This window comes from Pyrus communis, chromosome 5 (genome assembly GCF_041283825.1).
Source record: "Pyrus communis isolate YQ-2024b chromosome 5, ASM4128382v1, whole genome shotgun sequence".
NCBI classification, from domain to species: domain Eukaryota; kingdom Viridiplantae; phylum Streptophyta; class Magnoliopsida; order Rosales; family Rosaceae; genus Pyrus; species Pyrus communis.
The window spans coordinates 3899333-3962881 of NC_142569.1; the positions used below are offsets into that span (position 1 = coordinate 3899333).

At 38.1% G+C, this 63549-nt stretch overlaps 9 protein-coding genes across 16 annotated transcripts; 4 read left to right on the forward strand and 5 right to left on the reverse strand.

The window, feature by feature from the left end:
- Nucleotides 1–5803: 5803 nt before the first annotated feature.
- Nucleotides 5804–12137, forward strand: LOC137726117 (protein STICHEL-like 3). 3 transcript variants are annotated; one of them, XM_088693826.1, is made up of 7 exons: nucleotides 5804–6154; nucleotides 6401–8934; nucleotides 9445–9664; nucleotides 9975–10493; nucleotides 10990–11464; nucleotides 11582–11645; nucleotides 11902–12137. In XM_088693826.1, the coding sequence occupies exons 2-7, from the start codon at nucleotides 6859–6861 to the stop codon at nucleotides 11998–12000; spliced, it is 3453 nt and encodes a 1150-aa protein (XP_088549952.1). In that variant the 5' UTR covers nucleotides 5804–6154; nucleotides 6401–6858; the 3' UTR covers nucleotides 12001–12137. The 3 variants fall into 3 exon arrangements, with proteins under 3 accessions (XP_088549952.1, XP_068321090.2, XP_088549951.1); XM_068464989.2 differs by having other exon boundaries at nucleotides 5810–8934; XM_088693825.1 differs by having other exon boundaries at nucleotides 5816–8934; nucleotides 10987–11464.
- Nucleotides 12138–16025: 3888 nt separating this feature from the next.
- LOC137725343 (U-box domain-containing protein 17) lies at nucleotides 16026–19008 on the forward strand. Its single transcript, XM_068463994.2, has one exon. It carries the CDS (start codon nucleotides 16571–16573, stop codon nucleotides 18722–18724), a length of 2154 nt encoding a protein of 717 aa, XP_068320095.2. The 5' UTR covers nucleotides 16026–16570; the 3' UTR covers nucleotides 18725–19008.
- Nucleotides 19009–22650: 3642 nt separating this feature from the next.
- On the reverse strand, nucleotides 22651–25332 carry LOC137723426 (uncharacterized). Of its 4 annotated transcripts, none has more exons than XM_088693827.1 (5): nucleotides 25187–25310; nucleotides 24814–25002; nucleotides 23987–24606; nucleotides 23284–23799; nucleotides 22651–23106 (listed from the first exon to the last, which is right to left on the reverse strand). In XM_088693827.1, the coding sequence occupies exons 2-5, from the start codon at nucleotides 24944–24946 to the stop codon at nucleotides 22978–22980; spliced, it is 1398 nt and encodes a 465-aa protein (XP_088549953.1). In that variant the 5' UTR covers nucleotides 24947–25002; nucleotides 25187–25310; the 3' UTR covers nucleotides 22651–22977. The 4 variants fall into 4 exon arrangements, with proteins under 4 accessions (XP_088549953.1, XP_088549955.1, XP_088549954.1 ...); XM_088693829.1 differs by having other exon boundaries at nucleotides 25128–25306; XM_088693828.1 differs by having other exon boundaries at nucleotides 25114–25306.
- Nucleotides 25333–28422: 3090 nt separating this feature from the next.
- On the reverse strand, nucleotides 28423–32964 carry LOC137726919 (heat stress transcription factor A-4c). 3 transcript variants are annotated; one of them, XM_088693831.1, is made up of 3 exons: nucleotides 32182–32964; nucleotides 30956–32039; nucleotides 28423–29918 (listed from the first exon to the last, which is right to left on the reverse strand). In XM_088693831.1, the coding sequence occupies exons 1-2, from the start codon at nucleotides 32395–32397 to the stop codon at nucleotides 30987–30989; spliced, it is 1269 nt and encodes a 422-aa protein (XP_088549957.1). In that variant the 5' UTR covers nucleotides 32398–32964; the 3' UTR covers nucleotides 28423–29918; nucleotides 30956–30986. The 3 variants fall into 3 exon arrangements, with proteins under 3 accessions (XP_088549957.1, XP_088549956.1, XP_068321971.2); XM_088693830.1 differs by lacking the exon at nucleotides 28423–29918 and adding an exon at nucleotides 30223–30660 and having other exon boundaries at nucleotides 32182–32530; XM_068465870.2 differs by lacking the exon at nucleotides 28423–29918 and having other exon boundaries at nucleotides 30907–32039; nucleotides 32182–32530.
- Nucleotides 28739–30730, forward strand: LOC137726920 (uncharacterized). The gene has a single exon (XM_068465871.2). The coding sequence runs from the start codon at nucleotides 28739–28741 to the stop codon at nucleotides 29942–29944; it is 1206 nt and encodes a 401-aa protein (XP_068321972.2). The 3' UTR covers nucleotides 29945–30730.
- A 7277-nt stretch (nucleotides 32965–40241) lies between the features above and the next one.
- LOC137725974 (BES1/BZR1 homolog protein 3) lies at nucleotides 40242–43987 on the forward strand. Its single transcript, XM_068464823.2, has 2 exons — nucleotides 40242–40734; nucleotides 42888–43987. The coding sequence occupies exons 1-2, from the start codon at nucleotides 40516–40518 to the stop codon at nucleotides 43662–43664; spliced, it is 996 nt and encodes a 331-aa protein (XP_068320924.1). The 5' UTR covers nucleotides 40242–40515; the 3' UTR covers nucleotides 43665–43987.
- Nucleotides 43988–44508: 521 nt separating this feature from the next.
- On the reverse strand, nucleotides 44509–47843 carry LOC137725928 (uncharacterized). Its single transcript, XM_068464771.2, has 5 exons — nucleotides 47457–47843; nucleotides 46165–47019; nucleotides 45651–45851; nucleotides 45220–45415; nucleotides 44509–45029 (listed from the first exon to the last, which is right to left on the reverse strand). The coding sequence occupies exons 1-5, from the start codon at nucleotides 47568–47570 to the stop codon at nucleotides 44827–44829; spliced, it is 1569 nt and encodes a 522-aa protein (XP_068320872.2). The 5' UTR covers nucleotides 47571–47843; the 3' UTR covers nucleotides 44509–44826.
- Nucleotides 47844–50895: 3052 nt separating this feature from the next.
- LOC137727108 (uncharacterized) lies at nucleotides 50896–52087 on the reverse strand. The gene has a single exon (XM_068466044.2). It carries the CDS (start codon nucleotides 51973–51975, stop codon nucleotides 51109–51111), a length of 867 nt encoding a protein of 288 aa, XP_068322145.1. The 5' UTR covers nucleotides 51976–52087; the 3' UTR covers nucleotides 50896–51108.
- A 2926-nt stretch (nucleotides 52088–55013) lies between these two features.
- Nucleotides 55014–56182, reverse strand: LOC137724089 (uncharacterized). Its single transcript, XM_068463024.2, has one exon. It carries the CDS (start codon nucleotides 56171–56173, stop codon nucleotides 55142–55144), a length of 1032 nt encoding a protein of 343 aa, XP_068319125.2. The 5' UTR covers nucleotides 56174–56182; the 3' UTR covers nucleotides 55014–55141.
- Between the last annotated feature and the right edge of the window lie 7367 nt (nucleotides 56183–63549).

Below are 63549 nucleotides of genomic sequence, written 5' to 3' on the forward strand. Positions count from 1 at the left end.
CCCCAATAATTCGTTATAAGCATAAGCAGAAGCAGCGGCTTTGGCTGAGAAATACCCAGAAGAGTGTAATGCCTTGACCGTGGAAGGGCTAGGGTTTTTTCTCAATATATCTAAAATTATAGCTATTTCCGCCATTGTCACACACACTTACACCCTAAACCCTAATCCAAACCCGCAAAATTTACTGGAACCGTTAGTTAACGTATAGGATTTGAGAAAACAACAAAAGAGGATGCGATCTTATTAATTTAGAAGGGGTGGAGACTGACCAGAAGGAAGAGGGAGAGTGTTCGTGGTTTTAAAAGAGTGTGCGACAAGGAAGAGACCTTTTTCTATAAAATTAATAAATAAATAAAAAGCATGAGATTTTGTCTCTCACACAAAACATGAAAGTTTGGATTTCATTAGCCTTTCTTATGTTTTCCTCTACTTAGTAAAAAAAAAAGTACTAGAGTCAGTGTTTGACTTGTCTTCAAACTTGGATATCTAGTAACTCTAGTGCTTTTTTAGACAAAATTTCAAACTGAATGACGTGTCACCAATAAGAATGAACGCTTAAGTCATAAACCAATGATCAACTTTCATGTCATTTAGTTTACAAAATTTATCTATAAATTTAGTCTCCCAAAACATTATCCTTCGAAAAAATATACAAAATTTTCAGAAAAGTTGAGTTGGGCACAAGCTGCCTCCATCCATGGTGAGAGCCGAGAGGGGTGTGTAGAAGGTCTGAATTCTATATTAGGAAATTACTAAAACAAAAATCTTTCATAAATTTATAAAGAGTTGAGTCACTATTGTTATAATCAATTAGATTTTAGTGAAATAAAATTCTATCCCAACATAGGGGACAAAAGAGAACGGCTAATTTAACATAAATTTCATTTAGTTAAAACTCAATTGTTCACTTGTAAAAAAAAATGTGTGGGATGGAATTTTTAATCCAATGTATTAGATGATCCACCGACATGAATGGGACTTTCTGATGGAAGAAAGAAGAGAGGGATGGGCAGAGTCCAGTGTGTTAATGCAGACTATTTTAGTGATGAGGGCAGAACGAGAACTTAAAATCAAAAATCTTGGTTTTGGGTGTCCAAAGAAAATTTCAAAGGGTGTTCGGGTGTCCAAAAAAAAATAAAAAATAAAAAACTTCTTTAAAGTGTGGCTACTTGCACATATACAATGTTGCGTTAATCATTAGATCATATAATAGACGAAAAAATAAGTTTCAAAATTGTTTTCGCTGTCTAGAATAGAACGTATTATCAAACTCAACATTCAGCCCGTAGCACCCCTAATATCTTTACAAAAACAATAGAGTGCGAATTAGCCGTCGCGAAGATTCACTTTGGCATGCAATTAACTAATCATTACTTGAAACAAATTTTGAGGAACTAGTTTTTGCATAGATTAGAGATTGCATCACTCCCTAAACCAAGAAGGCTTGGAACACATGACGATACTGTTGTCCCTCCGGAACTAGACATAAAGGGAGTTTTTCCGATGGATAAAAATGATGCTCTCCACCCTTTTCTTCCCCCAATGGAAAACAAAAATAAAGGGTTAGGAAGGCTTTTAGCAAAGTCAGCTGCATGCACTTGATAAACTGCTTTGGTCAAGATTAAATATTGGGCCCTATATATGTTAGCCATGTAACGACAATTTTGCTCTTGCTTTCTATAACGTTTGTGTATTATGTGCCCACCTAATCATTTGCTTTGGAAGATAACAAAGTAACTAAATTATTTAATAAATGAGACTTGGCTGCTAAAGATTCAGCAGCACCTTCTGCTGCCAACCAATCACAGCTGGATACGTATTCAAGTTGTGAGTTTTTTAATACAACCTGGACACGTGTCCAGCTTTGATTAGTTGACAACAAGAGGTGCTGCTGAATCTGTCAGCAGCCAAGTCTTTTCCTTATTTAATTACTTAAGTTGTAAGCAAGCACTTTCACTTTGGTGTCATCAAATTGATTTTAAGTTGTTCAAGTTTTTATTGAGGTTTGAAGAGGATTCGTAGTTGAGTCCTTAAAGCATCAGTCAAAGATTTGTTAAGAAATAAAGAAATGATGCTTTCAGAAGGAAAATGCTAGGACACACCGTTAAGTAATCTATGAATTCTCTCATCTTTTTTTTTTATTTTTTTTTATTTTTGTATGTCATAGTAGAAATATTGGGTGCAGACGACATCATATCCAAAAAAATGAGATCATTGAGATTATCTTTGTAATTGTACTGTCGGCCGCACCTCAAAATTTCACCGCTTATATAGGTGAGAGGTGTTAAGAATTTTCCCTTTTCTTTCCTTCTTCTTCCATAATCTTTTAAAGGGGCTGGTGGTTGAAACAAGAACCAGATTAATGTCCACCCCCCAATACAAATATGGTGTGAATTAGGTCACCAAACAAAAAGGCCATATGGACATGGACTTCATGTTGCCCTTACCCCACCTCTCTCTGCCTTAAAAACTTGCTTCCTGCTGCTTCTTTATTTCTGCCATATATTCTGCATTGATAGATATGTATATACATATATACACACACACACACACACACAAAAATATATCCTTGGCTGCCGGCAGGCACCACATTATGTGGTCCTGCCCTCCTGTTTTATTTTATTTTCACCTATGAGAATCCAAGAAATATCACATGGACTGACCGCCACACCTATTATTTAACCAAATACTGAAAATATATCCCAAGTCTTTGGTATGAGATAATTCACCAAGTATTAAACCATGCACCATCCTTACTAAATTCCTGTCCCCTGCACTACATATATCTCACCGACCACAATGGGGCCTTATGTCATGTAACCTCATAACAACTTCACCAATGTCTCTAATCCATTCTTTGCGGCCAAAGTTCCGAGTTTGATCTCTCTCTCTTTTAATTGTTGTTTTAATTTCATAAAACTTCTTACTGATTCGTATATATTTACACCCAAAATTATAAGTTCCATTTACCCGTCTCATTATCACTTGTATAAAAATCAATACCTATTATGACATGAAAACATGTATAATGCACTTACTCTTTTCATGTATACAATTTTTTTTTTTTTTTTTTTTTGTCATTGGCAGCACTAATAAAACAAGCATATGGTCCCCTCCCCAACCATTATATAATCTCAGTGACCACTTTAGTAGGATGGGGACTTGGATTTTGTTCATAAGAACGTCACAGCCCTGGGGCCTACCTCTTGTATGCTGACTGGGTAATATTATGGCTCTCTGGGTTTTGCTTTCTGCAAACCAACATGTGTTTTGATGAGTACTTCTGTGCATTGTAAATTCTTGGCCTGTACTCCTGCTCAACATCAAGTTTAATATAAGGATACTGCCAGGGGATTAAATTTGTACTAAAATTTTGTAAACTAAATAACATAGAAGTTGATAATTGGATTATTACTTAAGCGTTGATAAACGTGCTCATTCTTATTGGTGACATTATTTAGTCTGTATATTTTGTCTACAAATTTAGTCACCCTAGCATTACACTTAATACAATTATTAAAATCCAGCTAACAATATTTTGATTTTATCTTCTGTGCTTTTATACATTAAACTAAAAATCAACAAAGAACAAGAAACAAAAAAGAAGCACATTTGAATTATGTTTGTACCAAAGGAAAATCTGTCTTCAACGGACAGGATTCATCAAACATCCCACACTAAGCCGTCATGAGCTTCATGAGGCATCGCCTACTCCATCCACTATTTGGTCAGCTCCTCCATCAATCGCGACGGAGCATGGTCCGTCCAAGGAATACGGGCAGCTATGGAAGGTGGTAGTCCAGGCAGCTTTGGAAGGATTATATATCATAGACGTTTGGATAGAATCAACTTGCAAGGAGGAAGTTGTGGTTGGGGTCTCTGAGTAGCAGACGACCAACTTCCCTGGTTTTCATTCTTTCTTCGAGACGGTTTACCATGTCCTCCGTCTGACATGATCAGTTGGTCTGATCTAAGTGCCGGTTTGGCTATTGAATGAATTGTCTTTGATTCGACTCACGTTAATTATCTGGCTGTAGAAATAATATTCTTGGTTTTGTAGTCCCATAATGTTTAAAGAAGTCAAAGCCTTGCCACTTAGTATTAGGGTTTAGTGATATTCATTTGCATTTGTAAGTAAGAGGTTTTAGGTTGAATTATCGTCAAAGACGAATTTGAACCACATTATTGCTAACTTATTATGAGACTTAATCCGCTCTTTCATCATTTTAATGTAAATAAATGAAGTTAAATGAAGTCAAACCTTCATCAGGAGCCTAATACAGTATTACAATCTGTCCACTGCAAATCACAGTTTGTCTTGCGTCAAAAGATTCCCTGGAATAACAAAGTGGCAGAGAATCCTATATAATTTGTTGAAAAAAAAGAAAGAATCCCATATAATTTACCATTATAAAAATAGAAATAAATGGAATAAAAATTCTGTCAGGTTATTGTTAACAGATTATTGCCGTTATCCTTAACAGAAGCCAGCATTCTACTTGTTAAGAATCAGAGACATCAGCCTCATCATTCATGATTTGAATCTTGAGACATCACCCTCTCATCATTCATGATTTGAACGGTGCACGTGACGTCGACATTGATATTTTCTTTTTATATAAGCTCCTTCGGCAACTACGATAACTACTATTTCATAGCCAAGCTAATTAGACATCTCTGACCAATATCAGCAACAAAATTTTCTTCACGAAAAACTTGTTTAAACTTCACGTCATGAAACCAACAAGCGATCTTTTGGATGCTCTTAATAATGGTATCGAGATAATTGGTCACTTGCTACAACAAGTTCTATAAAATTAAAAAAAAAAAAAAAAAAAATAGCGTTGAGTTATCTTTCTTTTTCTTATGATTTTATGTGACTACATGAGAATTTTTTAGGTCTTCGATAACTAGGTCACATGACTGTTTAGCATATGGCACAAACTAAAGAGTCCATGGGATCGAAAAACATGAAAGATGGAGTGTCTAGTGTCTATGGCCAGACAACCATGTGATCCAATATCATTTAGATTTTAGAATTTCTCCTGCTCATGACATCACACCTTTTGCCTATTGGAACGTAGGGATTGTGGCTGTGTCACAATATCACAAAGGAGTTAATTGAACAACCGCAAAATTATTACTTAAATTAATCACAGTACATCTTCAAGCGATAAATCAGGGTTTATTTCAAAATTAAATAACGTATCATTCCACTATGGTGAGTTTGCTTGATTGTAATCACATGCATGGTAAAATTCTCCATAACCTCTTCAAGTCCAAAATAAGTAGATAACCGCAGCTTGCCAAATTTACCATATGATCGATTTTAAATGTCTTTTGATTGTTATATTTAGATAGTTTTGTTAACGTCAAATCACTTAATTAAGTATGAGAAAGTCATTAAGAAATGTAGAAAAGTAAATATTTCATTAATGTGACTTAAAATCCCCTTAAATTAGGTTCAATAATTGGAAGCCAAATTGAGAACACTAACACATACGCATATGATGTAATAAATTATTTTTTGTTTTTTGTTTTTTTAGGTTCAATAATTGGAAGCCAAATTGAGAACAGTAAGACATACGCATATGATATAATAAATTATTGATTGGTAGATAAAATGGTAAGTTTTTGCACTCAAATTTACAATGTCAACTTTGAATCATTCAAATTTTAAGGTAAATACCAATTTAAGGTCTCTGCAATTTTCAACGGAACGGAGTTTTTAAAATATTTAAAATAAAAAAAAAAAAACATAAAAAGGAAATTTAAGGAATAAAAAGTTTGGTCCGCACTCTGCATGCTCAAACAAACGGATTCACCGCTTTATTTGCGATGTGTTCTCTGTTTGCAGAGGTGTCTCTCTGTGTCTGTCTGTAACAGATCTCACCAATCTCTCTTTCTCTCTACACTCTCAGATTCTCTCTCTCTACTCTCACTCTCACTCTCTCTCTCTCTTGTTTTTCTCACTACCCTCTTGCTGCTGAACTCTCTCTCTCTCTCTCTCTCTCTCTCTCTCTAATCATTTCTCTCAGTCTAAAGGTGGTTGTTTTGAAGGGGAAGAGGCCTCGTGAAGTTCATGTGAAGCTCGGTGGGAGATCTGGGTGGGGGACTTAATGTGCAAACGGGTCACTGGCTTTTCTGATTTCAGGTGATTGGAGTGCTTCCTTCTTTCCCTTTCATCTTTTCCCTTCCTTTTTTTTTTTTTTTTTCATCTTTCATGTTCTTTCTATCTCAGCCTTATGTTAATTCTCTCCCGTTTTCCCCAAAAAAGTTAGCCTCTTTAGGGTTTCAGAGCAACAGCCATGGTGCTTTGATTGCTTCTGAGCTTTCTGAAAATGGGTTTCTTTTAGTTGTAAGTTTTGGGTTTTTGTTTAATTGATGCATTGAATTTCAGCTGTGTTTTTTGGTGGCTGTCTCTGCTTCTTTGGGGTTCCATTTGGGTGAAATGCTTTCAAGATTATGTCTTTAATGCTGTTTTGATGAGCTGAGGGGATTACTGTGTCGTTCTTCGCGTTGTTGCTGTTGGGTTCATTGCCTTTCAGTGAGAAATTATGTGTTTTGAGGGGTTTGTTGTGTGTGGAGCGGATGGCGGAGGGATCATTAGAAATGGTGTCGTTTAATTTGAAATCGAATGTTGTTGTCTTGTTGGAGGATCTTTGATTGCTTGAGTTTTGGTGGCTTTGCCGAACGACTAGTGGGGGGATAGCATTGGTGGTCATTGAGGGAATTTTGTTGCTTTTATGCTGCCATTGTTCCGGAGATTCAGGTGTTATTAAGTAATCATGCGAACGTGTTTGTTTGTTTCATTAGTTCAAAAGAGATTCTGCCATCGGACAAGTTGACGGTTTGATCATGACTAGGGCTGTTCGCAATAGGATACTCAAGGATGCGAATGGTGATACTAGTGATCATCTGCGCAACCACATCCATTTGACAAATTGCATTCACTTGAAGAACCATATGCACAAGCAAAGCCCCATATTGGCTGACAGGTCACTTATGAGGGACCTTGTTGTCCTTCAGAGGTCGCGATCTCTCAGGGACCCTTCTGCCAGTCCGCCCTCATGGCATTCGCCTTCCATTCTTGATATGCTTTCCAGAAGAGGTGAAAATGATGCCTTGGTGCGTGAGGGGAGAAGGTCAGTAGGAAGTGAGTATCGAAGGGATGCCAGGAGGCTATCAACAGGTTCTCCACCTTTGGCAAGTTTAGCGACACCAAAAGTTGCTCAACGTGGGGCTAATGGGGGAAATGATGGTGTGGCCGGAACCAGTGAACATGGAAGCAAGAGTGGAGTTAGGGATGGTAGGAAAATTAGGAGAGAAGAATCTAGTCAGAAGAGTAAAAGGAGTGAAAGTTTGGGTGGCAATGAGGAGCCTCCGCCAGACCAGAATGGTAACGATTTGACTCATGATGCTCTTTCTGGGAATTCAGAATCCAAAAGTAGAAAAAGTAAACAAAAGGGAAAGCACACCCAAGGTGCTCGAATGAAGACTCTCTCAGAGCAATTGAATGATGGTAGGATGGATACTGATGATGTAGCGTCCTCTAATATCCACCTGCCTGGAAGACGGTCCCGGCAGGGAAGAATCTCTGAGGAACCGGAGGTCAGCGCTCGGGGCTATTGCAGTGGACTAAGTAGAGTAAAAAGGCGGAGATTACGAGGTGCAAGAAGAAGCCGTGCTTCTGTAGCGTCCAGAGACTTTGGACCTCAGCATGGTTTATCTGTAGCTTCTAATTCTATAGCTCAAGGGTCAGCTCACCGAAAGTATCACATGGAACAGGGAGCGGATGAGTATGGTGAGCAAAATGTCACAAGGGCTCCTAGAAACGGGTGTGGGATTCCCTGGAATTGGTCGAGAATCCATCATAGAGGTAAAACATTCCTTGACATTGCTGGAAGGAGCATTTCTTGTGGTTTATCTGATTCAAGGTTTAAGAAGGGTGGTCTGGCTGCCCATGGTAGAGATATTTCTGACATGCCCATGGCAACTGATAACTCGAGCGTTTCTACTAAATCTGAATCTGAGGCACTTCCCTTACTAGTTGAAGCATCTGGATCACAGGCAAGCTCTGACAATGCTGGTTGGGTACATGACTATTCTGGTGAACTTGGTATTTATGCCGATAATTTATTCAAGCATGACGTCGGTTCCGACTATGCTTCTGAAGCTAGATCTGGTGATCAACGCAAATTGAGGGGACACCGCCGTTGTAGGCACCAAAATCTGACGCAAAAATACATGCCGAGAACCTTTAGAGATCTTGTGGGGCAGAATTTGGTGGCACAAGCTCTTTCAAATGCTGTCATGAAAAAGAAAGTTGGGTTGCTATACGTGTTCTATGGTCCTCATGGCACAGGGAAAACATCATGTGCTCGCATATTTTCTAGAGCTCTAAATTGCCAGTCTGTGGATCATCCCAAGCCTTGTGGCTTTTGCAATTCTTGCATCGCACATGATATGGGCAAGAGTAGAAATATAAAGGAAGTTGGGCCTGTTAGTAACTTCGACTTCGATAGCATTATGGATCTACTTGACAATATGAGTATTTCCCAACTGCCATCACAGTACAGAGTGTTTATCTTTGATGATTGTGATACATTGTCCCCTGAGTGCTGCAGTGCCTTATCGAAGGTCATTGATCGAGCACCCAGACATGTGGTTTTTGTCCTTGTCTGTTCAAGTCTTGATGTTTTGCCTCACATAATCATATCCAGGTGTCAAAAGTTCTTTTTCCCTAAGCTAAGGGATGCAGATATTATTTACAGTTTGCAATGGATAGCAGCCAAAGAAGATCTAGAAATTGACAATGATGCACTGAAACTTATTTCGTCAACGTCAGATGGTTCATTGAGGGATGCTGAGATGACTCTAGAGCAACTGAGTTTACTTGGCCAGAGAATCTCAGTTCCTCTTGTTCAGGAACTGGTAAGTTCTTCCCTGTTCTTTACTGATCCACCAGAATGAGAATTGCTAATGGTTTTCCCGTGTGTGTGTATATATATATATATTGCCTTGAAAAATGATGATGATTAAAAATAATGAGGATCCCTATTTCCTCTCTTTCTGTTTCAAGCTGTTTATTTATCTCTGTGATTTCTTGAAATGGGACGTTTTAAATTTTCTTCTTTTAAATAGTTAGCTAGCAATCGGTGCAGCTAACGTATCCATTTGCGATATAAATATTAAGTTACTGTATTTTCTGCACCTCTTTGCCTAATGTTTTTTTTTTTTTTTTTTATTTTAATTACAGTTTCTCTTAACAAATTCCTTTTGGATTCCTTCCTATTTTTTCTCTGTGTTTGGCGTTACAAGTATTATACTATTTCCACATAAAGATACCGGAATGCTTTGAAACCAGCATGGTCTTGTAAGACAATTATCTTTGCTCTTGTTACTTTAGATGAACTACCTGAAGATTTTGACTTTGTTTTGCAGGTTGGGCTTATATCTGATGAGAAATTGATAGATCTTCTTGATTTATCATTATCTGCAGACACAGTTAATACTGTGAAGAATTTGAGAATGATAATGGAAAGTGGAGTTGAGCCATTAGCTTTGATGTCACAACTTGCAACGGTGATTACAGATATACTTGCTGGCAGCTATGATTATAGAAAAGAAAGGCGTAGAAGGAAGTTCTTTCGGAACCAACCATGTGAGTCCAAAAGTTTACTAGAGAAATCGAATAGTCCATTTTTTTTCAATAATAATTTCAGTAATTTTCATATTCGGTTCCAATTATATACTTATCATAGAATCATTTATGTTCTCTTCGGTGTTCACCATAGAAATATTTAGCATGCTTGAACTGCTCTTGGTTGCGTGTAATGCCCCAACGGAAACCTCCTTAAGTAGACATTGAAAACCCTTGCCGTTTGAAATTCAATGGTTGATTCCTGTAAACTCATATCCTTTTTTGTGTTAGCATTTTTCAGTAAACTAAAAAACAAATTAATTGGTTGCAGTATCAAAAGAAGACATGGAGAAGTTGCGTCAAGCTTTGAAAACTTTATCTGAGGCCGAGAAACAATTGAGGATGTCAAATGACAAGTTAACATGGCTAACCGCTGCACTTCTCCAACTTGCTCCTGATCAACAGTATATGTTGCCTAGTTCTTCTGGAGGCACAAGTTTCCATCAGAGTCCGTTGGCCTTAAATAATGTGAGCAGAAGGGATGCGGTCAGGAGAGATAGTGAACAAGATGAGATGCCAAATTATGAGAAAGGCTTGCCGGCAAATGCTCGAAATTCTGGAAAAGGTATGAGTTTAGATAGAAAACGTCATGCTGGGATGGGTATGGCTTCTCAGCAGATGGCTACAAGCTCCGCTGAAATAACCAGGGTAAATGGGAGGCAAATCCATGGCAAAAGCCACAAAGGAATTGAAGAAATTTGGTTGGAGGTGCTTGAGAAAATTCCGTTTAATCGCGTAAAAGAATTTTTGTACCAAGAAGGGAAGCTGACCTCAGTTAGTTTCGGTGCAGGTAAGCAATAACTGCTCTTTTATGAATGCCCTTTACGGTCCATTTAATCCTTGTAAACATGTGCATACACACATTTATCCTTCCGCGAAATATGTCAATCGTCTATGCAATTACTGGTAGCGGTGGTTTGTAGGTTTTGAAAATATATTTGGGGAAAATAGTTGTTTGTAGGGTTTTTGGATTATGATCCTGAGACATGGATGCAAAGTTGACTTAATTACATGACATTTTACATTTCATAAACTTGCTAAGAACTCTCAATTTGCTCCGTTTCACAATGAGATAATCATACGCATCTCGTTCAAATTTTTCATCCTTGTTTTATTACGTTATATTCAATTCATGTTTCAAGAAATCTGAAAGTGAATTGGCTTGTAGTTAATGTCTAGCATTTCAGATTCCCCTTATTCTGCCACATGCTAAATTTGATCATAACTATTCAAATCAAATATCAACACAGCATTATTTCCTTTAACCTGTTTCCTTTCTTTAGCAGCTCCCACTGCGCAGTTGATGTTCTCTTCGCATATGACCAAATCTACCGCAGAGGAGTTCAGAGCACAGATTTTGCAGGCATTTGAGATTGTTCTAGGGTCTCCCCTGACAATTGAGATTAGATGTGAATCAAAAAGAAATAGTAAAGAATGGGCCCAGATGCCTATTATTATACCAGCTTCAAAGGATGGTTCATCCCAGATAAGAGATGAAAATACGTTCAGCACCCGTGAAGTGGGGACGAGTGAAATTGTTGAAGTAGCTGCTTCTCCTAAGGAAAGCAAAGGTAGTGGTCGAATGCTTAACCCAAAGAAATCAACCATGGTGATAATTCCAGAAAAACAACAAAGCCAGAGTCAAAGCATTGTTAGAAGCAAGGTGTCCCTTGCACATGTACTTCAGCACTCAGAGTTGCAACGTGGATGGTCACAACGTAAAGCAGTTTCTATTGCTGAAAAGCTCGAACAAGATAATTTGTAAGTAATGCAATTCCGTCTACTTCATCTTTTTGTTTCAAAAAACTTGTATTTCATATCTTATGTTCTTGATTAATTGTTTTATATGAAATGGCACTGATTCTTTCTAAATCACAGGAGACTGGAATCTCGATCGAGAAGTTTGCTTTGCTGGAAAGCATCTAGAGTAACTCGTCGAAGGGTAAGTCCTTTGAATCTCATTATCCTTTCTTGTAATGAAATTCCTGAGCAGTCTGACGTGCCTTGCGAGATAACATGCAGGCCCCGGCCTTACTCCTCATTTTTAAACCTATGTTTACTCCTCATGCCATAGTACTTAGATATACAATTTCTAACTGAACGCTACTTGTATAACGCTCGGGTCTGTCGTTGCATCCTTGTTAATTGTCACGGCGGTCAATTTGAAGATGAAACTTACGGATGTATTTCACATGCAGCTTTCGCGGTTGAAGATAAGGGCACGAAGACCGCATTCATTGCTGAAGCTCGTGTCCTGCGGAAAGTGTCTCTCTTCAAGGTCTCCAAGGGCAGTATAAGAGAGACAGGTTTTGGCTATAGCTTTAAAGGTTTTGTACAACCTCATCTGTTATTTCTTGTATTTAGCCAATTTCATTCAGTTTACTACCTCAATTTATATCCTTTTACATTGAATAAAAATGATATTTCATGAAAAGATGGTAGGGGAAAAAAGTTTTAACTTCTGCAAGTTTCGGTTTACTTTTAACTTTTACTTCTCTTTTCTACAGCTACAACCATTCTTTCTTTTTACGCAAGCGATACGGGAGGAGGGTTGAGTTAAAACATTGGTACATGGGTGAACGCTTCTGACCAACTGATATTCACATTTAAACAAACACGAAACTTGATTAAATTAAGTTAATTACCTACTTTTTGTTAACCACGATTTCGAAAAATGCCAAAAAGTTGAGGGCCATTTCTAAGAATATCATCTTCAACCGATCTGATCAAGGGGCTATAGGATCGAAAATAATCCGAAATGACACGAAAATCGTCTTCAACCGAGAGTTAGGGCAAAGGGCTTGTGGGCCTCACTGGGGCAAAACCAGCCAATCAAACCAGCGGGCTGGGCATCTCTAGCTAGCCCACTTTTTTTTTTTTTTTTTTTTAAATTTATAATTTTTTTCCTACACCATTTCTCACATACTTTTCATAATTTCATACTATCTTACTTCATTTCTAATAATCTTCCTATGTCCGAAAATCTTATTTTAATATGGTAGTTTAATTTAATTAACTATATTAATTCAATTAAAATAATAATTTATATTTTGCCTGTGGCCCTTTGGCCGCCTCGGTTGGAGATGGTTTTTTTATCACATGGTTATGTTTGGCCTATAGCTCATTGGCCATTTCGGTTATAGATGGTATGAAATATGATCTAATATTGTTCATTAAAATATAATTTCTTAGAGAGTTATAGGGCCAAAGAGAGCCCTCTGATGTTCCTTCGTTTGGAAATGACCTTAATTGTTTTAATTGAACCCTACTTTACTCCCAAAGCAATATGAAGAGGAAGAGGTGGTGTGTATTTTGTAGTATTTGTCAAAGGTTCTGGTATGAATCCATGGACTCTCAAGTCGCAGTCGTTTTGTTTGGCATCTCTCTCTCTCTCTCTCTCTCTCTCTCTCTCTCTCTCTCTCTCTTAAACTAATAGTTAAATGTTGACCTAATTGTCGTTTGGTCAAATAATGGGCATTATTATCTTTCAGTCAGTCACACTTTCAAACTCCATGGTCGGTTTCTTTGAAATTGGAAGGGAAAAGAGATGCCCAACAAAGGAACTCTTTCAATCTTTTTGCTTTTCAGGAATAAAACCCGAACCCTTTTCTCCCTTCCTTTTTTGGCTTTTCGTTTTTGTTGCTTCCTACGGAAATTATAATTGTAAATTCGCTTCATTCCTACCACGCGTTTTCTATCACTTCAATACGATGATATTCTAAATGATTTTTAAATCGAACTTTAAACTTTACAGAATGTACATATAATTTAACTAACCAGCCTAACTCATGACATATTGTAGTCATCTTTCTTTTCCTCAAAGTGTGATTAAAATTTTACGTAATAAGGATAATCATTGGGTGGCATGTGCAAAACATGTGATTTGATTTATTTATATATATCACAATAAAGGCAGAAGTTTAGGGGAACCCAATGCCTTCCTGCTTGCTTTACTTGGTGAAATTCAATTCGTCTTAGGAGAATAGATAGGATTAAAGGTGCGTTTGTTTGTCATCACTAACGTTCACTAGCAAGACTAGAATATTTCTTAGTGTAGTCCAGTATTTGTTACCTACAAAGACTAAATTTAATGAAACTAGAGAGGACCCGCTTCGACTGACACCCTCGCTAAGAGGTCTTGCAAGACCCCCCAAATTGAAGAGCGCAAAGACCATCGGAACCAATTGCCAAAACGCGTTATCTTGGATCGATTGACTGTGCTCTTCCTTCTGCGAATCCTTAGGTCAGTTTCTTCTCCTTTCCGTCTCTGTTTTCTTGGATCAATTGGCCGATCTATCATGTTTAGGGTTTGATTGGGCAGGATTCTTTGTCGGCTTCTTCAGTTGCGATTGAACTTACTCTTCTTTTCATATTAGTATTCAACTAGAGTCTAGAGTGACGGGGTAATTTATGTTGAAGTTTAACTGTCAAACTCACGTGAAAATTGTATACTTTTTTTAGCAGTGAGAGTTAACAATAACGTTCTTATAATATTAATAAATGCATACAAGTATCATAACATGGACCAAACGATAATACCATGCGATGATATTGTGAAGTTACTGTTTCATTCCAATTGTTATTCTTAAAATAATTATGTAATGATTCAATTTTTGAAACTCAGTTTATATTTGCAAAATACTTGTATTTCAGTCAGTTAACATTATTCATACTTGCGTTTGAAGTTTCAAGTTTGACGTTTCCTACTCGAGTATCATTTGTATATTTTTAAAAAGGAAAAATAATTTAATACCTACATTATTGGATAAGTTATTAGGGGTTGGTTTTAGAATGGTCAAAATTATTAAATATGCCACAAAATTATAGTTGAAATCCCAATCCAAAGCTCCAACATTTTGAACCAAAATGAAAACGAAAAGCATGGAACATATGTTTGAGTTTTATTATTAGATTTTCTAAATCCTCCAAAGATATTCATCCATTGTTTAGATAATACCACCAACTAAGGGTGGCAATTTAATTGTGTTTGTGTATGTTATGTCAACTTACACTTTTATTTAATTTTGGTTTCTGTTTTGTTCGATTTATTTAATTTGATACTTATAAATAAATAGGGATTTGTGAGAACCTAAAACGCAGGCTCTTTAAGGTCCAGTTAATAATATTAATATTAATGTTGTCCAAATAGAAAAAATTTCAGTATGTTTAGAACACTAGATGATATATTGCATGTCATTACATAAGTAAAAAAAAGCTTCATAACGTTTCTCAATTTGCATAATAACATTTGATGTATCACTACATGTTTAAGCACGTTGAAAAATCTCTCGTACAAAGCCTCCACAGCTTTATTTAGTCAACCCTTGAATCATCAAAATCAGAAGCCAATGCTTGCTTAGTTTACACCCACCTTTACTTTGAGCAAAGCAATCAGGCAAATACTATTTCTCTTTGCTCCTCCTTCGTAATATGTGCTTTTTGGCTACCGAAGAATCAACTTTCATGTGACCTGGACTTGTAGAGTGTACATCACTCATCATATTGCATGACAAATGAGAAAAAAAAAAAAAATATATATATATATATGCAACGAACATTTCACATCCGAAAATTATTCTTTTTTGATCATTTGAACGAGATATTCAATTGCGTCAAGATACACTTGTTTAAAACTTACGACTTAGGATTTGACATATTTAGACTGTGTACATGCTGCAATGGCAAATCTACGTGCACTTGGAAGAACACCTAAGAACCACATAAACAGTTGGGTGATGTGATGTGATAGGGGAATTTAGGGTGATAGCAAAAACTGTGGGCTTAAACTGTGGCTGTTCGAAGGAAGGGATTCCCAAAAGTGGCAACCAAAGTGAATGACAAATTTACTTTCACGTAAATTTCCAGATCAATAACATAGCAGGATTACTTTTGGAAAACACGTAGAAATCACTTCGTTGTTCTACATCTCAGGAGAATGACGTTTATGTATTACTACCGTAATATTTTGTGTCAACAATACAAACGTAGTTTTTGGAATCCTACTGTCTAAGAAAATTGTTGTCTACTCTCGTTTGTCTTATTCAACGTTAGAAGAAAAAAACTATTTATTCAACCCTTGTTGTTATACTTTCTTCTTTGTCACTACTCATTATATTGATTGAGCAAAGGATAAATATATTTTCGTACGATAATATTATTCAAACACTCTCTTTTACCTTACATATATTCTTGTTAAGTTTTGTTCGTTGAACTTCTTCATTCCATTTAATCTCATGGTTAAAATTTAAAAATAATAATGAGAGATTAAATAAGTATGTAAATAACATTATTTTTTTTTTCTTTAAATCATAAATTCTTACGAGAACGAAAGATGATATTATTGGCACGAAAAATACATAACGGGAAAAATATACATGTGAGATAGACATTCATCTCCCACCTTCCCCGTTAACGGTGGATGACTTCATAGGGATCCAAAGTCCAAAGGCGTAATTAAAGTGGAAGAAATTGCGTGTCCTTTTTAGTCACGGAAAGCAGCTGCAGCGGCAAGAAGACGAGGAAATGTGGACATTGGGAAGCTGCCGCTGCCACAGCATTGAACGCTGCACAGCAACCTCTACAAATTATTAACTCGTATATTTTCAATTCAATCGAATCCTCTCTCTCCTCTCTCTTTCTCTCTCTCTCTCTCTCTCTCTCTCTCGCTTCTCGGTCAAAACCTCTACTTCACCGAGTGATCCGAGTCGGCCGAGTCCGCTTTCGCAACGCGGAATCGTCACCCACCATTAAAACAACTTCCCTATTCATTTCCTTTGAAGATTCAAAAACCCACCAATCAAAGCGAGAGGCTTTGGATTCCTTGGGAAATTTTGACTGTGCCCAGTTGCTTGTTTCTTCTAAAGTTTCATGGCTTCGGCGGCGATATTCTCATCGATGCGGAGGCGGAGGTCACCTTCTCTGGAGGCATTTTTAGCTCCGGTTGACCTTTCCGACGTCGCCCTTGTACAAACCCTTGTCTCCGTCGCTGCCGACATAGTTTCCTCCTTCTCAGACAAGTTCTTATCCATCCAGCGGCGGAATTCGAGGTCCCTGGTGCGGAAAGTTGAGATCTTTCTCGTGCTCTTGGAGTATCTGAGGGACTCCGACGCTACCCTGCCGTGTACGGCGGTCATCTGCCTGAAAGAGCTATACTTGCTGTTGTACAGATCCAAAATACTCCTCGATTGCTGCGCCCAATCCAGTAAGTTGTGGCTTTTGCTTCAGAACCATCCAATTTCCGGCCATTTTCACGATATGAATCAGGAAATTTCGACCCTTTTGGATGTTTTTCCGATGGAGGACGTCGGATTGGGGGAGGACGTGAGGGAGCAGATTGAGCTCCTGCAGCTACAGGCCAGGAGGGCGAGGCTGTTCATCGACGAAGGAGACGAGGGGCTGAGGGTTCAGTTCTTTTTGTTTCTTGACGAATTCGAGAAGGGCCGGGTTCCTGACTCGGCCGATTTGTGGTTGTTTTTGGTTGAAAGATTGGGGATTCGAGACGCCAAGAGTTGCAGGCACGAAATCGAGTTCTTGGAGGAGCAGATTGTGAACCACGAAGGTGACGTTGAGCCCACCGTTTCGGTGCTCAATGGGTTTGTGGCCTTCACTCGGTATTGCAGGTTTTTGCTTTTCGGTTTCGAAGAAGACGAGGTTGAATCGGGGATTGGGAACAATCAGAGGAAGCCTCGAAGAGGGTTGATTACTAAGGAGATTGCGGAGACTTTTATAACGATTCCGAAGGACTTTTGCTGCCCCATATCATTGGATTTGATGAGGGAGCCGGTGATCATTTCGACAGGACAGACGTATGATCGGAGTTCGATTTCGAGGTGGTTGGAAGAAGGGCATTGTACTTGCCCAAAAACAGGACAAATGCTGCCCAGCACTCGCCTTGTTCCGAATCGGGCTTTGAGGAATTTGATCATGCAGTGGTGCACTGCTTATGGAATTCCGTATGACCCTCCAGAGTCTGCAGATGCATCAGCAAACAGCTTTGCGGCTGCTTCTCCCTCCAAGGCTGCACTTGCAGCCAATAAAGCGACGGCAGGGCTTCTAATCCAACGGCTGGAGGATGGGTCACCATGTGCACAAACTATAGCTGCTCGCGAACTTCGATTGCTGGCAAAAACAGGAAGAGAAAACCGTGCTTTCATTGCGGAAGCTGGGGCAATTCCCCATCTTTGTAAGTTACTCTCGTCTCCAAACTCTGTTGCCCAAGAGAATTCTGTAACAGCAATGCTCAACTTATCGATATATGAAAAAAACAAAAGCCGAATTGTGGACGAAGAAGGGTGTTTGGGGTCTATTGTTAATGTTCTGAGGTTTGGGCACACGACTGAGGCGAGGGAGAATGCTGCAGCAACTTTATTTAGTCTCTCTGCAGTTCATGACTATAAGAAGAGAATAGCTGACGAGGAAGGGGGAATCGAAGCTTTGGCAGGATTGTTGAGAGAGGGTACCCCAAGAGGAAAGAAGGACGCCGTGACAGCTTTGTTTAACCTGTCGACTCACACCGAAAATTGCATGAGAATGATAGAGGCTGGGGCTGTTACAGCGCTTGTAAGCGCCTTGGGAAACGAAGGGGTTGCTGAGGAAGCAGCTGGTGCATTGGCATTGGTTGTCAGGCAGCCTTTTGCGGCTAAAGCGGTGGCAAAAGAGGACGTTGCAGTGGCAGGTTTGATAGGGATGATGCGTTGCGGGACTCCAAGGGGTAAAGAAAATGCAGTTGCAGCTTTGCTCGAGCTGTGCCGATGCGGTGGAGCTGCTGCAACCGAGAGGGTAGTTAAGGCACCAGCTTTGGCGGGGTTACTTCAGATGTTGCTTTTTACCGGTACAAAGCGGGCAAGAAGAAAGGCAGCTTCTCTTGCTAGAGTGTTCCAAAGGTGTGAGAATGCTGCAGCAATGCATTTTGGTGGTCTCGGCGTGGGATATGCACTTGCAGGTAACTCGACTGCAAATAGGGATTCGAGTTTTGTAGGTGATGTTTCAGTGCCGATGCCCATTTCCGTGCCTGTTTTATAGTGGTAACATTCCCCCCAGATTCGTAGTATTCCTTGCTCATAAATATTTTCATTTTTGTTGAACATATTTACACATTCTTTCATTGACATTGGAGGTCATAAAGAAGGTACAGGAGTATCTTATCTAGTGAGCTTTAAGAGAATGCTTTCTGTTGTCGAGCTTCTAGTGCAAGATTCGTATACATTGTAATGTCCAGTGATTTGGAAAACGAAACCAGAAACTGTTCAGAAAAATTGCAAGACCGTTACAAATTCATAAACTGTATTTTCAGGGGATGTTTCTCATTTTTTTCCTTCGTAAAATATGCTTCTGATGCAGAAATTTAGATTGCTTTCGATGTTCTGTACTGAAGAATACTGTGTGGCATGATTCTTGGAGATCTTATGAACTAGCATAATAAAAACTGAGTCTACATTCAGTTTAAGCGCTCACCGACAATAAAAAACGCTTCTGATTGTGTTTGTTCCTTACAAAAACTTAAAAAGTGCTAAATAGTGATAGTAGCGTTTTTATGTCACATGCGTTTTCTGTTACTTTAAGGATTTAGAGCTCGTTTGGAAGTGTTTATAAAATAGCTGAAGACGCTTTTGATGAAAGTGTTTTGGAAACTAATTCTTAATAAAAATGCAAGTAAATTTTAAAAATGCACTTAGCTTCTTGCAAAAAAGTGCTTTTGGAACCCAATTTTTTTTTTTTCTCCAAAAATACTTTTAATCATTTTAAAACCATTTTAAAACTTGCCTTTATATTTTAGAAGAGCTAGAAACCTATACTCGTTAAAAAGTCTGAAGAATTTACTTTTATGAAAGAGTGTAAAGGAAGGGGATGAAGACATTTTCTGGAGACTAGAAATAGTGGTTAGTTGTGAGTGATGTAATATTGGACATAATTTTCTTCTTTTGACCAAATGCCAAGTTTGGTGAGGTGACCCAACCTGTTTCATCCACGCCCTAGATTCTTATCAGCCAAGCATTAGTCGGACGGTCGAGTCACGTCACTACTCTGGTACTCTCTTTATTATTTTGGGATAGCCATTTTGTCAATCCGAGGCGTGTGGCAATCGACATTCACGATTATTCAAATTCGATTCGACTGACCGGGAACACCAAAATCGCTACAATCTTATCGCTTTCATTGAGTTGATTGGAGCACCTTGGGTGAGAAAAAGCTTGGAAGATGTCATTGGCTTCTTTTTTTCAAACTATCTTTAAAGAGAATATGTTATGATGGGCGTTAGGCAACCACTAAAGTCTGTTGGAAAATTCCACTTGGAAGCAGAATCTTGTTTGCAATCGAGAGCTTTTGTAATGGCAACTGTGTGTGGTGGAGGAGGAAACATGCCTTTCACTAACCCAATCCCATCTACTTATTACTATCAGATTGAAAGGAGGGGAACGTACTCAAAGTTGATGCACCAAAAGGCTCCATTTATTTAAATTATATTTGGAGACTGATATCAAAGACATGTTTTCTGGTTAGAGAAGAAGGTATTAACATGGCTGCTTGATTAGGTCAATTCTTACACCGAGTCAAATTCAACAAGATCAAAATATAGAGCATTTTATATTTTTTTGAAAAGTACTTACAAATGACGTGGTAAGACATCTCTCGTAGTAAAGCTTAAAATCCTAAGCCCCTATTTATTCATCATACTGGCTTGTTTCACATACAAACTAAGGTTCTGATCTCTCTCTCTCTCTCTCACGGCTCAAATTTTTGGTCCACGGGCTCCGGAGTTGGAGGAGAGAATCTCGAATCATATATTTGAAGCCAAATCACAGCAGTTGGAGTAGTAATGATGGTTTCTAATGATAATAGCACACCATCCATATTGGTTACAGCTTATAACCCATTTTCTTGGTCCTCTTTCTTGACCTAAATAAATAACTAATAAAAAACGATGGGCTATGTTTTAAGGGAGTTGCTCAACTTGAACTTTCTTGGGTCCCAAATAAAGATTTCAAAGATCAACTCATTGTTTAGTAATGGTGTTTCAGTGTGCCAAAATTTTCAGTTCGATACATAAAGTCTCATAACACAAATAGTTGAATGCTTGAAAAGAAATTTCAACTGCTTAGTATATCAGTCATGTTTCCAACATATTGAAAAATTTCTCCTTAGTTAGAGTCACTCTTTATCTCCAAATCACATTTTTTGGGTCAATATCTCTAAATTACATTATGGCAAATATAAAACGTAGTTGGATAAAACCCTAAAAAATTCATTACATTGTAGATGTGGGTTCGGTTAATTGACCGGGATAGTACTCACTCTGTTATATTCAAGTTTGATTTCTTTATGTATAACTTCATATTAAAGTAATGTTTATGCACACGTTAAACTGTGATTTGCCTGCATGAAAAACGCAGCATTCTATTTGCCATTTGGTAATAGCAATAGGAATATCACTTTGTGTGCTTGTTCTCCATCCTTTGGCAATGCCTAAGTGGAAGACAATGTGCACATGGGGGGAGGGGTTCTCTTCTTCACCTTCAAACACGGCAACCCTCATGGCACGCCTCTCTGGTTTTGTTCAATTTGTTCATAACTTGGACTGCCTGGACTGCAAGAAAAGTCTTGAACTTTTAGTACAAATTTAATACGTTGCCTTCAAGGCAGGAAGTCTTGGATTCTGTTGGAGAAAGAATTGTAGTTTCAGTCCGTTGAGTCATAAATTCTTAACGTTGTAGTTGGGATTAGTGCATCTTTTTTTTTATATATATATAATTAGGTTATTTTAAGATGGTTGAACCTTAATTCCTCATTGAATTAATGTCTGTCTTTGTAGCCGGCCATTGGAAGAAGATGGTTGGGTGTAAAAATGAGGCATATATAATATTACATGGTTGAAACTTGAATGTTGAACCTTCAGCCCAGCCAAAGTAATCAATCTAGAGATCTGCCCATCACAGTAGGAACAAGACAGACAGAAGAAGGTGTGACCATACGTAATACCGTCACGTTGAGTTATTAATTCAAGTGTTATAATTGTATATGTGATTGACGAGTTTGTATTTTATAGTATTTAGTTATTAAATAAAATCCGTGTTATAACATAAATGAATTGTAACATAACGTGACTATGTGATGGTCATACCAAATAAAGAGGTTTATAATGCTTCGAGTAGTGTTTGACCATTCCAAAAATCAAAGTCTTGGCAATACAATAACAATTCTACGGCAGGAAACAACAATTCTAGACGAGAATAGTGTTGTAGTAGTCTTGGTCTTAGGCTTTACAAAGGTATTCTTGTTTTAATACTAGCAGCTTCAAAAATGAGAACTTGTGTATCAGAAAATTCATTGACATGGTCCTAACTAGGAGAAAAATTTACATGCAGTCGAGTGATGAGATATTTGTAGTGTAGTCACGTAATGAGAATTGTAGGAAGTAGGAACAGATGCCAATATCCTGACCATCAACATGGTCAGTCATTGTCACAAGAAGTGTGACCCGTGCATTGAGATTGTTCTTAAGTGAGGTCGAATGGTACATGAATACATCGTTTGTTCACTTGTAATGGTGCAAACCGACGATTTTCTCCCAAATTAGGAGAAGACCTTATGAGTGGCAGGTAGGCCCGTATATGGCAATGAATACAGTCGGTCTGCTCTTTTGTGATCAAGTACAAGGAATCCCGCTTTGTGGTCGAGAAGATAAGAGTAACGCAGAGTTAGGTGAGACAAAACACAAAGAGTCGTAAGAGATGAATCAAAACTTGCATGTAGGGTTTTCGAAATTTCAAGTATTTTCATATTTTTTTTTTCTGCTTCCTTTGGATTCCTATTATAACCTAAGGTTTTAAATATACTAACTGCATCACCACATGAGAAAGTCCAACTAAAAATTGAATGGAGTGGATCAGAATGAACCATAAAATGTAATTTGAAGCCCATTTGGCATGTTATAGACTGGAAGTTGTTCATTTTTCAAGCAAAACATGGATGCTTCATTTCACATTTCTTAGATTGCCATGGGCCCATGAGCAACAAACTTGGACTGAGCTCATTTCATTTTAATTTCGTTACTGGAAAAAAAACAAAAAATGAAGCTACTAATCACCTCAGCCTTTAGCATTTGTCCAAAAAAAATAATTAAACATCAAAATCGGAGGTCCGAGGATTTCGAAATTTCCAAAATTGATTGGAAATTTTTTTTTTTTTTTGACAAGGTAGCCTATGTGCCGAAAAAGTCCGTTGGATTCAAGCTCAAGCTATAGCCGGTGTCTGCTCAGGCTTCCAAAAATATGTGTTCATTGCCTAGGGACAAGAATGTCAAAGTCGCTGACAGTCCACTCAGCAACTTGATCTGGATCTTTGAAAATTTCAGTCCCCAAATCTATAGACATCCATTGCCTTTTAGCTGGCGGAGTTCCTGGATCCTGCAAATATCACCAACTTAACTTAGCAACAATTGTATGTCACAAATGTGGAACACGGTGCAAATATTGACATTATATTAATACAAAATCTGTCCTTTAACAAAGAACGGACGTCCTGCACAGAGAATTCTACATGTAGAATTTTTTTAAAATTCACAAGGTTAAACATTATCAAACCTGGTAAAAATGAAGTGATTGTGACAACCTCCCAACATCGAGCTCCCATGTTCTTGGATCCCCAATCCAACCCTCCCCTTGCTTTGTAGGGTATCCGTACTCACCCCAAACCGGGTGTGGCAAGATCTGCATTATCTCCTGAGGTTGAGGATTGCTATACGGATCACATAAACTAAAAGGAGGCTCGAGATACTCCGCATTCCCCGGCGAGCAGTACAAGTGGTAGGCGGCGTAAGGGAAGCGGGCGGTGTCATTGCGATGAATCCGTGTGCCGTTAGGGAATGTGTGGTAAGGCGGGCACACATTGAGGTTGTTTGGTTGGCACCATGAAGTTATGTTAGGGTTTATGATCATTTCACTCTGTCTAGTAACATCTGAAGTCACATCGCCATCACAAGGCTTCCCACTGTTCTTCCAACAGCTCCCAATGTCCATGAGATAAAATTGACTGCTAGGACCCCCACCTTTGATCACATTTAAAATGAACCTCACTTTAAAATTTGGCGATTCTGGAATCTGCATTGCAATCGAAAATGTGGATTGTGGAGTGAGATAGGTATCTTCATTCCCAAGAAATGTTTTGCTTGCAAGAAAAAGCTTTCGGAAGGAAAAAAGTACGCTTTTCTTAAGGATGCCACAAAGATTGACTAGTAGGAACGTTTTCTTAGGTAAAGCTCATGAATATATGAAAAGGGTTACTCACAATTTTGGACATCCCTCTTGTAGTGTAATGGTATCCACCAGAAAGTCCATGGGTGGCGTCCGATCTGAAGTAAAGCATCAGCCAAGGATACTTTGCTGAAGTCCTCAAGACATGATGGAAAACCCAACTCCCCTCTCCAAGTTTCTTTTCCCAAGTGACAGAATGGTAAGAAATGTTTCCAACCATCCCTCTGCTCAAATCTGCATCCTTATCCCACGACCCGTAAAACCTTCCCTTTAGAGTCAAATTAGGCACCTTCAAATTGGTGTAGTCATGATAAATAGAAGGCTGGTTCATGCATCCATGTCCGAAGCAAGGAAAACCGCTTCCTTCGGGTTTAAAGGGTCCAACTTTGTGACCATTTTTGGGGCATTTGGCTGCATAAGTGTCCATGTTGCCGCTCTTGAGCATGATCATCCAAAACTGCCATGGATTTGGGGTGTCTTCAACTTGGCATTTAGAACCCAAATAAAGCTCCTTATCCACCGCGTAAAGATCTACGTTGAACTCAGCCTTTTGCCGCAGACCAAGAAAATGCTCTCCCATCTTCAACTTGTTGTCTCGTTCTGTGACTCTGTGGACTAATGCGTACGGCATCTTGTTGCAAGAGCATGATTCCCCTGTCACATATAAAAATTCATACAAAAGAAACAAATTTTAAAGAATAATTCATGCTAAAATCAGCATTTTCATTGGTGGTATTATACTTCCCACCCCATTCAGGATCGAGGGTCGATGCTTGCATCCTGTAACCTTCGCTGAGGAGTTAATCTTGCATAATCTTCTATTTATTAAATATAAATAAATATGAAGAGTGTTAAACATACCTTCCGGCTGTGGAGAAGCTTGGTATATGTCAAAGCAATCAGCAGCTCTTGGGCTGCCAGTTGGAGGTTCTTCTCCAACCTCATTGCACTGATTCCACGACTCGATCGCCAACCGGAGATTGTCCCGTCTCATTCCCGAATCGCCCACCGCCGATACATACTCATTCTTCGCCGCCACGGACAAAAACCCTTCACAGAAAACCAGAACAAGAAGAAGAAGAAAACAAAATGGGATTCTTCTGTGAGCCATTTGATAAAAAATTGAGATATGAATGTTTATTTGCTGTACATTTTATATACCAAAAAGCTACTACCAAAGGGTTGATGAAATTGGATGATTTGGAGAGTTCTTAGTGTGATTAGAGGGAATTACTTTGTGATCAAGATTTTAGATTTGCAGCTTGCATGGATCATACTCATTCTTGTTAATAAATGCTTTGTCTAGTTAGGCTGACTACTAAAAACTTTAGGAGGTTTAGTAGTACTATGCGGCACTCATTCTCATAAAAAAAACTCTACTTTTATATCATCTGTGTGACGTTGATAATATGGATTGGATAATGCTGGGGAAATCAAGTTTTCAGACTAAATTTGTAAATTATATGATGTGTCACCAGTAGAAAATAAGCACGTCAATTAACACTAAGTAATGATTCAATCGTCAACAACCAACCATATCATATGCTTTATAAATTTTGGTTTAAATAGATGATCTCCCTAGCATTACTCATACGGGGTTCAATATGTAGGGGCTTAAATTTTAAAATTTATGTGGGGTCCCCTAGCATTACTCATATGGGATTTAAAAATTAAATTTACAAAAAAAAAATTAAGTAATGCTAGGGAAATAAATTATGTGGGGGCTTTTGGACCATTTTTAAAAAATAAAAAAGGAAATTCTGGTTTAAGCAAGGACTAGAGAATTAGGCGAGTAGAACTACATATCAAACACAATTAATCATGCATTCATACTACTACTGCAGCCTACCCTGTCCTCTGTCCTCATACACCATACCCACGAAAATTTATACCAAAACACATCATTCGTGAAAAAAGTTCTTATAAAAGCGTGAAATTTTTTTTTTTCGTCTCATCCAACTCTACGCTAATTTTACCCGATTTAAAAACCACCATAATCAGAAAGTCCTAGGCAAAAATTTGTTTGGAAAAATGAGATGTATCCATCTGCCAGACCGCCACATGATCAATTTTGTTAATTAAGAAAAGGCAGAGTTTTTCTTTGTTAGATTATCGTCAGTAGTGACCAGTTTGGTGCACATTCTCCTTCATACCTGAAAACCTACTTTCCCAACCGACACAAACAAACAAATCCACTCTCCTCATTGTCTTTGGAAAGCTTTTGGGATGTAACACTTCTACTAATTTATTTGAACTGACTAACTACCCTCTTAAATTTCATTTAACTAAAATTTGGAGCTAACTACTAACTTAGGACCAAGTAATGTTCAAGTCCATTTCCACTTATCCTTTTCAAGGTTGGTTATAAATTAGTCAAGGGACCAACTTCATAGACTGTGTGCTGTTGTTTTGAAACGACAGACAATTAAATCATTCGGGTTTTATTTTTCATGTCAAACGTGAGACTTACACGCAACCAAGATGTTAAGGTGGCAGTGTTTCAAATTTATTATGTGTCGTCATGTGTTTGAATTTTCTCACGTAGCGTGACGTGATTGATTTAAGATATTGTCACATTGGCGTCCCCATTATATATTGATTCATCTCTGGAAACAAGTAGGACAACCTTGGATTGGACCAGTTTAAGATGGGGAAATCTATACGTTTTACCAGCTTTAACCTTTAGCTATCAGATGTTGGTGCAAATATAAGTAATACAAGTTACTTGATGAGCAAGATTTTGAGAGGTGGACGAAGAACACCATCCAGTTAGGAGGGTCAGATAATCATTGGGCCACACATGGGATGGGACTATAACTTGTGAGCCACCCGACCAGAAACCTAGATCACATACCTTTCTTCATACACAAGCGTCTTACAACACATAATTAAAATTTTAAAACAAAATTAACTGACTAGAAAACACATAATTGCAACTTTTAAGTTTCCAAATTACTTGTATCACTGTTTTGTATGACCAACTCAAACCTCCGAAATTTCTCTCCTAATTGTTGTTAATTGCCCACAATCTTCTCCTTCAACTTAGATCCAACTCGATCGACTCTCTATCAACTTTCGATTACTTTCACTGTTCCATCAATGTCCGTCGTGCCCAATTACCTACTTTACAAATTAATTTTCTCTATTATTGTATTGCATTCTGAATTAGTAATTGTACGTCTGTAAGATCAACTAAACCATAAACCCTAAACATTTGTACATGTCTTGTTTGGTTTTTAATGAAAGAAAAACTAATAAAAATGACTTCAAAACTTTGAGTTTTAATGATAAGGACAAAATAAAGGGTAAAGTGAATAGTACCAGGATTGACTTTTTAGTGTAAAAATGTGACTTTTCATTAAAATAAATAGTACCGGGAGCTTTTCGCTAAAGTTCCCTTTGATGAATGTACTGTGGCCAGAGAAAAATCCTAAACCTTTGTACAAACTAATTCATATGCAAATCCAATTTGGGCAAGACCAAGTTCAAGAGCCTAATCCAGATGTGGGTCAGCAATTCTCATGTTTGGTACCCTCCTACATTTCAGATCAATCCAATCCAGTCCAGTCCAATCCAATCCAATTCGGAGCCCTTTTTGCATTCAACTAATCTTCCCAGTGGACCACTGTACTAATCTTTTTGACCGAAGTATAAGAGAAAGATACAAAATTCGGGACCAAAGACAAAGCAACAAAGCACAAAGGACCAAAAAGGAAAGGTAACCGAATAAACGGAGAAAGCCTGTATTATTGTCAGTTGAATATAATCACACATTTATCTGCTCATGTGCACAGATAATTATATAACTAGTGATACTTAAGAATCTTATCAAAGTATGCCCCGTCATCAAAGTAAGCTACACCTGCACTCATAATACCGTTGTTTAGCTTCGTCATCAAAGTGAACTGCACCCCTACGCATAATATCGTTATTTACATTACATAGTTGATCAAAAGAGAAACGTTTGTCTGACTATGACAACTCTTACACATTGTGAATTTAGGAGTCGTGTAAGACCAACAAAATACAAGGAACGCTCTATTTATTTAGAGCAGTTCAACAAATCCGACTACTTTTTTGCTCGTAACTTGACACATTGTGGATTTAGGAGTCTTGTAAGACCAACAAAATACAAGGAACGCTCTATTTATTTAAAGCAATTCAACAAATCCGACTACTTTTGTGCTCGTAACTTGCTTCGAGTTAAAGAGTGAATTAATTTCTAATAAGTTGTAATAAATGAAGTAGGCCATTTTTGTTCTGTGGCAAATCAAATTCAAGTTGTAGTTTTCATGCATTAATGAATGTGAAGCTACTCGAATTTGTCCTGGACTAAGGCTAATATGCTATGATGGGCAGACACAACAAATACTTTTGCTCGCTACCTTATTTATTATAGTTAAATGAGTTTAAATTTATAGATATATGTAATGGATAAACATGATCTTAAAAATTAAAATTACCCAACAATGATAAATAGAGTGATAAGCATTACCATTACTTGAGTGCGGTGAACAAAAATGTCAGACACACACATAGCTGTTTATTGTTTCAATAAGAAGGCACAAAAGTAAGGAAAAAGTGGGAGAGTGGTCACAAGATTTAGGGCGGGCCTTTCTTTTGAAAAACAAAACCAGTAATACACTACCCACACCCACGTTCCTAATAACCGTCCTTCCTCATCCTTTAGCTCCTTCAACCCTACAACTTCATCAGTCTTCCTTCTCTGCAACTCCGAACCATCCAAATTCCCTTTTGGATTGCAGAACTTCAGTGGAATTTAATCATGAAGTGGGGTAACAAAAAGAAAAAGCATCTACCTGCTTCTTCAACTTCTTCTTCTTCTTCTGCCTCAAAGGCTTCTTTGATCTCTCATGTCTTTTCAAGTTCATGGCTTTCCAAGTTCAAGCACAAGAGTGAGAGCTCGGAACCAAAACCCGGTAAGGGAAACCGGAAAGGGAAGCAGAATTCTCCACCTTCAGATTTGCCAAGGTGTCGTAGTCATGGGGGTGGAAGGTTCTATAGTGTAGATGATGACGAGGACGATGCGTTTTGGAGGCTGTCTTTTGGGGAAGATAGTGCTCGAGGGAAGAACGACAGGGGGTTTTTGAGGTCAGTTCGGTACAATTCGGATGATGAGTTTGACGTTCAGAAATCCATTTGTGGAGGGTTTCAAAAGAGCCGTAGAAAGGTGGAGGGAAGAGAAGGGTCTCAGAAGTTGAAGGGCATGCATAAAACTCGGAATGACAGAGACTGGAGATTGAGGAAGGAAAACGGAGAAGTTTTCGGAAAGAAGCAGGTGGAATTGGAAGGAGAAGCGCATAGGAAGGAAGAAGAGAGATCAACGGGTTCAGTGCGAAATGATGTACTAGAACTGTTAGCAGCAAGAAAACATCAGGATTTATCCTTGTGGAATTCGAAAAGTTCCAGTCTGGAAACAATTGAGGAAGAATCTTTGAACTTGGAGACTGAAGACGAAGAAGAACTGGTTTCAGATTGGCAAAACCTGAAAGAAAGGAAGATACAAGAGGTGAAGTCGAAGAACGAGAAACACAGGAAGTCGCTCTACATGAGCAGGGAACTGCAGAGGAGAAGAACGAGGAGGAGTTGCAAAGTCAGAGTTTGTTCTCCGCGGACAGCTTCAAGGGTCGAAATCTGCAAAGTGAAAGTTCTCAAAGACATGACGAAAGCCAAACTGAAGACAAAAAAGGAGGCTGAGGAGAGAGCCGTGCAGCAGGTACGAACAAGGTTGAACAGCTTTGCAGTGGTGAAGTGCTCATTCGACCCACAGAAGGACTTCCGAGACTCCATGGTTGAGATGGTTGTGGAGAAAAAGATAACCCAGCCGGAGGATCTGGAAGAGCTCTTGGCTAGTTACCTGACCTTGAATTCCGACAAATACCGTGATCTCATTATCAAGGTGTTCCGGCAGGTATGGTTTGACTTGAATCAGACCTGTTTCGGTACTGAAATACAGAATGCACAAAGATAGAAAAACTTGCAGCCAAATTGTAAAATCGATAACATTACTACTTTTCTATTTCTCTGCATTCTGCACATCTAGTTTGGCTCTTATTGCTTCAAAATTTGTGAAAGTTCACTAAGCAATGCACATGTAGAATTGCAATGTGTGTAAGATGCACAAATGTGGGGAAGGTTATGGTGGTCAATCTATAAACCCCGTAAATATTTCATACGGTTCTTCAAACCAAATGTAAAAACGCTACTTATCGAGAGGAACCTACAACCACAGAGAATTTAGTCAAAATAGGAGATGCATAAATAAGGCTGCAAACGATCATTTCATATGAGTTCAGAATTATGTAATTTTCCACAAATAGTCGTGTGATGCTTTGCCAAATAAAGGACCTAAGTCTCGGTGCTGCCATACCACAACACGATATTAATCTCACATGCAGATCTCCTCAACAAAGAATTTAAATTCTAAGAAAAGCAATTACTCAAGCTGAAGACCTTCGTTCAACCATCAAGTATCAACCAAACACCAGATGCAAGTGGTCAACAGATTCATTAGCACAACCATAAGTGAGTGCAGTCAGAGTACATGGTGAATCTTAGATGTAGTCCTGGATTTGCAAAACACAACTGGGATGATAATCAGTCCACTGAAGAATCTTAGGAGAAAAGAAGGACGTAGATGGAGGGCGGGTTTTAATAGTGACAGTATACTAGCAAAGGGGTTGCATACTGCAAAGAAACACACTCAATCAAACAAATACATCAAAATGCTAAGTTTTTAATCAGAAAATCCATGTCCGATAACAAAAGTTACTGTGGATGCAAGGCTATGAATTGTTGATTAACATACAAGGTCATCATAAGGAGAATGAGATCAAAGGCACGTAAATTTTGGACATAAAAATATTAAGTGATATTATTTAGTTTATAGGTATAAGAATAGTAATCAAAATATAAAGATGACCAAGAAGAAAATGAACACAAACACAGAATATCTATGAATGCCAGAACAAAATATTCATACCTAAATTTATACCGGAATAAAGTAACTAGTATCAGGTTTTCTCTAATGGAGTAAGATGCCCCATCTGTTCTGTAAGGTTATTTACATTCCTTATATTGCACCACAACCTGCCATGATCACCAGGTTTGCTGTCATTACTTCTACCATCGGAATCCTTTCTTTCCAACGGAACTTTCTGTGCTTCTGACGTGCCAGGATTCTCTGTCAAGAACTGTTCCCAAAATCCGTCATTGACCCCGGTGGGTGCAGAAGAGGTGGTTCCAGCTGGTTTTTCATTAGACGGTTGTTGTATCAAGGCAGTGGTGGGTGCAGAAGCAGCAATTCCAGCTGTTTGTTCCATAGAGGATTGCGATGCAGCAGGCTCAGGAGCAACAAATGCAGCGGGCTCAGAATTCATGTCAATTTGAGGGGATTTGGACTGAATGTCAACATTCAATTGCATGGAAGATACGGCTGTGCTTTCAATTTCATTACCACTTGTAGATTCATCCACAAGTGGAATGTTATTGTGACCAACATCATGAATGGTATCTTCCCAAAATGCTAGGAATGACTCCAACTGCTCCAACTTTTCCAAACCCCCGTTTTCTCTAATTACAGCTTCTGAACTAACCATCTGATTATTTCCATTGTTAGCATCGTCGAAAGGCCAACTGGTTCTTGGCAACCTTCTCTTTCGCTCACGGACTTCCAATTGTGGAACAGGATTAGAGGCAATCCCCGGTTTCTGCAAAACCCTAGCCACGAAAGCCGCCATGGTTTGCTGCTGCCCTTCCATGTGTTGCAAACGGTCCTTCAAGAACTGCATTTGCAACTCCAATCCATGCCGCTCCTGTTCATGCCTCTGTAACTCCACAGCAAGGCGTTCTTTCTCATGTTTAAGGCTCTTGATTTCATCCTTCATACTCTGCCGTTCAGCTTCGGACAATGAAGTCCCTTGCCCTTGGCCTTGGACTTGAAGATTCTGCAAAGAGTGACTGTGCACCGGCTTTCGCCTATGGATGTTCTTCATAAGGTGTGGCTGACCTCTTATAAAATCATCATTGGCGAATTCCCATTGCTCCGGATCAATTTTTCTAAAACCCTATTGTAACAATTCAAATCAAATTAAGCAACCAAAACTACAAACATACCATAAATGCATATATACCAATGTCAAACAACTGAAGCAAAAGAAAGCAAGCTGAAACTGAAACGGAATTAAGTTAGAAACTCGGTTGACTTACGTAGGTATTGAGCTGCCTGATGAAGCTAGAGAAGTTGTTGTGCTTGAAGAACTTTGGCAGCAAATCTCTAGCAAAATCCGGCGGGTTCCGAACAATGAAGCTCTTATCACTGGCACTCCATGACACAATTGAATCTGTTGAAGCATCATCTACCATCTCATATGTCTTGGAAAGGAAAGGAGGCAACGAACTCGTGCCGCCTTGAGCTTCCTCCATCCTAATCAATCCCCCACAACCCAAATCAAAACCCAGAACTAAATCATCAACCCCATCTCAGAAACTCTAAAATCCAAGAAAATTCACCAGGACCAAAACTCCTATTCGAAAACCTCGAATTTCGGTCTTTCAACCCGAAAAACGAAACTTTCCAAGGAACTAAGGGCACCCAAAACCCAGAAATAAATGATCAACCACTCCTCATTGCTCAAAGCTCTAAAATCCCGGAAAAACCAAATCCTTCAAGCTCACTTGTATATGCAGGACCAAAAAATCGATTCGAAAACCTCAAATTTACATTTTCAACCCAAAAACAAAGAACCTTTCCAATGAATCAAGAAAACCCAAAAGCCCCACAAAAACTCGATCCGAAAACCTCAAATTTATATCCTCTCAACTCCAAGACCGGAAATTTCCAATAAATCAATGGAACCCAAAAAACCCAGTTGAAAATTCTTCGAACAAGAACCTTCCAAAGAATCAGAAGGACCCAATTGAAAATCGCATTGAATTTTCAACTGGGGACTCCAAATTCAACCCGATAGAAATAGCCAAATGGAAGCCGACTGGAACTTCTAGATATTGCCAGAAGTCGCAGTTCAGTCAACCCCGAAGGAAATGGAAACAAGAATCCAGCAATTGACCAAAATCAAACCTCTCGGATAACTTTTCAACTCTGATTTATCGGTTGAAGAAATTGAAAACAAAATCCACCGCAATAATCGAAGCGCCTCCGGACAGAGGAACAGTTGGAAGTTGCCGCAATATAATACCCACAAAAACTAAATACGTATTTTGTTTATTTAGTTGGAGAATTTCGAAACAAAATCGCAGCTTTGGCGAGTCGTATTGCAGCTCGTTGGAACAGTTTGAAACGAAAAGGTTTGAAAAATATTTTTAAAAAAATTAATGGAACGGAAAGCTTGGAGCAAAAGCAACAAGAAGTTGATAAGAATAGTGGGGGCAGTAGTGGGAAGTTGCTGGGAGAAGAGGCCGCTACTGCGAAAGCCCGAAACGATTCGTTTCGGCCGGATGTTTGGGGGTCCTTGTTTTCGAAACGCGTAAAGAATTTTATTCACTAGAAAAGTAATATATACATAAGAAAATGTTACGATACATTTTAAGTGCGATTTTTTTATACCGAAATTTGTATTCGTCTTTATCATACATCTTTTGTTTTTTAAGAAGATTTGATCATTAAAAAAAGGAGTTTATAACTTAGCTCCTTCCTTTTTTTTTTCATTGAGCTTCTATTGTTTGTTGGGTCAATACAATAATGGGTAGGCGAAAGTAATGAATGTACAAGATTTGTTTTTTTAATCACGCTCAGGCATCACGCGTTGTATTGAATGCAATATGATATTTTAGATTTTTTCAATTTGTTTTATGGATTTTTTATTTGATAAAATGAGACAAGTTGATTGGATGTGATGCGAATGTCTTTTGTAAAAATAGCCTCACAATACACCGTTGAATTATATTTGCTGCCGGAATAATGCTATTTACCTTTTTATTTGTCTTTTCGTCACTTAATATGTTTATTCCACAAACAAGTTAATTAATGCATGAAAATCATAAATTCTAATTTTCCACCTTAAAAATGTGAAGTATGTAGTTTAATTTGTTACTAGAGCACACGTTTCAAGTCACGGTTGGAAAAGATAGATAAGAAAAGGCAATGAAAGAGGTAAATTGCCCATTTTTTAAAAGTTTAGTTCCTCAAATTACCAAAAAATAGTTATATGATTGATTTCAACTAGAATGATAGTTTAGGAAGGTCAAATGGTAATTTGCGTTTTAATTTGAGACATTTATATTTTGTTATTTTTGTTACATGTGACAATTAGATAATAATTATATTAAATACATGTAAACACTATAATTAAATACAAGATTTTTTTCTTTCACTTGTAAGAATAGAGAGATTTTTCAATGTGACCGTTACACGATGTGGGACATTATATGTTCCTATATAAATGGTAGGTTATGTGTGTTAAAAGGTTAATAACTTAAAAATTAAAATTTTTTACCACTTACATAAAAATACGTAATATATTATCTGTATTTCCGTCATAACTAAAAATTTCTCGTAAGAATGGACGGATGGACTTGGAGACAACATTGCTATTGTGCCGTTTTGTCTGATCAAGGGGAGCTGACATATGTGCTTTGGTGGCATAGCCGCGTAGCTCTATGTACAAGGGATTTGCAGCCAATCAGAGCTTCGCAATGCCGTGTTTGTTTAATAAAAAATGAAGCTTGGAAGGACTTAAAATAAAATATTAAGAAGAAGGTTCTTCAAAGAAAAGGCAAGCATCTTTTAACGTCTACCGTACACGTGGCTTGACAATACGCCACTACACGTTGGCTAGATAAGCATAAATACATGTATTTACTTTAAAAGAAAACTAATAAAAAGATTTTGAAAATTTTGAATTTTAACCGTAAGGACAAAATAAAGCGTCAAGTAAATAGTATCATAATTGACTTTTTAGTGTAAAAATGTGGTTTTTCGTTAAAGTGAACAGTACCATAAATTTTTCGTTAAAGTTCCCTTTATTTAATGCAACATTTTTGGTTAGGTAGTTCATCACTCTCTAATCACACCAAGATTAGTCGTCACTAATTAAGACTTTTGTAACTAAGTTAATATTTCGTGATCAAGCCACTCCATAGAACTAATTATACCTAATCCACGGTTTAAAACTAGGCTTGAACCTAGTTGGATAAAGTGTTCACACGTCAAATAATTCTCTTTGTTTCAGAGGTTCACACCTTGTTGGTTTACGGTTCATTTGGAATTGTTTTTAAAATATGACTGAAAGCATTTTTAGAAAAATTGTTTTTTAGGTACAACAACACCTGAAGTGCCTCCTACAAGACGCACATCAAGTGCTTTTTCAGGATCCACTTGTATTTGTACTAAGGATTAGTTTTAAAACCCTGTTTGCCAAAATTGCTTTAAGCTACTTTAAAACCACTCTTGAATTTGCTAATTAATGACATAATTTTAGGGGTGTGATATCCATGCAGCTCATTTTACTTTTCACACACCTTTTTAATTTTCGGCCGTCAGATCGAATGAATTAAAGAAAATCAACATACAGAAATTATCAAGGAATGCGTAAGAAGTAAAATGAAATATGTGGATAGCACATCTCTAATTTTATACCAATCACCCTTTGAAAAAGGGAAAAACAGATTGGGCTATGAGGCATTGGTTTGGACATAATTTCAGCCCACCAATGGTTCGGATGTTATGGTTTGGGCTCAAGAACCCCAAGCAACGTTTTGGCGCGCGGCCAACCACCACATTCCGCGCAACCGCTCGGATTTTGAGAAGACAGATTTATAGTACACGACTGATTGCACATGTTAAACTGCCAGAGGCAGAGCAGGCCAGAAAAAATTAAAATGGTACGTCCGTGGTAATATCTAACAATTTCATGATTAAGATTGATTTTTTGAGAATGACCTACTGTGCGTATCATACAAGGAAAGAGTAATATCAGAGAAATTAAATTTGTAGATTAAATTAATAAATTAAATGAGATGTAATCAATAAAAATGAGCACATTCATCAACAATTAAGTAATAATTTAATCAACTTTCATATCATTTAGTTTACAAAATTGAGTTAACAAATTGAGTCTCCCTATCATTACTATTGAGGAAAACATGCTTTTTCAATCGAGATAGAATGATTGTCGAGCCCTCTCGTCTTTTCGCCCGTTGACTTATTGGGATAGCACCAATCGGCCTCAATTGAAATCTCAATCAAAGACAAGTTGTTGTTGTGTAAGTCTATTACACGTCAAAATTGAAATAGTATATTACAACAAAGATATAAGATATCTACTGTATCATTGTTTGGCTCATTTTGTTGGAGTGTACGAGAGCAAAAATAGCATTGATCAATTGCCATTCTGTTACAGAAGGCAAGAAGAGATGCTCGCCTCGAGTATATAGCTATTGTGCGACCAAACTATTTCTCAAAAGTTCTTTTAGAGAGAGACAACGAGTTGAATCTGCGAATGTAAATTATCGTTAACTGTTAATTGTTGATAAGATAACCTTGTTTTTTTTCATTAAATTTGTTAAAAATAAGATAATACATCATGTCTTTGTAAAAAGTGGAGGGCTTTCGTTTGCAAATTTGTATAAAACGACCGAAATACTTCGTAAAGAGAGCATAATGTGAGTTGTCGTTTTTAGGGAGAGGGTTGGTCAAATAAGCAGTGTGTCTCCGGTGCCTCGTGGGTGGCTGACACATCGGGCATCACGTGGGGCCGCCGGTGGGACAGACATGATTAAGGTATATATAAAACGGTGGACCCCCACCACCACCATACGAGGTAGATCCCACAAATCCAGGTGGCAAGCACCATGGGGGAAGGGCAGAAAAGCAGTGGCGGACCCAACGCCATGGGATCCAATCTGGTTTTGGTCCGATGGTGGAGTCCGCGGCGCACGTGCAGGTTGTTGAATTTTGGGGCGAATTGATACATGTGACATGAGCGACCCTCTAATTATTTTATTTTACACGTCTTATCTTATGAAAGTGATATATTATTATTGTCCAAATAGGAAGCTGCCAATTGACACTTGCAGCTTGCTTCTTTATCTTTACAAACTCCTTCGTATATTTTAAGCTGTAAATCACATCAAAACCTTAAAAAACCTAACAAAATACGACTATTGTATTGTGATCAAGTTATGTTGTTCTTAATTAACGTCGTTTTTTGAGATTATCTAGTCGGTAATAAAATGCAAAATTACGCGTCAGGATTCTAAACTAGGTTGATAAATCCATACCTATGTTGATAAATCTATACCTAGGTTGATTATTGTCTAGAATTATAGTTTCATATTCGCAACATAACTATCAATTTGAAAAGTAATTTCTGCGATGTCTTTTGACTCCGCTTGCACACGGTGAAAGACGCCAATAAGAGGTTTGAAGAAATCACCCCTCTATCCATACATGTTTAACAACATAACAACGGAAAAGTCAAAATTTTATAACAATGAGGTCATAATTTTGACAAAAACAACTTCATTGGATCATTTTGCCGAGCTACCTACAAAGTTATACTGCATTCTAAAGCCTATCAAGTGAGGCATTTTATCGAATACTTGTTGCAAATCATAGGGTCGCATGCAAGAAATAAGAGAAGAAAGACAAAAAAAGAAGTAGCAGGTTGTAAATAAGTGTTTTTTTTACTCATTTTTTTAATTTGTCGCAATTGTGTATATGACTTATCTACGAACATACATATGAATGTACATCAAGACTATGAAACTATTAAGGTCAACAAACATACATATGAATATACATCGAGACTATGAAAATATTAGGATCATAAGTAATCAATGATCTCATTTTAGCTCCATGACTGAACCCTAAACACCACCTAATTTACTAAGTAGCATAAACCACCTGATCATCAGCCACGGTGATATGACACACGAGGCAGAGGGCCAAAGGGATGGTGAGCCTGGCTTGCACAAAAAGCTCACCACCTCCACCTGGATGTGAACCATGTCAGTCAGTCGTACATTTGGATCCACCAGTCCCACTCACGCAAATTAGATCACCACCCCTAGCATTTGTCACGTGAACCTCCCAAACAGGACACTGGACACTTGTCCGGTGCATGACGGATCACGGTTTATCCAGTGCGCTCCAATCCAAAGCACCAACCAACACACATCTCACACACACACAGTGCTGACAAGAATTCAAATATTTGCCGGATCTTCTTTGTGAGAATTTTGAAGATTCGTGAATTATATATCGTGTAATCATAAATTATTTTAAATATTTGTATTTAAAATTAAATATAAACAGTACCTTATAAAACTTATCGTACAATATATGATGAACAGATACAATTTACGTATTTTCGTATCCTCATCAAAAGATCCGGAGAGGATCTGTTGGTACTGACAAAAGACAAAAATGACAGCAGAGAGAGAGAGAGATTTCCCACAGCCACCGCACGCCGGCACGCAATCCCGGCCCCGCCGCATTAAAATTGCCCCCCCACTGCCCTAGTCAAATCATTTGCCTCTTCTTTGACTTTTAATATACGTAGGCTGCGCTCCCAACCCAAGGTAACCTAGGCTAAGGTTATAGTGGGCGTAGCTTACACTATCTGTTCTACTCGTGGTCTAATTAAAGCGCCGTTCCGAACCCTTTCCATTTCAGGTTATTAATTATTGCTTAGAAGCTTGAATACAAAGTTCAATCATTTTTACGTGTCAATAATTTACGTTCGTTCGCATTACGAAATTTGTGTAAATTAGCAATGGGCACTTGAAACCAAAAATTGAAATCGAAACTTGAATCAAATCGGATCGTACCAAAATATTTGGTTTTACGGTTTTGACATCGAACCGTGATGTAGAAAACGATATAGTTTCGGTTTCGGTTTTTGAAAATCATACGGAAATCGATATCATATTTTAATTGGTTGTTTGTTAGGTTTCATACATTTAGTACAGATTCAATCACACTAAAATGTCATCCTTTTTCTAATTTTTACCTTTGGTGCTTCCTTCATTCTGAATAAACCATCATTCTCCAACATTAGGTAAAAATAAAAAATAAAAAATCCATGTCATAGTCACTGTTATTTTGATCTCCAGATTTTGAAAGATGGAAAAAGAAATACTACGTAAATGAATGGCGTACTCAGCCTTTTATATGACATGGAACAAGAAATATTTGCAAGTTATACTTAACATTTAAAGAATTAAAGTATGTATACACTGAAAATTACATTGTGATCAGATGAAATAAGCACCTAGTTTTCGGTAAGATTAGATCCTTCACCCTTGCTGTTTTTTGAATTGTCTGATAATGACATTTGCTCGAACACAATCTACAAGTTTATTAATTAATGTATTGTATGGAAAATGAGACTGTCTTATACGTACGTAGGTATAAATTTTAAGTTGTATATTTTTTTTTCCTCTAAAATCGAACCAAAATCGTTTAAAACCACATCGAACTAAACTGAACTAAACGGTTTGGTTTCATTTCGGTTTTGGTTTCAAAATCTCACCAAACTGAACCACAAAAGTTTTGGTTTCGATTGCGATTTTACTCAAAACCGCATCGAACTGAACCGTGCCCACCTCTAATGTAAATCAACATTAACATATGGACGTAAACAACTGACTACAAAACATATCTTTAAATCAGAAATTCAAACTAAAGTGAGTTTGATCCTTAAAACTAAAAGAAGAGAAAAGATAGTGAAATGAGCGTGAGAATAGTTAGATTATTAATTTGCTTAATATCGTTTTTACATTTGTTCACCGTTACTAACATTTTAGGCTGTCATCGTCATGAAGCTACGCGATATTAACAATTCGTTCGTAGTCTGCACACCTGTGCATGTTATTAAAAAGTGTTTAAACCCTAAACTCATTCAGTTTGGCCTTGAAATAATTGGTAGCTTAGTTCAATACTCCAATTAGCGCGACCCAGGAAAAGATCAGGGCCGGTCAATCGCAAGATTTGTCGAAATTAGGCGATCTGGTCAAGTGAATGTGACCGTTTGAAATTTTGTCACAATCATGACAAGCCTAATCATAACCTTATCCCCAATACCCCCTCCCTCCCACTTAAATTTCCCGTTTTGCCCAATCCCGTCTTTATCCCTAATCACTCCTGCTTGGCTTTGTTGGAACATCAAAATATAAATCAACAGGCAAAGCAATCATTTTAATGCTATCTATGAACCAAAACGACGCCGTGGTCACTCGTAGCTGCTGCCAAAGTCCGGTGCCATAGCCGCAACCTTTTTAAAAAGCCTAAACACGTGTTAAGCCCCGTGATTCCGGAGTCGGAACCCAAAAACAAATCAAAAGAAAGTGAATGGCACCCTTCGTAATTATTTTCTTCACACAAGGGTAGTTACATTTACTCGTTGTATTTAGCTCGCCCTAACCCAAACTCCCTCTCCCCTCACTTCCCTCTCTCTGTAATAAAACCAGAGTCTCCACCAAAAAACCGCCAATTCCAGGTTCGCGCCACCGGTCCTCCCCGCTTTCCGGTAGATCCGTTTGGTTCGCCGAGGAAGTTGATCAGAAACGCCGCGCGACCGAATGATGACGTCGGGAACGAGAATGCCGACATGGAAGGAGAGAGAGAACAACAAGAAGCGGGAGCGGCGGCGCCGTGCCATCGCTGCGAAGATCTACTCCGGGCTGAGGATGTACGGTAACTACAAGCTCCCGAAGCACTGCGACAACAACGAGGTCCTCAAAGCTCTCTGCAACGAAGCCGGATGGACCGTGGAGGAAGATGGCACCACTTACCGAAAGGTACACACACAATTCATCCCCACTCTCTCTATCTAAAATTCTCGAAGCATTTTCAGCTTGAATGCGCACGATAGCAAATCGGCTCCTGCGCCGTTAAATTGAGCCGGTGGTGCTCGAAATCTGTTCCCGATCCAATTTTTCTTCTGTGCGTTTTTCAAAACTCTTGGTTAAGGTAGCTTAAGCGGCGGAGCCTGCGATTAGTCCGGTGCCGATTGCGGCGATCGACGGTTGAGATTCGTTTGATTTCTTAGTTAATTATGTTAGCTACCGGCGCACGTTAGCACGGAGCACGAGGTTCTTCGAGATTCTCTTCTGCAGCTGCTTTCCATTTTTTTCACATGAACACGATGAACTCAAGGCTCAGAGACGACCAGACCTTTTTGTGTTCCCAAAATACCCTGCCAGACGGGGGGAAATGACCTCCCCACACAGTCGATCCACATCGGCCATTCGGGTTTTCTGTCGAGGGCAGTTTCGTGATTTGGGTTATTTCACCCACCTCCAACTTTCACTCGGCTTTAATTCAACTGAATGTTCTTTCTATTTTATCAGTCTCCGGACTGTGACCTGCTTTAGACTTTTTCCTTTTTTACTTCTCGCGAGAATATGGAGATTTCGCGTGAAAGTGAAAATAGCTTTTACCGTGGCAAACTTATCGTTTCGTCTTTCCCAAAGTGCCACTTCACCCGGCTTAACTCTCCGTTGGGCTGTGAGGGCAGTTCGGTCTTTATACACCCATATGGGTGCGACGACCGATGACTTTTGTTTTAATTTATTATTTTTGGTATTCTTTGGCCTGTTTTCCGAGATTTGCGGGTAGTCGCAACAGTACTTTCCCGTTAGATTGAGAACATGGCATATGATGGTCCGTGGGCCGGTGCTCTCTCCCTTTTTTTAATCTTGGTGTTTATTATAATAATTAACTGTTAATTTAGAAATATTTCACGTCCACACGGTACATTGTGGATTCGATTTATAGAGCCGATTGAATTACACGATGGTACTTAGAAAATGTTGCAATATTTGTGTGAGTCTTCACGACCCCTGAAATGATGGTTTGCCGTGACGAAACTATCATCTGGTCTCTGTTTTTTTATTTTTTTTCCTATAAAAAACGACATATTAGTTTTGGTTTAGTAATATTTGTCTTCATTTAGTTTGACCCTCGTAGGTGTCAGATTTTGATACTTGTGTCGATGAGTTCGATACCTAATCTTAACTACTAATGTTAATGTTGTGATAGTTTTTGCCTGTATTGTGGCACTGTGAGTGCATTGTGAACGACTATGTAAATATCCTTTCACTAGGGAAATATATTTATATATATTTATATATATATATATATATATATATATATATATATATATATATATATATATATATATGGGTTTAGCTCAAAAGAGAGATTTATGTGAGAAAAGGGTGATTTTATTGATGGATTTGCCTGTTTTGGCTAAAATTGTAAATGCGAATTTGAGGCAGGAAAGCGTGTGCGGTGGTGGGTTTGAGATTGTGATGGAGGGAACATGTTGGGGGATGGCGTGTCGTGGAGGGGCCGATAACCAACTAATAATATGCATGCATCTACTGTTTGACATTATTGCCCCCTCTTTTAATTGTGTCTTTCTTCTGAATTTAGGTGCAACTAGTCAAATTACATTTGTGTCACCATCCCTTGTTAATGTAACACTTGTCCCCTCGTTCATGTAACACTTGTTACGGGATTAGGTCACTTTGCGCGATGATTGCTATAGGAACAAAGGATATGAACCCGAGTGCATGCAAGTTTTCTCCTGGTTACTCACTGAAAGGATTCTTTCGGGGAGAGTAGCCGGATTGCAGTTTCATAAGACTTTTATCATTAGTTCAATGCTTTTTCGAACTTGGAACAACTATAGGAGTGATGATCGTAGAACTGAGCTCGTTTGTGTTATCCTTCGGTACAGAAAACATGGTTGTAAAGAGTAATCGGTCAAGAACAAATCTTTCTGCTTCTATCAACTATTTTATCTGTTCAAATTTAGGAAAACAATGAATGAAAAACAATTTTACGTCTGCTAGAAAATTGCGTTTTTAATTCGTTAGACATAAAAAGGTTAATCTGGCCTATTATGTTGTTTGTCTCACCATATCTTATGTGTTCATTGTTGCAGGGATGCAAACCCGTGGATCGCATGGACATAATGGGCGGTTCTACATCAGCAAGTCCATGTTCATCATACCAGCCTAGTCCGTGTGCATCCTACAATCCCAGTCCCGGAGCATCCTACAATCCAAGTCCTGCCTCATCTTCCTTCCCAAGTCCTGCTCGCTACCCTGCAAATGGAAACGGTAATGCTGATGCCAATTCTCTGATCCCATGGCTTAAAACGCTCTCGTCAGGCTCTTCATCCGCCACGTCCAAGCTCCCCCAACTCTTTGTTCAAGGGGGTTCCATAAGTGCTCCAGTCACCCCACCGCTGAGCTCCCCAACTTGTCGAACTCCTCGAACCAAGAGCGATTGGGATGAAGCAGTGGCTGGCTCAAACTGGGCAGGGCAGCATTATCCTTTCCTGCCTTCGTCCACCCCACCAAGCCCTGGTCGCCAGGTTCTCCCTGATTCAGGATGGCTTGCTGGACTGCAAATCCCCCAGAGTGGCCCATCATCCCCAACATTCAGCCTTGTCTCGAGAAACCCTTTTAACTTGAAGGAGGCTTTGTCAGGTGGAGGGTCTCGGATGTGGACTCCCGGGCAAAGTGGAACATGTTCCCCGGCAGTTGCTGCAGGTATTGATCACACCGGAGATGTTCCAATGTCCGACGGGATGGCAGCTGAGTTTGCATTTGGCAGTAACACAACAGGACTAGTAAAGCCATGGGAAGGTGAGAGGATTGAGGAATGCGTATCAGATGATCTCGAACTTACGCTCGGGAGCACTCGAACAAGGTAAGTAGGAGGAACCGATTAGGGGCGAAATGGATCCAGCGTTTGGAGAATTCCTCAACTTTACCGGCTTTGTTTGTTAAGGACATGCGTTGGTGCTGAAGATAGAGCGGCTTGAGGGAATCGGGTTAGAAGATAATTGTGTGCGTTTCCACTTCATGTCTCCAGGGTGTTTCAGTTGATCAGTTACAAGTACAGTGAGTAGGAGCAGCTGTTTTTCTTTTCTTTTTTTTTCTTCTTTTTTTTCATTTTCTCCTTTTATATTTTTCCTTAACAAAAAAAGGACTAAAAATTAAATTATAAATAGTTCATGGTCTTGTGTTAAATTCATTCATCCGATTTTATTCTTCTTTGTCAATTTTTTTCCTTTTTTCCACTTACCATTTGGAACGATTGATACATTAATTTACCTGTATAGCTCGTTTGTTTGTTTTTTGATTTTTCGATCGATCATGGAGTCGGGTTTCGATCGACCACTTGATATGAAATAACTGAACCATTTTTTGTTTATGGTTCAATTAGCTGAATTATAAGTGAATCCGCAAGTGGAGGAAAATTTAAATGAAACGGGAAAAGCTCGGAAAATAACTAGGGGAAATTGTTATTAGAACGAAATTTGTTCATGATATTGTCGCAAATCGTCATCCTTTCGGGGAGCAAGCAAAGCCTGAATCATACATTATGATCCACTCTTCCAGATTAAAACAACTAAGCCTTATCATCATCATAGGGATTCAACGTGGAAATAGAGCGCCTGCTATTGGTTACATGACGCCCTCCCCGTCCTTTATCTGGACTTGGAACCGACGGCTTATGATACACTTACACAGACGGAGTTAAACATTTCAAGATCAGCGACGACAAAATACCAACTTTTCTGATTTCTTAAGAAATATATTTTCACTAAGTTTCTGGCTTTCTCCAGAATAAATGTATAATTTACAGATAGAAAACGACAAGGAATGATTATATACAGTGGCTCCAATAAGGTACATTTTCCCCCTTCCCCTGCGGTGGTCTCCATGTACACGATAAGTCCCAGAAAAAAAAAAAAATTCGTGGGCAAAGAATGGCAGCAACGAACCTTCACAACTGAAAAGCTTCAAGGCATATATGCATAGAGTGTACAAACTTCAACGATTTGTTTCCTCATGATCGCCTAGAAATCTTCAGTGAACGATTTGGGGACACTGCTCGATCTTCTGATATAGATCTGCAAGAGCACGATAGAGCGTAGAAGCAGCAGGGGGTTGAGGCAACGAGCCAAGAAGAACTTCTGATGCAGTTATTGAATGGCTGCCATAAAATCGAGAATTCACTTTCGTGCGGGTGGTTACAATGCTACCTTCAAGTGAACATCCAACAAATGCACCTGCAAATGTAATGTTCGGTGAAGTTGTGTGGTATTCTCAATAAGGAAACCATGCAACAAATGCAGAAAACTGATGAAAATATGAAAGAAAATACAGATATAACATCACGATGTCAATCGTATGCTAACTTGCTTAGTAGACAATTAAGGTGGTTTAAGGTGAGACATCATAAAGGCATATGAGAATCACCTTTACTGCAGCTGTATGTATAACAAGCAGTGTAACCACCATCACCGGCTCGAAGATCAGCTTCAACTGCCCTTCCAACAATGCCAATTGCAGCACTCAAGCCAGCTCCAACTGATAGATGCACATTACCGCTGAATGTCTTTACAGCTTCACTTGTTCTCAAAATAATGATGAAGTCTGTCAACTCCCCTCCAGCCTGCAACAAAAAAAGAGGGATGAGAACGGAGTTTTAAATTCTTAGAAAAATTCAAAACACATGGTGATCTAATATCACATTTCAAACAAGGATTCAATGTAAAGCACAAAATTTCTAAATTTGGTACATTTGATTAAAACTGAACACAGGTATGCACTGGCTATCTCGGTCATAGTGGCCAAAAATTGTCAGACAGGAGATTATAGTCAAAGTTGTTACAGTGAAAATATCATACCTGAGCTCCCCAGCCTAAACCAAATGTAGAAACAGCAGATGGTGGAGACCAGGAGCCATCTTCTCTACGAGCAATCACAACTCCTGTACCGATATGGTAGGTAACCATAGCTCCAACTTTCACAGCAGTGATTATTGCAAGGCCTTTTGCTTGTCTCAGAATGGTATCTGGAATTGACTTCTCAGGCCTTAGTGAACACACCTGAGGCAATTAATTCCATGAGCAGCATTTAGAAAAAGAAACTCGATAAAGTTGGAAAGATAATCTCATTCAGAAATTAAGAGTACATTTCAATATCATACAAACAACAATATTCATGAATTCTTCTCCCACCACACATTTATTTAAGTCGGACAACCAAATTCTCAAGCCTAAGCAAACAGTCACTATGATATTGGAACAATAAGACAAAGCCGCAAAAGCCCTTCGAAGTAAAATTGCAGCTCACTGGCTATTAAAACAGCAAGCATCAATAAAATATTTGTTCAACAATTCTGCCACTTAAGACTCTTACCTTCTTATAAGCACGAATTGCATTTGCCGCCTTGTATATCTCATACTCCATGGACTGTCCCCAAGGAATATTAACCCATGACCTCAAAGTACTAAGATCTGTAAGATCTTGGGTTGGCACCTGGGCTGCATGGCTTACTTGGTCCATTAAGTATGGCTGGACAGACTCTAGTCGTACACAGCATACATCACAGACTCGTTGGGGATCTGCAACACGAAACTTAGCCGGCATCAAACTCCTTCCCTTAGAGCAGTCACCACAAAATATTCCTCCACAGAACCGACAGTGATGCCTAGAACACATGATTGGATGAAAATGCACACCACACAGCATACAAGCAGAAGCAGAACTATTGGCCAACCATTTTGGGGGATCAGCTTCAATGAGTTCTCTTACATTAGCAAAATTTGCATCAGTGAGTGTTTGGGCCATTTCTTTCCATGCTTGATCAAGGAGATTATCAGACATCCACGAAAGTTTACATCCGTATGTATCAGCTGAAGCTAATGAACTTACTTTCCCACGGGCTGCAAGCAACATTTCTACCATCACATCCCACATAGTCAGCTCCTTTTCATCCCCAATATACTGGCCCCAACCCATGTCACTCTCAGGCAAGTATCCTCCATTAGAGTAGAAACCTTTGCCCCACCCATCATGCTCAGCCTCCCACATAGGCGGAACAGAAACAGGTATCCAAACCCCGGTTTCTTCAGAAACGGGAGCATCATAATAAAAGTATTTCTTTTGCTCCCCATTCTCGTTCCCGTGATTCCCAGCATCACATTCCATAGATTCTGTCATTATTTGATCAGCGTTACGCTTCCGCTCTTCATGATTAACAACTCCATCATTCTGTGATCCACAAAACAGAACCAGTTAGTGTTTCGAATATCCAACTTCGAAAAGACTCAAACTTCCAATTCAATAAGTAGTAAGCCCCAAGCACAAAGCAACACGGCAGCAAAATCAAAACCTAAATTAATCAGAAAGACCTAATCACTATATTATTTTTAGAGAAACCCTAAATTTGAAACCACGAAAAACCACCGAAAGACTGTAACTTTCCCATCTCTCCAAATTGAGTTTTACTTCCGAACCACGTAAAGAAACCCTAAATCGTAATTGTTCTCGTAGCCGAGGCAATACCAATTAAATTTTGGGACTTAATCAAGAACAATAAACACAAAGCATATGATCAAATTCCAAAATTGAACTGAAAACTTAAACACAAGCAATAAATAAAATCATAAAAGCCCAATTCAAATAAAGCAATAGAGGATTGAAATTACCAGCGGAGAATGGAAATTCGAGTGGGAGGTGTCGCCGCGAAGTGAAAAATCCGAAACCCTAGAAGCCAAATCCTCCGCCTCAACGTCAGAATTCAGTTTATGGGGGCCCTCCATTATTATAACCAAATCAAGCTTCGCCCTTTAATCTTTATGTTCTTCGTCGGCATATACAGATCATCAAGGAACTGAATTTTGCGAGCGACGAAGAAATTAGGAGGAAAATAAGTCGAAAAATTACAAAATTATTAAAGCATAGAAAAAAAAAGGATCGATAGGTGAAGGAGTTGAGGAAGGAGCTGTAATGTCGTGTGTGTCGGTCTTCGTCTCTTAAACGTTTCCTCTCTATCGATTAATATTATTGTTTCCGGGTTTTATTTATTTACTTCTATTCAATTTTAATTATTTATCAACTTTATAAGAAATTTATTTTTTTCCCTACTTTTTGGAACATAAAACTCAATGAGTCTGCAAATAATAATATTAGCAAAATAAAACGTTGTATAATATATTGGCACAATAATTAACGTTAAAAAGTAAGGGGATAGAGAATCTATCGAGAATTGCTTCATTCTTCCTACCCTTCGTTCGCACGATTCTCAAAGTAGAGGAGGAGGTGTGGGCAGCAGGTACTAAGGGCCCTTTGTCCCACACATTTATTCACAAGCAAGTGTAGTTCATCGTTCCATCGAATGACATTATCTCTCGGCAAAAATTGTGTGAGTGTGCAATTATGCTTTGGATGTTTCGTCGTAAAATAGATAGATCATGTTCCCGTTCTTTTCCGGTCCACTTGCTACACACAAAGAAACACACGGTGGGATTTTTGAAAAAGTCCTCTTAGCTCTTTTATTTGTTAAATGATCAAAGTTCTACTGTACATTCAACTGCATAAAAATAAATGCGTATAACCACTTTAATTACAGACTCAAAACTTCTAGATAAGGTTTTAATAAGAATACATGAAAATAATAAAAATAATAATTAAAAAAAAAAGTTGAAGTTTCAACACAAAACTGAATGCAATCTAAAAAATAATTTAACTTTCATAAACACATATCACGTCCATTATTTTTTTTGACGTGAGATTTAATTAAAACAACTTTCATCTAACCACAAGATTAATAAATAGTGAATCTTTTTTTAGTTCCTATCCTTTATTTATCATATTTTGTGTTCCTACCATCACTTTCGAGCTTTGTCTTGATAAAGTACTCATAGCTCACCAAGTCAGCATTCGAACATCTCCGCGACAGAACCGGCAGAGACGAACCGCCTTGTCTGAGAAGCCGTCAATGGCAACCGAGTCCCCTAGTCTGAGTTCTAAAGCAGCAACCTTGATCCTCGTCCTGCTCCTCTTAGCTACTCTCTACAGCTCCTGCCACGGATCCGAGTCTCGGATCCGTCCGGATCGCGACCTGTCGGGCACCCAAAGGAGGAACAGCGGCGGCAATCAGAGTCAGATCCAGAACTGCAACGACATGTGTTCGGAATCGCAGTGCTCCCGCAACCCCAAGTGCCGGTGGTGCCGCAGCGACGTCCTCAACGACATGTGCTTCCCCAAGCTCGAGGCTTTGCGGCTGCCACTTCAGGTCTTCACTTGCAAAATTGACTACTCCCGACTTGGCAAAAATCGTCAGTAAGCTTTGAGTTGATTGATTGAAGTGTCTGCGGCTTTTCAAATCTTTTCGGCTTTAATCTGATTGTTTAATTTGTTGAGTTTTGTACTGAATTGTGCAACTGCATTTGTGATTTGTAAATGTTGTGTTTGTGGAATCAAATTGCTCCTGTTCTTCGATTGAAGATCTGAATCTTGATGCGATGTGATTGAAATTGACAAATTGTGATTGTTGTGGATTACAAGATTGTGGTTTTGCTCACCAAAGAATTAGGATTGGTGGCGATTTTCGTACTCTCATTTTATCGATTTGCACTCGTCCATCGTGTTTTTGCGCTTTGGTAATTGAGTAAACGAAAGGAGAATCAAAGCGTAAAGACATGGGGACGAGTGCAAACGGAGAAACTGTGAGTGATTTGCACTCGTCCATCGTGTTTTTGCGCTTTGGTAATTGAGTAAACGAAGGGAGAATCAAAGCGTAAAGACAAGGGGAGGAGTGCAAACGGAGAAAATGTGAGTGTGGAAGTCGCTACTCTTCGGATAATAAGGAAGATTTAGTAGTAAGATAATGTTATACTTAGAAAGAGATTGAGACACATTTTGCAGATTAGGAAGATAAATTACTCGAGGACTTTGCTATACAAACGACCCCTTCAAGTGTAGGGCAATCAGGTTTCGGAATCTTAGGTTTTCACAGCTCCCCATGCCGGAGATGATGTTTGAGGATTATTTATCTAGCTTTGTTTGCTTGTCATCAGTAGTTTGGCTTCTGGTTGTCGAGCTGCATCCTAAGAACAAGGAGAACAAAAACGAGTAGAGATTCGTTTGCTCGAATGAAGCTTAGATCCTCTGCTTTGGCCCTTACCCTCAAAGACATTGTCTTCTGTTATACCAAACCATTGCAACGAGACAATAGTGAAGGATTTTGCTACCAAAACACTGCGAGAAATGCGTTGGCCCGAAACGCACAAAGGGGATTCCTAATGGAGAAATACTTCAACTTAAAACTTGCCATTTGTATAGGTTTTTGACAGCTGAGTTAGGAATGCCGCCGTCTCTGATTTTCTACCGTCGCCACTGGCGTTGTTTTATTTGAAGTGTCCTTATTACAATCACGGGTAGGAATTGAAGATGTGCCAGTCTGCCAGAGGAAGACAAAGAGGAGGGCTTTGAGAGGTGAACGAGGTAGACGCGGGAATTTTTATGGCGCAGGGAAATTAGTGAGTCCAACGGAGGAAGACGACGTGGAGGCCGAGTTCGGCTAAGCCGATGCTGCAAGAATAACTTTAACAAGGATAAAGATTCAATCAATTGAATCACAATTCTCAAACACCATAGCCAGTTCTATTTCATACTCGTAATCTTACAGATGCTTCAGTGGTGTTTGCACCTTTCTTGACGCTCGCTTTCTCGGCCTTCACAGTGTTGAAATCGGCACGACTCCATTTTTGTGGATGAACGATTGCTGGATGTTAAAGGCGCATATTAATTTTTGAAGGAGGACATCATTTGCTTTTGACATTGGAGGAGATTTTTCAGGAGGAAGGCAGCCGTGGAAATCGATGGCAGGGAGTGAAGTAGCTAGTGGGGAATTGAGGCTTTGGCGAAAGGGGCGGTTGTTTGGAATTACTTTTAATTTTTAATTTTGTTTCCCAAATGAAAAAAGCTTTTAAATTTAAACTGAAAAAAAGTTTTAAATCCAACTGCGAACAACTGCACACACGTCAAATTTCGAACGAAAATATCATCGGCTGACGTCGTAATAATGTATCATCCACTAATTTCTCGTTATAGTTATATGATGAGTTTATGAAAAGAACAACAGAAACCAAATCAAGCTACATATAATTAATTGAGCAATTGAACTGAGAGCTGAGTTTACAAATCAAATCAAATCAAATCTGGTGAAATAAGAAGAGCCTCTTTTTTCACTTTCCCTTAAAATTTCAAAAAAAAAAATTGAACGTTGGCTGTTCAACTTCAACAAAACAAACTCAACAGAAGAAGGAAAAAAAATCCCATTGAGCCAAATGAAAATCACACTGCTTTGCCGTCTTTTGATCCACCGCCGTCGCCTCCGCCGCCGCAGCCAACAAATTTCTTCACAGCGTCCCTCATGTCCTCACAATCCAACCCTTCAAAGAACTCCACCAATCTCCCCAGTTCCCGGTCCGCCATGTCCTCCACAAACGGTCGGACCGGAACAGCATTCTCCGGTTGAAAGAGGTACGAATTGGGATTGTCATCCACAATCACCACCCGGCTCAAGTCCCTCCCCAGCCCGGACAAGTCCTTCACGAACTTCCCGTCCACTTCTTTACACGCGTCCCGATAGAGCCGGTGCGAAATCGCCCGTTTCCGGTCCAACCGGTCCAGCACCAGCGACGCGTACTCTCTCAACCCTGCCGTGAACACCACCACCTCGTACATCGCCCCTAACTTCTCCAACAACTCGTCCACTCCGGGCCGCTTAAGAACATAAAAATTCATCTCGATTCCGTCGATCTTCGGCCGCACTATGAAATCGAACTTCTCCGGAGGCGGGTCGGCCTGTGCGTGCACCAAGGTCTCATCCAGATCGAGAATCACCGTCATCGTCTCCGGATAGAAAAGCGGCGGAAGGGGCGGCTCGAACAAGAGCTTGCGGCAGAGCGGGTTTCCCGATCCAGGTTCGGATTCCGGCTCCCCTTCATGGACTTGGGCTTTCTTGAGGATCTTGAAGCCCTTGTGGCGGTTCGGAGTGCCAATTCGCGCAAGTTTCGCGAAGAGCTTGACGAGGCGGCGCGGGCAAGTGAAGAGGGAGGCCAGCACGGCGGAGGAGGCCGCGACTGCCGCCTTCTTGGCCGAGGACTTTCCGCGATTGCGTCGCCTGTTGGCGCTCTTCTTCACAATCTTGGACACCATTTCCTCAAACTTCAAATTTCTTGCTTTCCCAATTGCTTCTGCGAAATCTTGATTAGAGAAATCAAGAGAGAAACAGAAATATAAAGAGAGAGAGAGAGAGAGAGAGAGAGAGAGGTGTTGGAGGTTTGAAATAAAACGGTGGTTTGGGGGACTTTTTTAAACTTTAGGTTCGGTGTAACGGTCGTCAGTGTAGGTTCGAATCCGAAGCTGAGGCTAAGTTTGTTTGTTTTGAGGGGGAGCGGCGGTTGTTGGTTTGGTTCGGGCGCATCGGCTGGCTGTAGACTTGACATTCGTGTTTATCGTGTTCATGTTGTACCTGATAGCTTAACCGGTCTTATCGTGTAATATCCGTTAAAGTAAACGAGTAATATGACCCGATCTGAAATCAACCCGTTAATATTATCAGGTAATATAACCCGACCAGTTATCCGTTAAGAAAAATATATTTTAAATCAATAAAAATGAAAATGAAAAATATAATTTGACCCCAAAAAATGTAAAACATAATACTGAATTAGTATATACATGCTAAATTTCGGAGTTGACCCCTTCATGAAAGTTGTAAAACTTTTCAATACGAGTGATTACATTTTTCACACTTCTATAATAATTATTATTAATTTTGCACACAAATAAAAAACACTGTTCATGAGATTTGGAGGGTTTTAAAAATCCAAACGAATGTGTAACCATCATCTAAGCGTTGAGGATGCAATTATGAACGTTTATTATGTTTTCATATTTTTCAGACTTATACATTAATGATTATGAATTTTGTTTATTTTGAACTCCCTTAAAAATACTATTCATGAGAGTTTGTATGGTTTTAAAAATTCAAACGATCAAGTACCCATCCTCAAAGCGTAGAGGATGCAACTACGAGCGTATGCATTTTTTTCTTCTTTATTTTTCGCACATGTAAATTAATTATTATAATTTTTTTTAACGTGTTTGGTATTTTTAAATTACTTAATATTTTTATTTTTAATGTGTTTTATGATTTTTAATCTCAATCTTTGCCTATAATATACTATAAAAATAAATAAATAAATAAAATTTAAAATTTAAAATTTATATAGAATAATAATTAATAAACAATATATACATATTCATTATATCTATTGTATTTTATAGTAAGTTTTTTTTAGTAGTTTAAAAAAATTAAAATCATCAAAATAACTTTTTTCTTATTGTGTCGAAACAAGTTACCCGCATGTCACTCTCGCGTAAACTTATTAAGGACCCGTTATTAACGGGTTATTATCGTGTGACCTGATAATGACCCGATTAGTTATCGTGTTAACCCGAAACCCATTATTTTCGTGTCATGTAAGAAATTGTCAAGTCTAGCTAGCAGCTAGGTTTTACATAATCTCTGCAAAATTACATGTTTTGCCAACTCTTTTTCTTCTCATTCTTGATAACTTTTTATTTTTATTTTTATTTTTTTATAATTTTATTTTAAAACAAACGATATTATCCACACTAAAGGAGAGGAGGTGAGCTTAGCCTTACAATAGGCTAGCAATAATGTGGTTCAAATTCGCCTTTTGGCGAAAATTGAACCTATGACATCTTACTTACAAGTGAAGGTGAATACTACTAGACCGTAGTAATGAGTGGCCCTTGAGAACCTTCTTATTTGTTCTTGTTTTTGAAGAGAAAGCTTCTGTAGTTGTTGGGTGATAATGTATTGCAATTATCTTTTTTTACTAGCATTATAATTAATGTATACGTACAAATCAAAGGAAAATTAATACGACTTGCATGGATATACTGTATACTAAAAGCGCTTTAGACATGCATTTTTGAGCAAATTATCACCTTGCAGTCCGTTATATTCAAGTAATCTCCTCGAAAGTGAAGCACCGCTGCAGCAAGGTGGCCGCTTATGTTTTCAAAGAGAAAGGTGTATCTCCTTGGGTTTGATTGAGAACCAATATGGTTTTTCAACACTCTCGCTGATGATACTAATGTATCTATTTGTATTTATACATTGATTAATTTTAGACATCCAAATTTTAATAAAATAAATGTTCACCAACGAATTAAATTTGACTCACTAGGGATTATAGGGCACACATCATGGATCTCGCCAAATTGCACACATTGTACGTATGTGACTTATCAAAGCCGGATGAGTCAACAAGAATGACACATATTGGCATCTAAGGCATCCGTTAAACAAATCAAAATAATTATAAAAAAAAAAAAGAGCAAATTAATGCTACCTGACCAAATCTCTCAATTATGGTTTAATTCCTTAAACTACTAATTTTCATTTAATTAGTGATAATATTAAATCAATTAGTCTATAAACTAAATTAAATCAAATTCAAAAAGGGACAAATTAACTCTACTTTGATAAATTATATCAATTATGGTTTAATTTCCTAAATTAAAGATTCTGATTTAATTAAATAATTAGCTCAAATTAAATCAAATCTGGAAATTAATTCCACAAATTACGGATTGAGATTGGGATTGAGATTCTAAACTAAGACTCAATCACTCGCCTCTAAATACTAGGCTCATTTTCAAGAAACAAAACATAAGAGAAACAAAACAAGACCAAACCTTCGGAGAAAACCAGAAAGCTCTCTAGCCAAAGCACATACCAAACACCCAAACACCCGTGTTCTTCATCAAACTCGTGGATCATCAACAAGCACAACAAATATACGTGCTAGTTCATCCATACTAAAGCCTAAGACCACCCACCACGTGAAATTGCTCGTGGTCCTGTTTCGTTCAAAATCAAGCCTCGGTGGCCCTTGATAAAATATTGTCATGATTCAAGATCAATTGCATGATCACATCTCAATACTAGCTAGAGATCGAACCAGATAAATAGTCTTGTAAAGAATAAACCACAAAGATTGTGACCCCAAACTCATTAATACAAATTTATTATTCTATAGACGTATTCTTGTTTCATTTGTCACAGAAAACTCGTGCTTACAAAAATATTTGTCTATCATTTGAAAAAAAAAAAATCATAGAGTATTTTAGTCTTTCTATAATTTTTGGTGTCAGGATTTTGTTCACTATTTTTTTCTCAATACATTGACGAAGCGATTCAAACTTAAATGTAAAAGATGGAGTGAACGGTTTAATATATATTAGAAACAAAACTAAAAGAAGCTCTTGTTAAATTTCAATACTATTAGAAAAATGTGTGAACTGATCCTGTGCGAAAGCACAACACATGAAGAAGTAGCAGAAACAAACAGAACATCACCACCATCCTCGTCCGAAACCCTAAAATGGGTAGCATACCAAATGGGTGAAATTCACGTCGACTCATGATTTCCCGCGCTTTTGATGAAACCATCAGCACCGGGAGCTTACACTTGGCATCCATCATCTCCTCCAACTCCAACCCATCGTCGTCGTCGTCTGATGACGTCATCGCCTCGTCATCCCCAACAAACCGCCTCACAGCGTCCCTAATGTCGTCGCAGCAGCGAACCTCCTCGTCCTCGAAGAACTCCAGCACCCCCCTCAGCTCCCGGTCGGCCACGTCGTCCACAAACGGCAGGATTGGGATTGCGTTCTCCGGCTGGAAGCTGTACGCGTTGGGGTTGTCGTCGACAATCACCAGCCGGCTCAGGTCCCTCCCCTGAATTGCCAGGTCCTTCACGAACCTCCCATTCACCTCCGTACACGTGTCCCTGAATAGCCGGTGCGAAATCACCCGCTTCCGGTCCAACCGGTCGAGCACCAGCATCGCGTACTCGCGCAACCCGGCCGTGAACACCACCACCTCGTACTTGTTTCCTAATTTCTCCAAAAACTCGTCCACGCCAGGACGCTTCACGACGTAGAAAGTCATTACTTTGCCGCGAATCATCGGCCGTACGACGAAGTCAAATCTCTTGGGCGGCGGGCCCGTCACGGAATGGACCAGTGTCTCATCCAGATCCAGAAACACGGTCCGCTTCTCCGGCGAAGTCAGTGGTGGGAGCGGACGGCGTTCCCGGGATAATTCGGATTCAGGTTGACCCTTTCGGATTTGGGTTTTTTGAATGATCTTAAATCCTTTGGAGCCAATGCGGGTCAGCACGATAGAGGAGGCAGCAGCTGCGGCCTTTATAACGGAGCAGCTGCGGCGGTGGCGCTGCCTTGTGCCATGACACCCCTTGGTGGACGTGGGATTTTTGTCGACTGCGGTTTTCTTCAAAATCTTGGACACCATTTTCTTTTGTTTTCTAGACCTCGGATGTTAGGTTAAACGTACGCTGTTTTCTTTTCCGGAATTGATTGGTTGAGTCTTTGTTCTTTCAAGGTTAGAATTTGAAATGAAGTGTTGGAGAAGTTGAATTTGGTAAGAAATGTTGGGGGAGTGGAGAGATTTTTAAAATGTTTGGTTCGGTGTAACGATCGATAGTGAAGGTTAGAACCGAAGCCTAAGTGAGGTTTGAGTTTGTTTTAGCTGCGGTTATTTTGTTCGGAGATAATTGGTTTTGTATTAAGTTAAGACAATTTTGCACGCATGGTTTGGTTATTACAGTTAACTCTTAATTAGCTAGGGTTTTAGTTTCGTAGTGGACCACTGGACCTATCACTACCAAGTCTACCAAATTGAGTACCAAGACGTCATCCCAATTCGCCTTCCATACTTGTTTTTCTTCTCTTGTAAGAGAGACCCGCGGATAGCTTTGACACGGTAATCTGATTGGACAACAGTTAAAAAATAATGAAAATGGGAGTTGGTAGCTTGGGAAATGGAAAAAGAGAGAGTCATTTTCTCTTTCTTCTTCGTTGGAACTAAGGTCTAAGAACAACATAACTATGGTGATCTTCTATGTGTTCCTCTCGTCTGAAATTAGATATTTCTTCTTAGTTCAAAGCTTCTGTTGCACAACATCTGCATAGTCATAATGGTTTTCTCTCTTCCACCACATGCCCATGCCATTGGGTGGCCCTCGAAGTTCTTCACATGCGCTTTTTCTAACTTTTGAGCGGTCTCGAGGCCATCCGAATCCATAAATGAATCCACTACTAGATATGAGTCAAACTTGAAACCTATAGACCGTGGCACTAGATAATAATCCCGTCTCAATTTTATTTTAAGCTGTGGACAGCTGCACTACAACAAGAATTGGGCTTCTTCCACAAGTGTTCTGGGTTTGCATGTTAGCCCTTGTAAGTTAAAGAAGGCCATCATTTGGACTAAGATTCTATTTCCGTGAATCAAATCCAAACAGGGATGATATTAATAGCCATTTTATTCTATATAATAGGGTTGGAAACCGGCTCGAAACACTATGAGTTTGTACCAAGTTCAGGTTGTGTTTGGCTCGTCAAAGATTAACTTGTCAAACTTATATTCGGCTCGATAAGAAACAAATCAAACTTGAGCATTGATATGTTTGACTCATAAAGCTCGTGTAGATTTTAATTTTTTATAGAACAACTCGAATTCTACTCTATTCAAGAAGTTTTCTTAGAGTAAAATCATCATGTTTATTTTTTTTTTTTTTTTAGATAAACGATATTCTAGTCTAAGGGGAAGGGAGTTGGGATAGGCTACATGCTGGGTCAACCCCTAACTATGAAGCGAATCAACACAAATACAACACGTCATCGTCATCTATATAAGTTGAATGTGAAACTTCTCACTTATAAGTGATGAGAAATAACAGTAGACCGTATGGTATTAACAGATTTTTTTTTTCTTCTAATTTTGAATTGACTATCTTCAATTTGACATTTAGTTGAGTATTCTTTTGTTTCAAAAGAAACTACAAGCGTGACAACTTAGCCCACCGCTACTCCTAATCATCAAATTCTTAAAGTAAAATATCGTTCATGTATTACATTATATTATTAAAATGTTGTTAAGTTGGAAGTTTTTGTTACAAGAACTCGAGGAGTTAGCTAGACTTGCTTTTGCCTCGAGTCCTTTACAATCCTACTAAACAAAGCCTATAGGATGATTGCTTACCTAACCAGAATGAGATTTTGCTAAATTAAGATGATCTATGTGAAGAATTTGACTTTGTTTTTTGAAATTGTTATTTGCACTATAAAATGTCCTGTTGCACTTCTTCTGTTCTTCATTCCTTATTTTCATTTTCATAACTCTTTTTTTAGAATATTAAGTAATACTTCACTTTTTCCTTTGTAACTCTCAAAATGGAAGTTTTTATGGACTCTTTGTCCTCAGGGTTTAACATCAATTCTATCGTCAACATTAGGCCATCTCCAACCGATGGCTGGCCAAAGGGCTCGTTTTAGCCCTCTGGCCCTCCAAGATTCTCCAAGATATTAATATTTTAATGAACAATACAAGGCCATATTTGCCTCCGTCTCCAATCGAGGGCCAGAGGGCCAAACATAATTTATTATTTAAAAACTACAACTTAAATGTTGTTTAAGTTTCATGTTGTTAATTTTTATTTATTTTTATGTTGTATAATTTTTATGTTGGTTAATGTTATTAATATTGTTTAATGTTGTTTCATGTTACTTAATTTAATTTGATGTTGTATAATGGCTTAGGAGGTTATAGAAAAAAAAAAATAGAATTAAAAAAAATATGAAACAAATTTTGTGAAATAGAAGTTATAGGAAAAAAAATAGAATTTAAAATAAAATGAAACAAATTTTGTGAAATAGAAGTTATAGGAAAAAAATGAAATTAAAAAAAAATATATGAAACAAATTTGTAAAATAAAAGTTATAGGAAAAAAAAAATATAATTAAAAAAAATATATGAAAAATACAAGTTATAGGAAAATTTTTGTAAATAAAAAAAATAATAAAACTGTTAAAAAAAATATTCAAAGAATAACCGATAGGAAAACCAACATAAGCAAAAAAAAAAATGGCCAGCCCTGAGCTAGCTGGCTGGCTGCATGCAGCCAACCCTCCAGCCCTCTAGCCCTCTCTGATTCTGTGGGGCCCTCTTAGATTCCAGAGCCCTCTGGCCTAGCCCTCGGTTGAAAACGGTTTTCGGTCTATTTTCGGCCCTCTGGCCCTTTGGACCCTTCGGTTGGAGATGACCTTATAGAACTGTGCCAAAAATATAAGGTGACAAATAATTCATAATTCCACTTTTGAGAGAATCCCCTTAAGCTTTGACATTTCTCTTTGTCAATACCCCACTAAAAGGATCCTTTGCCTTCAAAACTTCAAACTTTTGTTTTTGGCGAACAAAAAACTTGAGACTTATGAATATAACCTCTGCATATTATCTGCCAAATAAACATATAAATACAAAGTACTTAACTGTCGATCACCTTCAGACCTACCCCTACCCCAACAAAATGCAAAGACATAAATAAATGAGGAAAGCAAGGCATAAGAATGACATCATTGAAAAAAAAGCATGCAAAATTTAGGGTTTGTTTGGTACTTTACTTGAATCTAACTTTTTAAACTCAAAAATAATTTTCAAGTTTTAGGCCTTAAAAACTTCTTTGGTAGGACTATTTAAAAAAACTGAACTTAAGACTAACTCAAAAATATAGTCTATTATCTAAAAACATAAAAAGTAAATTTTTAGAGTTTTTAAATTTAAACTCACTCATTTCTTTTCTCCCGATCTTCCCTTCTCACTCCAAATCTATCTCTCTCTCCTTTCTTCTTTCTCTTTCCTTTTTTTTTCTTTTACCTTTTTCGTCTCTCCTCCAATCCTCTTCATTCTTTCGGTTCTTTCTCTCACTCATCTTCCTCTTTATCTCGTCCGATCATCTCCCTTCTTTCTTTTTCCTTCAATCATCTCTTACTTTCTTTCCTCCTCTCTTCTCTTTCTCCCTTTCTTGTGATTCCCTTTTTTTAGTTCTCTTTGTTTAGTTTAAGTTGTAAGATTCCATTTTTTTGAGTCTTAAAGAAAATGGTAAAGTACAAAAAACTACCTTAGCTATTGGTGTCACGACACTTTCATACCTTATCTTTTAAAATTGACAATGTCATACCTCATATTTAGAATTTGTGTCAATGTTATACCTTCCGTTAGCTTTGCCATTTATTTCTCTGTTAAATGCTGATGTGGCTTGATCCGGGACCCATTATTTATTTAAAAAATTATTAAAAACAAAAAAAATCATTTAATATTATTTAAATATTAAAATAATAAAAAAAAGTACATACAAAAAATAAAATATAAACCTCTCCTTTCGTCCCTCCCTCCTCTCTCTCTTCCCCATGTTCCTGCAACCCAAAAAGAAGAAGAAGGAGGAAGAAGAAGAGGAAAAAAAAAAAAAAACCCAAACCAAACCCAGTTCGTCCCCCCTCCCCCCACCACAAACTCAACCTCCTGCAACCTAGAAAGAAGGAGGAGGAAGAAGAAGAAGAGAAAAAAAAAAAAAAAAAAAAAAAAAAAAAAAAAAAAAAAAAAAAAAACCAACCCCAACCCAACCCGAAGGAGGAGGAAGAAGAACAAGAAGAAGAAAAAAAAAAAAAAATGAGAAACTTAGTTCGTCCTCCCTCCCCCCACCCTGCAAAAGAAAAACAAGAAGAAGAAGAGAGAAAGAAAAAAAAAAAAAAAACCTAGTTCGTCCGTCCCCCCCAGCACCCACCATTTTCCTTCCACACCTATTCCCCCCCCCCATTTTCTCCGTGCCCAGGTTCTCAACCTTCGGAATCGGTCTAGCGAAGATTTCCCGATTCCACCTCAACGAGATTTGGGTTTTTTCTGGTTTTTTTTTTTTTGGTTACAGGTAATGGGTGCGAAGGTAGGGAGGTTGGGTGCGGAGAGTGGGTGTGGGGAGAAGAGGGGGTGGGGAACGGGGAAAACAAATTGGTTTTTTTTTTTTTTTCCTCTTCTTTTTTTCTGGGTTGCAGTTGCAGAATGGGGAAAGAAGATGAAGATGGGGAGAAGAGAGATAAGGGGGGGAATGGGACGAATTGATGTTGTGATGTTGGTTTTTTTTTTTTTTTTTTTTTCTTAAATAACTTTTCTTTATTATTTTAATATTTTTAAAAATATTAAATGATTTCTTTTAGTTTTTAATAATTTTTTAATAAAAAAGGGGTTCCGGATCAAGACACATTAGCATTTAACTGAGAAATAAACGGCTAAGCTAACAGAAGATATAACATTAACACAAATTCGTAAGATGAAGTATGACATTGTCAATTTTAAAAGATGAGGTATGAAAGTGTCGTGACATCAATAATTAAGGTAGTTTTTTTGTACTTTATCTTAAAGAAAATTATTTTCAAAAAATATTTTGAGAAATGATAAAAAATTTCAAATAAAATACTAAACAGGCCCATACTTTCCCATCTTTTTTTGCAAGTACTTTGCTTACCCAAAACATCAGCATCATGATCCTACAACTATAAACAAGAAAAAAAAGGGCACGACCAAGCTTCAGTTAAAAGAGTGTGTATAGTATCTTTGTAGTTGAAAAATGGAGATAACAAACAACAAAAAAGAACAGAGAGTGCATGGCAAATTTCTTAACAAATTAACAAAATTAATGCAGGAAAGAGAGTCTTTGCCTGCCACTGAAAGCAACATAAAGCTTTCTAGCAACTTCATGTCTCCACGAATTTATTGGAGACCTCTATTAAAATTCTCTTTCACTTGCCATATGGATTGGTCAAAATTATTTAATTTCCAAACCAATCTACCGAAAAGGTTGCGTCTTTGTGACGAGAAGGTCACAGATTCGAGTCGTGTAAACAGTCTTTTCGCGAAATAAGAGTAAGGATGCGTATGAAAGACGTTCACCCCCTATCTCCCTCGGCCCTCGCAAAGTAGGGAGTCACATTGATTTCGATCGCCCCTTTACCAATCTACCAAAAGACAAAAAGTGTTAATATAATCATGTGTGAAAGCAGCAGATTAGAGGAAATATACCAGAATTTAATTAGTCCAACCCTAAATAATTGGTATGACAAATGGGTGGTAACTAACAACATGGATGTTGAAATGGTGAATAGTGGGAGGTTAGATTTTGCATGCTCATTGAACAAACTTAATGGTTGGTATCAAATTTCTCTTGTTCATCATTTGGTTCTGATCTTTTGAATTGAATGAAAGATTAAAGACAAGTTGATGTTAGCATGCACTAAGAATTATATATTGATAATTAGATTTCATCCAGATTCAGGTAACTAATTGGGTCAATGCAAAAACAATTAACTTTCTAATTGCTTCATAATTGGGTAATAAAAAGGCACTTCATGCAAGGTAGTGTGGTTGACTAGTACTGAATCACCAGTGGGTACAATTGTGGATAAAGGTCATGGAAATGATATATATTATATATATATATATATACACACACACACATATTTTTTAGAGACAAAAATTACATATACATTATTCGTTTTTGTTATAAGCGATGTTACTACTTTAAATTGAATTAAGAAGAGGAGGAGAGCTTTGAAATCTTGAACACAGTCATGAGTTAAAGATGAAGATCTTATTCACCAGGCAATCTGTCATTCATCATAAATTATACAGTATTAGAAAGTAATAGTGATCCAGCTAAACGTATTGGGTAATTTTCTCTGACCGAATTACCCAAAATTTAAGTAACGCAGTAATGGATTAATAGTATACTAAATATAGAATAAAATAATTCAATTTAAAGAAGAAATGTGGTGGCTCTTCATCGTTTTTTTTTTTTTTTTTTTTTTTTTTTTTTGGTTTTGTGTCAAAGGTGGCTCTTAGTCTTAGGCTATATCATCTTATACTCTATAAAATTAATTGATTGGTTTAGTGTTAAAATCTATGCGATGAACTGTAATTGATCACCACTCACCGATTGAAGACAAAAATCCTGTCTTTATAATTTAATTTGATCTCTTACCGTCTCGAATAGTCCTTTACGAAAAAGTTCATCAGAAAATATACTACGTATTTCTTGTCAATTTCCACCAAAACATTATTTCTTGTTTATTTCCCCCTATACTCATCTATACTTTCACTATGAATGATGTGTGTCTCAAAATAATTGGTTTGTTTATTAAAAATAGGGGAGCATTCTATTTCTGTCTTAAATAATTGAAGAGCAATTCAGTGTTATGGTAGTTCCAAGACAACTTAATTATGATTAACCTATGCATTTTAGATATTGCACCTGTCTTTTTGCTGTTTAGCATCTTTTTATGTTCACTAACTTTATCACCAATCTAGTTTACTTACACTACTTGCTTGGAAAAGAATAGAGGTCGACTTTGGAGGTTTTAACTTCTAGTTTTATAATTTTAAATTTTGGGTTTGCTAAATAAAATTTATTAGTTTTTTGGGTAATGAAAGTGATATTTTGTTTATAATTGTAAATTACGATTCTTGACATCTTGAAGGAAATCAAGAGGTTTCTCAAACCATGTACAAAGCATATTTAGCTTAATCATGAGCCACTTCATTAGCAACACGAAGAATGAGTAAAAATTTTGAAATGGCCCAGCTCAAATTTCCAATAGGATCCTTACATAACGTGATCCTACATTTTGTTTTTAGGACTTAGGATTTATTTTGTTTAATTTATTTATTGGTAAATGATATTGTTAGTAGGTTAAATTGTTAATGTTAGGTAATATAGAAATTAATGGTGATCGAACACGCACCAAGGTACATAGGCATTTTATTGTTTTCCACTATAAAAC

Excerpts from the sequence above, each read along its gene's own strand:
- LOC137726117 (XM_088693825.1), top strand. The coding sequence starts at position 6,859 with ATGACTAGGGCTGTTCGCAATAGGATACTCAAGGATGCGAATGGTGAT. Across the intron at positions 8,935-9,444 it reads TTCCTCTTGTTCAGGAACTG|GTTGGGCTTATATCTGATGA; the intron begins GTAAGTTCTTCC and ends TTTGTTTTGCAG. Across the intron at positions 11,465-11,581 it reads AAGCTCGAACAAGATAATTT|GAGACTGGAATCTCGATCGA; the intron begins GTAAGTAATGCA and ends TCTAAATCACAG.
- LOC137725343 (XM_068463994.2), top strand. The coding sequence starts at position 16,571 with ATGGCTTCGGCGGCGATATTCTCATCGATGCGGAGGCGGAGGTCACCT.
- LOC137723426 (XM_068462626.2), bottom strand. The coding sequence starts at position 25,063 with ATGGCTCACAGAAGAATCCCATTTTGTTTTCTTCTTCTTCTTGTTCTG. Across the intron at positions 24,607-24,813 it reads AGCTTCTCCACAGCCGGAAG|GGGAATCATGCTCTTGCAAC; the intron begins GTATGTTTAACA and ends TATATGTGACAG. Across the intron at positions 23,800-23,986 it reads CAAGAGGGATGTCCAAAATT|ATTCCAGAATCGCCAAATTT; the intron begins GTGAGTAACCCT and ends ATTGCAATGCAG.
- LOC137726920 (XM_068465871.2), top strand. The coding sequence starts at position 28,739 with ATGAAGTGGGGTAACAAAAAGAAAAAGCATCTACCTGCTTCTTCAACT.
- LOC137726919 (XM_088693831.1), bottom strand. The coding sequence starts at position 32,397 with ATGGAGGAAGCTCAAGGCGGCACGAGTTCGTTGCCTCCTTTCCTTTCC. Across the intron at positions 32,040-32,181 it reads TCAGGCAGCTCAATACCTAC|GGTTTTAGAAAAATTGATCC; the intron begins GTAAGTCAACCG and ends TTGTTACAATAG.
- LOC137725974 (XM_068464823.2), top strand. The coding sequence starts at position 40,516 with ATGATGACGTCGGGAACGAGAATGCCGACATGGAAGGAGAGAGAGAAC. Across the intron at positions 40,735-42,887 it reads ATGGCACCACTTACCGAAAG|GGATGCAAACCCGTGGATCG; the intron begins GTACACACACAA and ends TCATTGTTGCAG.
- LOC137725928 (XM_068464771.2), bottom strand. The coding sequence starts at position 47,570 with ATGGAGGGCCCCCATAAACTGAATTCTGACGTTGAGGCGGAGGATTTG. Across the intron at positions 45,416-45,650 it reads GTTTAGGCTGGGGAGCTCAG|GCTGGAGGGGAGTTGACAGA; the intron begins GTATGATATTTT and ends TTTTTGTTGCAG. Across the intron at positions 45,030-45,219 it reads TACATACAGCTGCAGTAAAG|GTGCATTTGTTGGATGTTCA; the intron begins GTGATTCTCATA and ends TTACATTTGCAG.
- LOC137727108 (XM_068466044.2), bottom strand. The coding sequence starts at position 51,975 with ATGGTGTCCAAGATTGTGAAGAAGAGCGCCAACAGGCGACGCAATCGC.
- LOC137724089 (XM_068463024.2), bottom strand. The coding sequence starts at position 56,173 with ATGGTGTCCAAGATTTTGAAGAAAACCGCAGTCGACAAAAATCCCACG.